The sequence below is a fragment of the Ranitomeya variabilis genome, chromosome 7 (assembly GCF_051348905.1).
Source record: "Ranitomeya variabilis isolate aRanVar5 chromosome 7, aRanVar5.hap1, whole genome shotgun sequence".
Lineage (NCBI taxonomy): Eukaryota > Metazoa > Chordata > Amphibia > Anura > Dendrobatidae > Ranitomeya > Ranitomeya variabilis.
The window spans coordinates 236,098,150-236,159,097 of record NC_135238.1 but is presented as its reverse complement, the minus strand read 5'-3'; the positions used below and the strand labels follow the sequence as shown (position 1 = coordinate 236,159,097).

At 46.3% G+C, this 60,948-nt stretch overlaps 2 protein-coding genes across 11 annotated transcripts; both read left to right on the top strand.

Moving 5' to 3' along the window:
- Window positions 1–20,982: 20,982 nt before the first annotated feature.
- SMARCAL1 (SNF2 related chromatin remodeling annealing helicase 1) lies at window positions 20,983–50,455 on the top strand. Its single transcript, XM_077273235.1, has 17 exons — window positions 20,983–21,134; window positions 24,524–25,324; window positions 26,204–26,254; window positions 26,645–26,899; window positions 29,581–29,631; window positions 31,457–31,640; window positions 34,795–34,945; window positions 35,097–35,255; window positions 36,631–36,696; window positions 37,013–37,153; window positions 37,226–37,444; window positions 39,961–40,031; window positions 41,656–41,758; window positions 42,269–42,451; window positions 45,196–45,296; window positions 45,434–45,530; window positions 50,206–50,455. Exons 2-17 carry the CDS (start codon window positions 24,562–24,564, stop codon window positions 50,371–50,373), a joined length of 2,763 nt encoding a protein of 920 aa, XP_077129350.1. The 5' UTR covers window positions 20,983–21,134; window positions 24,524–24,561; the 3' UTR covers window positions 50,374–50,455.
- A 2,297-nt stretch (window positions 50,456–52,752) lies between these two features.
- Window positions 52,753–58,817, top strand: LOC143784701 (uncharacterized). 10 transcript variants are annotated; one of them, XM_077273232.1, is made up of 10 exons: window positions 52,865–52,920; window positions 53,088–53,171; window positions 53,579–53,638; window positions 53,708–53,804; window positions 54,208–54,279; window positions 54,977–55,077; window positions 56,428–56,577; window positions 57,563–57,717; window positions 58,108–58,264; window positions 58,424–58,817. In XM_077273232.1, the coding sequence occupies exons 4-9, from the start codon at window positions 53,802–53,804 to the stop codon at window positions 58,236–58,238; spliced, it is 612 nt and encodes a 203-aa protein (XP_077129347.1). In that variant the 5' UTR covers window positions 52,865–52,920; window positions 53,088–53,171; window positions 53,579–53,638; window positions 53,708–53,801; the 3' UTR covers window positions 58,239–58,264; window positions 58,424–58,817. The 10 variants fall into 10 exon arrangements, with proteins under 10 accessions (XP_077129346.1, XP_077129344.1, XP_077129347.1 ...); XM_077273230.1 differs by having other exon boundaries at window positions 52,899–53,001; XM_077273229.1 differs by lacking the exon at window positions 53,579–53,638 and having other exon boundaries at window positions 52,808–52,866.
- Window positions 58,818–60,948: the final 2,131 nt, after the last annotated feature.

Here is a 60,948-nt window from a genome sequence, read left to right as displayed (position 1 = left end):
CGCAACAATGACCGATGAAAAACATTATGAATCGAAAAGGATGCAGGGAGGTCCAAACGGAAGGACACAGGGTTAAGAATCTCCAATATCTTGTACGGGCCGATGAACCGAGGCTTAAACTTAGGAGAAGAAACCCTCATAGGGACAAAACGAGAAGACAACCACACCAAGTCCCCAACACAAAGCCGAGGACCAACACGACGACGGCGGTTGGCAAAAAGCTGAGTCTTCTCCTGGGACAACTTCAAATTGTCCACCACCTGCCCCCAAATCTGATGCAACCTCTCCACCACAGCATCCACTCCAGGACAATCCGAAGATTCCACTTGACCGGAGGAAAATCGAGGATGAAACCCCGAATTACAGAAAAACGGGGACACCAAGGTGGCAGAGCTGGCCCGATTATTGAGGGCGAACTCCGCCAAAGGCAAAAAAGCAACCCAATCATCCTGATCCGCAGACACAAAACACCTCAAATATGTCTCCAAGGTCTGATTAGTCCGCTCGGTCTGGCCATTAGTCTGAGGATGGAAAGCAGACGAAAAAGACAAATCTATGCCCATCCTAGCACAGAATGCCCGCCAAAATCTAGACACGAATTGGGTCCCTCTGTCAGAAACGATATTCTCCGGAATACCATGCAAACGAACAACATTTTGAAAAAACAGAGGAACCAACTCGGAAGAAGAAGGCAACTTAGGCAAGGGAACCAGATGGACCATCTTAGAGAAACGGTCACACACCACCCAGATGACAGACATCTTATGAGAAACAGGCAGATCCGAAATAAAATCCATCGAGATGTGCGTCCAAGGCCTCTTCGGGATAGGCAAGGGTAACAACAATCCACTAGCCCGAGAACAACAAGGCTTGGCCCGAGCACAAACGTCACAAGACTGCACAAAGCCTCGCACATCTCGTGACAGGGAAGGCCACCAGAAGGACCTTGCCACCAAATCCCTGGTACCAAAGATTCCAGGATGACCTGCCAACGCAGAAGAATGAACCTCAGAGATGACTCTACTGGTCCAATCATCAGGAACAAACAGTCTACCAGGTGGGCAACGATCAGGTCTACCCGCCTGAAACTCCTGCAAGGCCCGCCGCAGGTCTGGAGAAACGGCAGACAATATCACTCCATCTTTAAGGATACCTGTGGGCTCAGAATTACCAGGGGAGTCAGGCTCAAAACTCCTAGAAAGGGCATCCGCCTTAACATTCTTAGAACCCGGTAGGTAAGACACCACAAAATTAAACCGAGAGAAAAACAACGACCAGCGCGCCTGTCTAGGATTCAGGCGCCTGGCAGACTCAAGGTAAATTAAATTTTTGTGGTCAGTCAATACCACCACCTGATGTCTGGCCCCCTCAAGCCAGTGACGCCACTCCTCAAAAGCCCACTTCATGGCCAAAAGCTCCCGATTCCCAATATCATAATTCCGCTCGGCGGGCGAAAATTTACGGGAAAAAAAAGCACAAGGTCTCATCACGGAGCAGTCGGAACTTCTCTGCGACAACACCGCCCCAGCTCCGATTTCAGAAGCGTCGACCTCAACCTGAAAAGGAAGAGCAACATCAGGCTGACGCAACACTGGGGCGGAAGAAAAGCGGCGCTTGAGCTCCCGAAAGGCCTCCACAGCATCAGGGGACCAATCAGCAACATCAGCACCCTTCTTAGTCAAATCAGTCAATGGTTTTACAACATCAGAAAAACCAGCAATAAATCGACGATAAAAGTTAGCAAAGCCCAAAAATTTCTGAAGACTCTTAAGAGAAGAGGGTTGCGTCCAATCACCAATAGCCTGAACCTTGACAGGATCCATCTCGATGGAAGAGGGGGAAAAAATGTATCCCAAGAAGGAAATCTTTTGAACCCCAAAAACACACTTAGAACCCTTCACACACAAGGAATTAGACCGCAAAACCTGAAAAACCCTCCTGACCTGCTGGACATGAGAGTCCCAGTCATCCGAAAAAATCAGAATATCATCCAGATACACAATCATAAATTTATCCAAATAATCGCGGAAAATGTCATGCATAAAGGACTGGAAGACTGAAGGGGCATTTGAAAGACCAAAAGGCATCACCAAATACTCAAAATGGCCCTCGGGCGTATTAAATGCGGTTTTCCACTCATCCCCCTGCTTGATTCGCACCAAATTATACGCCCCACGGAGATCAATCTTAGAGAACCACTTGGCCCCCTTTATACGAGCAAACAAATCAGTAAGCAGTGGTAACGGATATTGATATTTAACCGTGATTTTATTCAAAAGTCGATAATCAATACACGGCCTCAAAGAGCCGTCTTTCTTAGACACAAAGAAAAAACCGGCTCCTAAGGGAGATGACGAAGGACGAATATGTCCCTTTTCCAAGGACTCCTTTATATATTCTCGCATAGCCGCGTGTTCAGGCACAGACAGATTAAATAAACGACCCTTAGGGTATTTACTACCCGGGATCAAGTCTATGGCACAATCGCACTCCCGGTGCGGAGGTAGTGAACCAACCTTGGGTTCTTCAAAAACGTCACGAAAGTCAGACAAGAATTCAGGAATCTCAGAGGGAATAGATGATGAAATGGAAACCAAAGGTACGTCCCCATGAGTTCCTTTACATCCCCAGCTTAACACAGACATAGCTCTCCAGTCGAGGACTGGGTTATGAGATTGCAGCCATGGCAATCCCAGCACCAAAACATCATGTAGATTATACAGCACCAGAAAGCGAATAACCTCCTGGTGATCCGGATTAACACGCATAGTCACTTGTGTCCAGTATTGTGGTTTATTACTAGCCAATGGGGTGGAGTCAATCCCTTTCAGAGGTATCGGAGCCTCCAATGGCTCCAAATCATACCCACAGCGTTTGGCAAAGGACCAATCCATAAGACTCAAAGCAGCGCCAGAGTCGACATAGGCGTCCGCGGTAATAGATGACAAAGAACAAATCAGGGTCACAGATAGAATAAACTTAGACTGTAAAGTGCTAATAGAAACAGACTTGTCAGGCTTCTTAGTACGCTTAAAGCATGCTGATATAACATGAGTTGAATCACCACAATAGAAGCACAACCCATTTTTTCGTCTAAAATTCTGCCGCTCGCTTCTGGACAGAATTCTATCACATTGCATATTTTCTGGCGTTTTCTCAGTAGACACCGCCAAATGGTGCACAGGTTTGCGCTCCCGCAGACGCCTATCGATCTGAATAGCCATCGTCATGGACTCATTCAGACTCGCAGGCACAGGGAACCCCACCATAACATCCTTAATGGCATCAGAGAGACCTTCTCTGAAAATCGCCGCCAGGGCGCACTCATTCCACTGAGTAAGCACAGACCATTTGCGGAATTTTTGGCAGTATATTTCAGCTTCATCTTGCCCCTGAGACAAGGACATCAAGGCCTTTTCCGCCTGAAGCTCTAAATGAGGTTCCTCATAAAGCAACCCCAAGGCCAGAAAAAACGCATCCACATTGAGCAACGCAGGATCCCCTGGTGCCAATGCAAAAGCCCAGTCTTGAGGGTCGCCCCGGAGCAAGGAAATTACAATCCTGACCTGCTGTGCAGGGTCTCCGGCAGAGCGAGACTTCAGGGACAAAAACAATTTGCAATTATTTTTAAAATTTTGAAAGTGAGATCTATTCCCTGAGAAGAATTCAGGCAAAGGAATTCTAGGCTCAGACATAGGTGCATGAACAACAAAATCTTGCAAATTTTGTACCTTTGTGGCGAGATTATTCAAACCTGTAGCTACACTCTGAAGATCCATTTGAAACAGGTGAACACAGAGCCATTCAAGGATAAGAAGGAGAGAAAGAGAGGAAGGCTGCAGTATAGGCAGACTAGCAAGTGATTCAATTAAGAGCACACTCAGAACTAGAGGGAAAAAAAAAAATTGTAGCAGACTTTTTTTTTCTCTCCTTTCTCAGCCAGTAATTTAACCCTTTTTTTTGGGCCGGTCAAACTGTCGTGATTCTCAATGGCGAGAGAACATAGCCCAGCATATATGAGAACTAGCTCTTGGAAGATGGAAACTATACTGACCATGAACTAAACCTGCCGCACAACTAGAAGTGGCCGGGTAGCGTGCCTACGTTTTTTTATCCCTAGATGCCCAGCGCCAGCCGGAGAACTACCTAATCCTAGCAGAGGAAAAGACAGTCCTGGCTCACCTCTAGAGAAATTTTCCCAAAAGGCAGACAGAGGCCCCCACATATATTGGCGGTGATTTTAGATGAAATGACAAACGTAGTATGAAAATAGGTTTAGCAAAAATCGAGGTCCGCTTACTAGATAGCAAGAAGACAGAAAGGGCACTTTCATGGTCAGCAGAAAACCCTATCAAAACACCATCCAGAAATTACTTTAAGACTCTAGCATTAACTCATAACACCAGAGTGGCAATTTCCGCTCACAAGAGCTTTCCAGACACAGTAACGAAACAGCAGCTGTGAACAGGAACAAAATGCAAAAACACACAAGGACAAAAGTCCAACTTAGCTGGGAGTTGTCTAGTAGCAGGAACATGCACAGAAAGGCTTCTGATTACATTGTTGACCGGCATGAAACTGACAGAGGAGCAAGGTTATATAGCGACTCCCACATCCTGATAGGAGCAGGTGAACAGAGGGGATGATGCACACAAGTACAATTCCACAAGTGGCCACCGGGGGAGCCCAGAATCCAATTTCACAACACTGCCCCTATCTACAATAATATAACTACTATACTACTGCTCCTATGTACAAGAATATAAGTACTATAATACTGCTCCTATGTACAATAATATAACTACTATAATACTGATCCTATGTACAAGACTATAACTGCTATAATACTGCCCCTATGTACAAGAATATAAATACTATAATACTGCTCCTATGTACACGAATATAACTACTATAATACTGCCCCATGTACATGAATATAACTGCTATAATACTGTTCCTATGTACAAGAATATAACTACTATAATACTGCCCCTATGTACAAGAATATAACTACTATAGTACTGCCCCTATGTACAATAATATAACTACTATACTACTGCTCCTATGTACAAGAATATAACTACTATAATACTGCCCCTATGTACAATAATATAACTACTATAATACTGCCCCTATGTACAAGAATATAACTACTATAATACTGATCCTATGTACAAGAATATAACTACTATAATACTGCTCCTATGTACAGGAATATAACTACTATAATACTGCCCCTATGTACAATAAGATAACTGCTATAATACTGCCCCTATGTACAATAATATAACTACTATAATACTGCCCCTATGTACAATAATAAAACTATTATAATACTGCCCCTATGTACAATAATATAACTACTATAATACTTCCCCTATGTACAATAATATAACTACTATAATACTGCCCCTATGTACAAGAATATAACTACTATAATACTGCCCCCTATGTACAATAATATAACTACTATAATACTGCCCCATGTACAATAATATAACTACTATAATACTGCCCCTATGTACAATAATATAATTACTATAATACTGCCCCTATGTACAATAATATAACTGCTATAATACTGCCCCTATCTACAATAATATAACTACTATACTACTGCTCCTATGTACAAGAATATAAGTACTATAATACTGCTCCTATGTACAATAATATAACTACTATAATACTGATCCTATGTACAAGAATATAACTGCTATAATACTGCCCCTATGTACAAGAATATAAATACTATAATACTGCTCCTATGTACACGAATATAACTACTATAATACTGCCCCATGTACATGAATATAACTGCTATAATACTGTTCCTATGTACAAGAATATAACTACTATAATACTGCCCCTATGTACAAGAATATAACTACTATAATACTTCTCCTATGCACAAGAATATAACTGCTATAATACTGCTCCTATGTACAAGAATATAACTGCTATAATACTGCCCCTATGTACAAGAATATAACTACTATAATACTGCTCCTATGTACAAGAATATAACTACTATAATACTGCTCCTATGTACAAGAATATAACTACTATAATACTGCCCCTATGTACAATAATATAACTACTAAAATACTGCCCCTATGCACAAGAATATAACTGCTATAATACTGTTCCTATGTACATGAATATAACTACTATAATACTGCCCCTATGTACAAGAATATAACTACTATAATACTGTTCCTATGTACAAGAATATAACTACTATAATACTGCCCCTATGTACAAGAATATAACTACTATAATACTGCTCCTATGTACAAGAATATAACTACTATAATACTGCCCCTATATACAAGAATATAACTGCTATAATACTGCCCTCTATGTATAAGAATATAACTACTATAATACTGTCCCTATGTACATGAATATAACTGCTATAATACTGTTCCTATGTACAAGAATATAACTACTATAATACTGCTCCTATGTACACGAATATAACTACTATAATACTGCTCCTATGTACAAGAATATAACTGCTATAATACTGCCCTCTATGTATAAGAATATAACTACTATAATACTGTCCCTATGTACATGAATATAACTGCTATAATACTGTTCCTATGTACAAGAATATAACTACTATAATACTGCTCCTATATACACGAATATAACTACTATAATACTGCCCCCTATGTACAAGAATATAACTACTATAATACTGCTCCTATGTACAAGAATATAACTACTATAATACTGCTCCTATGTACAAGAATATAACTACTATAATACTGCTCCTATATACACGAATATAACTACTAGAATACTGCCCCTATTTACATGAATATAACTGCTATAATACTGTTCCTATGTACAAGAATATAACTACTATAATACTGCCCCTATGTACAATAATATAACTACTAAAATACTGCCCCTATGCACAAGAATATAACTGCTATAATACTGTTCCTATGTACATGAATATAACTACTATAATACTGCCCCTATGTACAAGAATATAACTACTATAATACTGCCCCTATGTACACAAATATAACTACTATAATACTGCCGCTATGTACAAGAATATAGCTACTATAATACTGCCCCTGTGTACAAGAATATAACTACTATAATACTGTTCCTATGTACAAGAATATAACTACTATAATACTGCCCCTATGTACATGAATATAACTACTATAATACTGCTCCTATGTATAGGAATATAACTACTATAATACTGCCCCTGTGTATAAGAATATAACTACTATAATACTGTTCCTATGTACAAGAGTATAACTACTATAATACTGCCCCTATGTACAAGAATATAACTACTATAATACTGCTCCTATGTACAAGAATATAACTACTATAATACTGCCCCTATATACAAGAATATAACTGCTATAATACTGCCCTCTATGTATAAGAATATAACTACTATAATACTGTCCCTATGTACATGAATATAACTGCTATAATACTGCTCATATATACACGAATATAACTACTATAATACTGCCCCCTATGTACAAGAATATAACTACTATAATACTGCTCCTATGTACAAGAATATAACTACTATAATACTGCTCCTATGTACAAGAATATAACTACTATAATACTGCTCCTATGTACAAGAATATAACTACTATAATACTGTTCCTATGTACAAGAATATAACTACTATAATACTGCTCCTATGTATAGGAATATAACTACTATAATACTGCCCCTGTGTATAAGAATATAACTACTATAATACTGTTCCTATGTACAAGAATATAACTACTATAATACTGCTCCTATGTACAAGAATATAACTACTATAATACTGCCCCTATATACAAGAATATAACTGCTATAATACTGCCCTCTATGTATAAGAATATAACTACTATAATACTGCCCCTATGTACAAGAATATAACTACTATAATACTGCCCCTATGTATAAGAATATAACTACTATAATACTGCCCCTATATACACACGAATATAACTACTATAATACTGCCCCTATTTACATGAATATAACTGCTATAATACTGTTCCTATGTACAAGAATATAACTACTATAATACTGCCCCTATGTATAAGAATATAACTACTATAATACTGCCCCTATATACAAGAATATAACTACTATAATACTGCCCCTATGTATAAGAATATAACTACTATAATACTGCTCCTATATACAAGTATTGGTGGGTTTAGGTAACTGAAGCCTATTGTGTATGGGCCTCTGTATTGTCAGATGAGCGATGTCACCAATTCTTAGGATGACGTTACATATGTCCGGGTTTTGCCTGCAGTATGTGGATCTCTGGAATCTCTATTCTAATATATGGATACTTTAGTAATGAATCTGCAGAGTGTGGATTCGCCCTTGTATGTGATGGCGCACTGCTCGCTGTTCTTGGACAGATGGGTTTATTTTGTCGTTTCCAGGTCTGCATTGATCCCGATCAGATGTGTTGATCCTGATCGTCACGCTCGCAGTGTGAAGTCTAATTTAATTTAATGGATGGAATCACTTCTTGCATGACAAGTGTTTATCGCTAAGTTACTTACAATAGCGAGATGTCTACCAGGGACGGGGATTTAATTGTTAGCGCATCTCACCAAATGCAGCAATTTGTGATATCATCTGGTTTATTTGCTGCTGGAAAAATTTCCCTTGTGATTCAGTATTAACAGATGGGATGAAGTGATTTATCAGCAATGGAATGAAAGAAGAGCAACGTGAAAGGAGGAATGTAACCGCCATGTATCATCGGGGGACTTATATTTATAAATATAAGCCAAGATGTGAAAGCTGTGGCAGAAATCACAAAAACATTATTAACAACTCACTAGCGTCAAGTAAGGTCTCGTGCAGACGTCACTTTTGTGGTACGAGTTCTGTCGGTGTTTTTCATGGATAGAACATGTACCTACTATATTCTATGGGGCTGTTCACAAATCTGTGCATTTCTGCAGACCAAGTGGTCCGCACTGAGTCAGAGATCAAACTCGGCAATGCAAGTCTATGGGTCCGGGAAGAATACAAAATCGCAGCGCACTTGTGTGCCATGTGCTGTCTGGTTGTCACTTATTGTTTGATATCAGAAGTTGGAAAAATCTCCAGCAGTTTATTTTTTTTTGCATACAAGAAAAAACGATGAAACTGATGGTAAAAACTGAAAAATAGAACAAGCAGTGATGAAAATCTGATATATACCACTGGTGACACTTGGACCATTTTTTGCAGACGACACAAATCTGTGATTTCTGAAGGAGCCTGAAATCAAACTTTGCAAAGTAAATGGTGCCCGGCAGCAGAGGTAATGTAATGCCATGTACAGTTGTGTGAAAAAGTGTTCACCCCCTTCCTGATTTCCTATTCTTTGCATGTTTTCCACACTTACATGTTTCAGATCACTAAACAAATGTAAATATTAGACAAAGATAACACAAGTAATCACAATATACAGTTTATAAATGAAGGTCTTTATTATTAAGGGAAAAATAAATCCAAACCTGTAGGGTCCTGTGTGAGAAAGTGATTGCCCCATAAACCTAATAACTGGTTGGGCCGCCCTTAGCAGGAACAACTGCAATCAAGCATTTGCGAAAACTAACAATGAGTCTCATACAAGGCTCTGAAGTTATTTTGGCCACTCCTCTTTGTAGAATTGTTGTAATTCAGCCACATTGGAGGTTTCCGAGCATGAACCGCCTTTTTATGGTCATGCTACAGCATCTCAATCGGATTAAGGTCAGGACTTTGACTAGGCCACGCTAAAGTATTAATTTTGTTTTTCTGAACTTGCTGGTATGTTTTGGATCATTGTCCTGCTGCATAACACAAGTGCACTTTAGCTTAAGGTCACAAACAGATGGCCGGACATTCTCCTTCAGGATATTTTGGTAGACACCAGAATTCATGGTTCCATTTACCACAGCAAGTCTTCCAGGTCCTGAAGCAGCAAAACAGCCCCAGACCATCACACTACTACCACCATATTTTACTGTTGGTATGATGTTCCTTTTCTGAAATGCTGTGTGAGTCCTATGTCAGATGTCATGGGACATAAACCTTCCAAAAAGTTCAATATTCGTCTTGTTAATCCACAGAGTATTCTCCCAAAAGTCTTCTGGATTATCAAGATGTTTTCTGGCAAAACTGAGATGAGTCTGCAGTTCTTTGGATGCTGTTGTGGGGTCTTATGTGACCTCTTGAACGAGTTGTCACTGCGCTCTTGGGGTAATTTTGGTCGGCCGACCACTCCAGGGTAGGGTCACCATTGTTCCATGTTTTCACCATTTGTGGATAATGGTTCTCACTGTGATTTGCTGGAGTCCCAGAGCTTGAGAAATGGCTTTATAACCTTTTCCAGACAGAGAGCTCTCAATTACTTTATTTGTTCCAGAATTTCTGTGGATCACGGCATGATGTTTAGCTTTTGAGAATCTTTTGGTCTACTTCAATTTGTCAGGAAAGTCCTAATTAAGAGATTTCTTGATTGAGAACAGGTGTGGCAGTAATCAGGCCTGCGTGTGGCTAGGGAATGTGAACTCAGCTTCCCAAAGATGTGATAAACCGCAGTTAATTTAATGTTTTAGGGTATGTGCACACGTCAGGATTTCTTGCAGAAATTTTCCTGACAAAAAACGGACATTTCTGCCAGAAAACCGCATGCGTTTTTTTCGCGGTTTTTCATGCGTTTTTGTCGCCTTTTTTTGTGCGTTTTTTTCCAAATGCATAGAATTGCGGGAAAAAAAAGGAAAATCCGCAAAATTAATGAACATGCTTTTTTTTACCGCGATGCGTTTTTTTTCGCGAAAAAAAACGCGCCATGTGCGCAAAACATGCAGAATGCATTCTAAATGATAGGTTGCATAATGTATGTGCTTTTAATGAGTTTTTATAGCGTTTTTATGGCGAAAAAACCTGAACGTGTGCACATACCCTTAAGGGTCGGAGGGCAATCACTTTTTCACACAGGGCCCTGTAGGTTTGGATTTCTTTTTTCCTTAATAATAAAGACCTTCATTTATAAACTGCATTTTGTGATTACGGTACTTGTGTCATCTTTGTCTAATAGTTACATTTGTTTGGTGATCGGAAGCATTTAGTGGGGGCAAACACTTTTTCACACGACTGTAAATTACTCTGACAACCACCCATCATATACTCCAGACCCATACAATTTTAAGTTGTCAGATAAAAATCATTGGTGTGTATTGTGTCCTTACGTAAAATCGTAACTCAAGTTAAAAGCTCCAGATTTTACAAGGGTAAGAAAAATCTGCTGAAAATCCTGACATGTTGGATGGAAAAGCGCTACATAAAATATGTGCATTTTTTATGTGTTTTGGATGCGTTTTTTTTACATTTTTCCCATTTATTAGGCCGGCGTCACACTAGAGAGTTTTACGGACGTATGAGAGGCGCAAAAACTACGCACACGGCCCAATGATTCTCTATGGGGCAGCTCCTATCTGCCGTATATTTCTCTACCGTATTTTACGGGCGTAGAAAATCACAGCATGCTGCATTTGTTAGCATATTGCGCAAAAAATCCGCCAATGTAAGTCTATGGGGGTGAGAAAAATACGGATTACACATGGACCAACAGTGTGACTTGTGAGAAATACGCAGCGGTGTTCTATAGAAAAGACGGCAATTCAGTGCGGTGTACAGTAACATCACACTGACAGAATAGAATAGAACAGATAAAATAAATGTGTACACATAGAATAGGTGTATGTATGTATATATATATATATATATATATATATATATATATATATAATTGAGATACATATATATATATTTGCATCTCATACCGAGCTAGATAGCAGAAAAGCCGGTAATTCAGTGCGGTGTACAGTAAAATCACACTGACAGAATAGAACAGAACAGATAAAATAAATGTCTACACATAGAATAGGTATATATGTATGTATATATATATATATATATATATATATATATATATATATATATATATATAATTGAGACACATATATATATATATTTGCATCTCATACCGAGCTAGATAGCAGAAAAGCCGGTAATTCAATTGCCCACTTTTGCTATCTCCTTATCAAACCTGACAGGATATGAGACATGGTTACATACAGTAAGGCTACTTTCACATTAGCGTCGTGCACTGCACATCGCAATGCGACGTTGCGGCGCACCGACGCATACTGCGGAAGCGTCGCACAACGGGGGCAGCGGATGCTGTTGTTCAACGCATCCGATGCCCCATTGTGAGGTGCTGGGAGGAGGGGGCGGAGTTCCGTCCGCGCATGCGCGGTCGGAAATGTTGGACACGCCGCACCAAAAAACGTTACATGCAACGTTTTTTGGTGGCGACGGTCCGACGCAACCGTCGCATGACGGTTGCGACGTGTGGCAATGTGTCGCTAATGCAAGTCAATGGAGAAAAAACGCATCCTGCAAGCACTTTTGCAGGATGCGTTTTTTCTACAAAACGATGCATAGCGACGTGCAGTCACGTCCCACGCTGTAAATCCATCTGAAGGGGTTAAATAATTTTACAGCCAGGAGCTCTGCTAATGCAGCTGTTGCCCCTGCCTGTAAAAACTGGGGAATGAATGGAATGCAGGGGAATGTAGCATAGTAGATTTACCCCTGCTGGCATAACCTCACATGAACTCTAGTGTGAGAAAATAGTCAGAAAAATTCCCACAGCAGATGAAACTGCTTCAAATCTGCAGGTAATTATAAGCAACATGTGCATGAGATTTCAGAAATCCCATTCACTTTCCTGGGACAGTAAAAAGCTGCATTATACGTGGCAAAAACACAATGTGTGAACGTAGCCTTAAAGTAGTCAGGGCCACATAACGTGGAAGGTACACCACTGTCATTTACGATGCTGACAAACCCCAGAGATGTTACAATGTCCACTACTTTAAAAACTGGTCCCAGGGTACCTCAAAAGTAAAATAGTAAAAAAATAACATTCTCCCCTACCAGGCCGGCTCACCTGTTCTGCTGTTGGTGCCCTGTCTCGGCTCCTGCTCTTTCGGTGATCGGCTGCAGCCTTAACTTTCCCTCTGAGCCAGAGCCTGGTGGGGACGGCAGCAGAATGGAGGAGCGGTCACAGTCTCATAGGGGAGCATGAACTTTTTTTTTAGCCTCCTGATACCTAGAGAAGAGGCCGCTGAAAGCTCGCAGTGCACGGCGCCGTATACTGTGTAGTGGCCGCTCTGTTACTGCAGTTCAGGTCACATTCATTTCAATGGGAGATGGGCCTGACGCTGGTCATGTGACCGCGCGCTTTACCTGTTGCTAAACTACTTGTTTTTCCTGGAATAATAGAAATAGAGCATTGAGGGGTGAAAAGTATTTTCAGGGGATGAAAGAAAACAAACCGATCTTCTGCGCTGCGTTGTGCTGCTGGCCGGCAGCTCGCAGTCTCTATTGTCGTTTTTGCTAAGCACGTTATTCCAAGGCTGCGATGCTTATTAGTGCAGGGGCGCGGGCTGGCTTTGTAAAAGGTCAGTGTGGGGGCTCGGCGGGGGTCGCAGCTCCATACACAGAACGCTCTATATTATTCAGTCTCTTACACTAATGAACGCTCACTGAGCTTTTATGTCTTCGCTTTTTTACTTGTGAAAATGAGCAGTGAAAATGCAAATTATATTTCACATCAAGAACATTGCAAATGAAGGTAAAAAGGTAGGATCCTTCCAGTGTGACTGCAAAGTGTATGAGCAGATCTGTCACCTGAGGTCACAATATAAGCGGCACTCAGTGGATTTCCAGGTAGATCCCTTGGATCTTATAAGACTGATGCTCTCACAATGAAAATCCATGTCAGAATGGCTGTATAATCCTGATATGAAAATTAGCATTGTAGGTTTCTGGAGCAGAGAAATCTCATGAGTCTAAGTTTATTTACTCAGCGAGAAGAGACCCTGAGAGGCTGATAATCAGGTTAAGTGGGCAGAGATTCAGCAGCAGGGAGGAGGGACACTGAGGGGCTGATAATCAGGCTAGGTGGGCAGAGATTCAGCAGCAGGGAGGAGGGACACTGAGGGGCTGATAATCAGGTTAAGTGGGCAGATATTCAGCAGCAGGGAGGAGGGACACTGAGGGGCTGATAATCAGGCTAGGTGGGCAGATATTCAGCAGCAGGGAGGAAGGACACTGAGGGGCTGATAATCAGGCTAGGTGGGCAGATATTCAGCAGCAGGGAGGAGGGACACTGAGCGGCTGATAATCAGGCTAGGTGGGCAGATATTCAGCAGCAGGGAGGAGGGACACTGAGGGGCTGATAATCAGGCTAGGTGGGCAGATATTCAGCAGCAGGGAGAAGGAACACTGAGGGGCTGATAATCAGGCTAGGTGGGCAGATATTCAGCAGCAGGGAGGAGGGACACTGAGCGGCTGATAATCAGGCTAGGTGGGCAGATATTCAGCAGCAGGGAGGAAGGACACTGAGGGGCTGAAAATCAGGTTAGGTGGGCAGATATTCAGCAGCAGGGAGGAAGGACACTGAGGGGCTGATAATCAGGCTAGGTGGGCAGATATTCAGCAGCAGGGAGGAGGGACACTGAGGGGCTGATAATCAGGCTAGGTGGGCAGATATTCAGCAGCAGGGAGGAAGGACACTGAGGGGCTGAAAATCAGGCTAGGTGGGCAGATATTCAGCAGCAGGGAGGAGGGGCACTGAGGGGCTGATAATCAGGCTAGGTGGGCAGATATTCAGCAGCAGGGAGGAAGGACACTGAGGGGCTGAAAATCAGGCTAGGTGGGCAGATATTCAGCAGCAGGGAGGTAGGACACTGAGGGGCTGATAATCAGGCTAATTGGGCAGATATTCAGCAGCAGGGAGGAGGAACACTGAGGGGCTGATAATCAGGCTAGGTGGGCAGAGATTCAGCAGCAGGGAGGAGGGACACTGAGGGGCTGATAATCAGGTTAGGTGGGCAGAGATTCAGCAGCAGGGAGGAGGGACACTGAGGGGCTGATAATCAGGCTAGGTGGGCAGATATTCAGCAGCAGGGAGAAGGAACACTGAGGGGCTGATAATCAGGCTAGGTGGGCAGATATTCAGAAGCAGGGAGAAGGAACACTGAGGGGCTGATAATCAGGCTAGGTGGGCAGATATTCAGAAGCAGGGAGAAGGAACACTGAGGGGCTGATAATCAGGCTAGGTGGGCAGAGATTCCGCAGAAGGGAGGAGGGACACTGAGGGGCTGATAATCAGGCTAGGTGGGCAGATATTCAGCAGCAGGGAGAAGGAACACTGAGGGGCTGATAATCAGGCTAGGTGGGCAGATATTCAGCAGCAGGAAGGTAGGACACTGAGGGGCTGATAATCAGGCTAGGTGGGCAGATATTCAGCAGCAGGGAGGAGGGACACTGAGGGGCTGATAATCAGGCTAGGTGGGCAGATATTCAGCAGCAGGGAGGAGGGACACTGAGGGGCTGATAATCAGGCTAGGTGGGCAGAGATTCAGCAGCAGGGAGGAGGGACACTGAGGGGCTGATAATCAGGTTAGGTGGGCAGAGATTCAGCAGCAGGGAGGAGGGACACTGAGGGGCTGATAATCAGGCTAGGTGGGCAGATATTCAGCAGCAGGGAGAAGGAACACTGAGGGGCTGATAATCAGGCTAGGTGGGCAGATATTCAGAAGCAGGGAGAAGGAACACTGAGGGGCTGATAATCAGGCTAGGTGGGCAGATATTCAGAAGCAGGGAGAAGGAACACTGAGGGGCTGATAATCAGGCTAGGTGGGCAGAGATTCCGCAGAAGGGAGGAGGGACACTGAGGGGCTGATAATCAGGCTAGGTGGGCAGATATTCAGCAGCAGGGAGAAGGAACACTGAGGGGCTGATAATCAGGCTAGGTGGGCAGATATTCAGCAGCAGGAAGGTAGGACACTGAGGGGCTGATAATCAGGCTAGGTGGGCAGATATTCAGCAGCAGGGAGGAGGGACACTGAGGGGCTGATAATCAGGCTAGGTGGGCAGATATTCAGCAGCAGGGAGGAGGGACACTGAGGGGCTGATAATCAGGCTAGGTGGGCAGAGATTCAGCAGCAGGGAGGAGGGACACTGAGGGGCTGATAATCAGGTTAGGTGGGCAGATATTCAGAAGCAGGGAGAAGGAACACTGAGGGGCTGATAATCAGGCTAGGTGGGCAGAGATTCAGAAGCAGGGAGAAGGAACACTGAGGGGCTGATAATCAGGCTAGGTGGGCAGAGATTCCGCAGAAGGGAGGAGGGACACTGAGGGGCTGATAATCAGGCTAGTTGGGCAGATATTCAGCAGCAGGGAGAAGGAACACTGAGGGGCTGATAATCAGGCTAGGTGGGCAGAGATTCCGCAGAAGGGAGGAGGGACACTGAGGGGCTGATAATCAGGCTAGGTGGGCAGATATTCAGCAGCAGGGAGGAGGGACACTGAGGGGCTGATAATCAGGCTAGGTGGGCAGAGATTCAGCAGCAGGGAGGAGGGACACTGAGGGGCTGATAATCAGGTTAGGTGGGCAGAGATTCAGCAGCAGGGAGGAGGGACACTGAGGGGCTGATAATCAGGCTAGGTGGGCAGATATTCAGCAGCAGGGAGAAGGAACACTGAGGGGCTGATAATCAGGCTAGGTGGGCAGAGATTCCGCAGAAGGGAGGAGGGACACTGAGGGGCTGATAATCAGGCTAGGTGGGCAGATATTCAGCAGCAGGGAGAAGGAACACTGAGGGGCTGATAATCAGGCTAGGTGGGCAGATATTCAGCAGCAGGAAGGTAGGACACTGAGGGGCTGATAATCAGGCTAGGTGGGCAGATATTCAGAAGCAGGGAGGAGGGACACTGAGAGGCTGATAATCAGGCTAGGTGGGCAGATATTCAGCAGCAGGGAGGAGGGACACTGAGGGGCTGATAATCAGGCTAGGTGGGCAGAGATTCAGCAGCAGGGAGGAGGGACACTGAGGGGCTGATAATCAGGTTAGGTGGGCAGATATTCAGAAGCAGGGAGAAGGAACACTGAGGGGCTGATAATCAGGCTAGGTGGGCAGAGATTCAGAAGCAGGGAGAAGGAACACTGAGGGGCTGATAATCAGGCTAGGTGGGCAGAGATTCCGCAGAAGGGAGGAGGGACACTGAGGGGCTGATAATCAGGCTAGGTGGGCAGATATTCAGCAGCAGGGAGAAGGAACACTGAGGGGCTGATAGTCAGGCTAGGTGGGCAGATATTCAGCAGCAGGGAGAAGGAACACTGAGGGGCTGATAATCAGGCTAGGTGGGCAGAGATTCTGCAGAAGGGAGGAGGGACACTGAGGGGCTGATAATCAGGCTAGGTGGGCAGATATTCAGCAGCAAGGAGGAGGGACACAGAGGCTGATAATCAGGCTAGGTGGGCAGACATTCAGCAGAAGGGAGGAGGGACACTGAGGGGCTGATAATCAGGCTAGGTGGGCAGATATTCAGCAGCAGGGAGGAGGGACACTGAGTCATACATTTTGGCAGGTATTTTAATACTAATTTCTACTGTAAACAAGTCCCCGACTGTGCTTTCTAAGCTGTACAATTTTACTAAAGGTGCTCTAATCTGCTGCCTGTCCACTAGGTGGCGCTCACAGAGCTACGTGTGTGTGTGTATATAGGGGCGTCTCGTCACCACGGTTGGCGGCACAATGCTGCTGCTGATAGTAAGAAAATATTGGGGAAAATTTAGCAAAATGTTACAATCTTAGTGCAGATATACACTGGATAGACTTCAGATTTGCCAGATTTATCACAGTGGCTCACATTGTATCAACATTTTGGGGCATTAAGCTTCATAAATCCAATTAATTAGTATCGTGTTAGCAAACATTGAGGAAAAACTCCACACAGGAAACAATCAATGATACAAAGCATGTGGGAATGAAATGACATGCTTACAACATAAAGGAAGTGTGAACACCGGCCTCCATCTCAGACTGGCGTGTTTCGCCCTTAGCTTCACCCAGGGGTACTAAGGTAGAGAGGACTAAACAGGCTCTCTAGGCATTTAATATTGATGACCTATCCTTACCTCAGTCCTGGACATCCCCTTTAAAGAAACCCTAATAATCTGAATAATTATGCAGTGGTATTCACAAAGAGCCTTACAACAGGGAGAAAATCTGATTATGTTCTATGTAAGATCTAGTTACCTTGTCTCCTTGTACCAGTCTGACCCATCCTGGACTCCACAAGACCTCGGATTCCTGCAGTGTCTGGCGCTGAGATATTAGCAGCTGATCCTTCAACTCCTGTGCGTCGCTCTTTGCGGCCTCCATGGATTAGATCTCCAGCACATTGCACAGATGATCCGTCAGATTGGAGGAAATTCAGGGATCTTCTCTAAACCCGCGGAGAGGTGACATTACATAACATCTGTGTGTGACCCGGGCCTATGGCGGCATTCAGGTGATGATAATAAAGCTCCGCATGGGAGTGGATCTAATCCTACCATGTGTGATACCATCTGAGCCGTGCATCTAATCCTATCCTGTGTGATACTGTCTGCTGAGCCGTGTATCTAATACTATCCTGTGTGATACTGACTGCTGAGCTGTGTATCTAATCCTATCCTGTGTGATACTGACTGCTGAGCTGTGTATCTAATCCCATCCTGTGTGATACTGTCTGCTGAGCTGTGTATCCAATCCTATCCTGTGTGATACTGACTGCTGAGCCGTGTATCTAATCCTATCCTGTGTGATACTGACTGCTGAGCCCTGTATCTAATCCTCTCCTGTGTGATACTGACTGCTGAGCCGTCTATCTAATCCTATCCTGTGTAATACTGTCTGCTGAGCCGTGTATCTAATCCTCTCCTGTGTGATACTGACTGCTGAGCTGTGTATCTAATCCCATCCTGTGTGATACTGACTGCTGAGCCGTGTATCTAATCCTCTCCTGTGTGATACTGACTGCTGAGCCGTGTATCTAATCCTATCCTGTGTGATACTGTCTGCTGAGCCGTGTATCTAATCCTATCCTGTGTGATACTGCTGAGCTGTGTATCTAATCCTATCCTGTGTGATACTGACTGCTGAGCCGTGTATCTAATCCCATCGTGTGTGATACTGACTGCTGAGCCATGCATCTAATCCCATCCTGTGTGATACTGACTGCTGAGCCGTGTATCTAATCCCATCCTGTGTGATACTGACTGCTGAGCCGTGTATCTAATCCCATCCTGTGTGATACTGACTGACGAGCCGTGTATCTAATCCAATCCTGTGTGATACCATCTGAGACGTGCATCTAATCCTATCCTGTGTGATACTGTCTGCTGAGATGTGTATCTAATCCTCTCCTGTGTGATACCGTCTGCTGAGTCGTGTATCTAATCCTCTCCTGTGTGATACTGTCTGCTGAGCCGTGTATCTAATCCTCTCCTGTATGATACTGTCTGCTGAGCCGTGTATCTAATCCCATCGTGTGTGATACTGACTGCTGAGCTGTGTATCTAATCCTCTCCTGTGTGATACTGACTGCTGAGCTGTGTATCTAATCCCATCCTGTGTGATACTGACTGCTGAGCCGTGTATCTAATCCTGTCCTGTGTGATACTGACTGCTGAGCCGTGTATCTAATCCTCTCCTGTGTGATACTGACTGCTGAGCCGTGTATCTAATCCCATCGTGTGTGATACTGACTGCTGAGCCGTGTATCTAATCCTATCCTGTGTGATACTGACTGCTGAGCTGTGTATCTAATCCTCTCCTGTGTGATACTGACTGCTGAGCTGTGTATCTAATCCCATCCTGTGTGATACTGACTGCTGAGCCGTGTATCTAATCCTATCCTGTGCGATACTGACTGCTGAGCCGTGTATCTAATCCTCTCCTGTGTGATACTGACTGCTGAGCTGTGTATCTAATCCCATCGTGTGTGATACTGACTGCTGAGCCGTGTATCTAATCCTATCCTGTGTGATACTGACTGCTGAGCTGTGTATCTAATCCTCTCCTGTGTGATACTGACTGCTGAGCTGTGTATCTAATCCCATCCTGTGTGATACTGACTGCTGAGCTGTGTATCTAATCCTGTCCTGTGTGATACTGTCTGCTGAGCCGTGTATCTAATCCTCTCCTGTGTGATACTGACTGCTGAGCCGTGTATCTAATCCTATCCTGTGTGATACTGACTGCTGAGCTGTGTATCTAATCCTATCCTGTATGATACTGTCTGCTGAGCTGTGTATGTAATCCTATTCTGTGTGATACTGTCTGCTGAGCCGTGTATCTAATCCCATCCTGTGTGATACTGACTGCTGAGCCGTGTATCTAATCCTGTCCTGTGTGATACTGACTGCTGAGCCGTGTATCTAATCCTCTCCTGTGTGATACTGACTGCTGAGCTGTGTATCTAATCCCATCCTGTGTGATACTGACTGCTGAGCCGTGTATCTAATCCCATCCTGTGTGATACTGACTGCTGAGCCGTGTATCTAATCCTGTCCTGTGTGATACTGACTGCTGAGCCGTGTATCTAATCCTCTCCTGTGTGATACTGACTGCTGAGCTGTGTATCTAATCCCATCCTGTGTGATACTGACTGCTGAGCCGTGTATCTAATCCCATCCTGTGTGATACTGACTGCTGAGCCGTGTATCTAATCCCATCCTGTGTGATACTGACTGCTGAGCTGTGTATCTAATCCTATCCTGTGTGATACTGACTGCTGAGCCGTGTATCTAATCCTCTCCTGTGTGATACTGACTGCTGAGCTGTGTATCTAATCCCATCCTGTGTGATACTGACTGCTGAGCCGTGTATCTAATCCCATCCTGTGTGATACTGACTGCTGAGCCGTGTATCTAATCCTGTCCTGTGTGATACTGACTGCTGTAATGATGTATCTAATCCTATTCCGTGTGCCAGTTTGCTGTAGTAGTGTATCTAATGCTGTGTGATACCGCACAGTAGGTGACACTGGTGTATGAGGGAGAATGTCCCAGGACGCCTCAGCTTTACGTCCTTTCCCCTGGAGTTGCCGCCCGCCCGCAGTTACCATGGCGCCCGGTGTCTCGGTGACGTCAGCTCTGCGCCTCTCCTTCGCTGCGGTCGCAGAATGATGACGTCAGATTGTAACTGGCGGCGCCGCTGGTGATCTGTGATGGGGTATGAGGCGGGTGAGTGACAGCGGCTGAGCGGCCACTCCTCGGGCTGTAGGCATGCTGGGGGCAGTAGTGCTCAGAGTGGTAGTGCTGGGAGTAGGAGTACTAGTACTGGGAGTGATAGTGCTGCTTGTTGTAGTAGTGCTGGGAGTTGTGCTGCTTGTTCTATTAGTGCTGGGACTTGTAGTGTTGTGAGGAGTAGTGCTGGGAGTTGTAGTGTTGTGAACAGTAGTTCTGGGAGTTGTGCTGCTTGTTGTAGTAGTGCTGGGAGTTGTGCTGCTTGTTCTATTAGTGCTGGGACTTGTAGTGTTGTGAGGAGTAGTGCTGGGAGTTGTAGTGTTGTGAACAGTAGTGCTGCGAGTAGTGCTGCTTGTGGCAGTGCTGGGAGTTGTAGTGCTGGGAGTTGTAGTAGTGCTGGGAGTAGTGCTGCTTGTAGTAGTGGTGGGAGTTGTAGTGCTGTGAGTAGTAGTGCTGGGAGTTGTAGTGTTGTGAACAGTAGTGCTGCGAGTAGTGCTGCTTGTTCTAGTAGTGCTGCGAGTAGTGCTGCTTGTTCTAGTAGTGCTGGGAGTTGTAGTGGTGGGAGTAGTCCTCGTGTAGCATAGAGACATAACGCCCTGTGTGATGGCAGCTGAGCTCCCGGCAGAGGTGCAGGATGTGTCTGATCTCTGTGGCTTCTGTCTCTGATGTCACGTGACGCGACATATGGTGGCGCCTCCATCGCACCGCTGCAGCCTGTGGCCCTTTCACGGCTCCTCACAGCCGCCGCTCTTCGTTTTTCCTTCCTCCCAGAGCTAGGTCTTCTTATTTTCCTTCCCCAGACCATGTGATTGTTTTCTGTGGGACGAGGTGAAGCTTTTCAGTTTACCATATAATGTAGTGAAAACAAAAATCCAAGTGTGCTCAAATAAAAAAAATAAAAGTTTTTTGGGTTTTGTTTTCACAGCGCTCACTGTGCAATATCAGTGAGCTGACTGCACAGTTACAGCGACACCAAACCATCGTGGATTGTTCTTGTTTTTTGTTATAACAACTTAAATATAAAGCCGATTTTCTGTCGCCGTTTCTCAGACCCGTGACATTTTCATTTCTCTGTGGATGGAGCTGTGTGACGGCTCGTTTTCTTGGTACCGAGCTGGTGTTCCTATTGGAACCACATTAGGCTGCATAAAACAATTTGATCACTTTTTATTGCCTTTCAATGTTGTATTTTTATTTATACTTTATTTTCTTTACAGCGTTTCCAATAATTTTCAGATTTCAATAGACTAGACTTTTCTGGACACAGCGATATCAATTATCTTATTCTTTTGTATTTATATTTTTTTTTAGCTTGGAAAAAGATTTTTTTTTTTTTAATTTGTTTTTCAACTTTTTTTTAGTTGACTCTGATTGCTGCTGTTAGTCGCAGGTGACGGCACCCAGGATCTTCATATGTTACACTTCTCAAAGGAGTTAAAAGGGGCTGTCCAACCTACCGCTACAAGTCTGCAGTGACTCTGTGACTGCAGACTTGTGAATCCTTACATTGCATGCACTGCGCTCTGTGAAGATTCTCCAGTCCCAGCGCTGGGAATGGCGTTCATGTGACCACAAGTATACTCCGGCCACAATCTGACTAGACTGTGTCCAGTGTTGCTCAGTACACCCTTCCAGTCGGCACGTGACTGCATATATGCAACTAACTTACTTGCCACCACGCGCCTGCCAGCATCGGAGAATCCTGCACATGATGTGAGGATTCACAAGTCTGCGGTCACATAAAGTAACTGCAGACTTGTAGCCTAAGGCTGGACAATGACTTTAAGGCTCCATTCAACTCCGCTCTGAGCGATGACATCACACGTAGTGTAAGATTGTAGTAGCATCATACGTAGTGAAGAGGCGGTGACCCCTAAAGTTCCAACACAAAAGTCTCGTTAATGTGTTTCCTCACAGCATTAAAGTCCAATTTACACTAATGCATATAACTTCAGTGTATATTATCAGTGTTCAGTTCACACCAGTTCATAGCAATACATATCATATGGCTTTAAATTTGCAGTCCCTAAACAGGCCAGACTTCCCTTGTCCAGTTTCCCTGGGCGACTGCACGCCATATTACAGTCTCCATATACACAGCCTCATATGTTGCAGACACTACACACGCCAGCCCCCTCCGACTAGTTCCCGTGGGTCTCATGCATCGCTGTATCACAGTCTCTTACAGTCTCTTTACTCACACAGCCGTACACAGCCCAGGATATCCTCCGGATAGCAGCCGGGCACCATATCCACCTGTTTGCAATCGTTACACATGCTGGTCCTCTTTCGGGCACAGGACATCCACCTCCGGGCACAGGACTGTCCACATCCGACTCCTTCGGGCACAGGACATCCACCTCCAGGCACAGGACTGTCCACATCCGACTCCTTCGGGCACAGGACATCCACCTCCGGGCACAGGACTGTCCACATCTGACTTCTTCGGGCACAGGACATCCACCTTCGGGCACAGGACATCCACCTCCGGGCACAGGACTGTCCACATCCGACTCCTTCGGGCACAGGACTGTCCACATTCGAGACCAGTACCATGGATGATTGCATCACTGTATACGCTGCGGGTGCCAGGCTATTCAGCTGCCCTGGGTGCTGGCTCCACTGGCCTGTGCCTCCATGCACTCAGCCAGCGCTCTGCAGGCCTCTGCTCTGCACACCAGACTGACACTGACATGCACCTCACACCTGACACACCCATACCTCTTACTGCAGGGCTTTTAACGCACACAAACCTGTGGCCTTCAGCCACATGGAAAACCCGGATTGGAAATCTGTGACTCCCATGCACACCTATGGACTTCATCCATCTGTATGCACAACCTGGGGAGCACAAACAGCTGTAACAGGGGTCACTGCCTCACAGTAGTTATACCTGCCTGGTCAAGTGTGATTGTCAGGTATTGTGCTCCTGTCCTCAATTGGCGTTTGAGCTCCTTCTGACCAGGACAGGAGCAAGATTACTGTCGCTTGTGCACATGACGTGGCCGGTATCAGTAATGGCACATGACTGCAGAATTCCAGGAGGAGGCACACAGCTCTGCCCATGCAGCCACGGCTCCTTCCACTCCTGGCACGGTATAATACCTCTATGACTATACATATGACTGAAGGATCAGAGTGCATACTGTTGGCTAGTAGTCTGTAACTGTGGAGATGCATAAGTCTGCATTGAAGCTGTATACGCAAAATTGTAAAAAATTGTAGATTTCTTAACTCAAAACTGTTTGTCAAGCTGCTTATTTTGTTTTTTGATGCACTGAAACAATAACAAATAGTTGACTCTTGAGGGGGTATTTATTGCCTAAAATTAGCTGCCTGCGTTCCATTTTCCAAGCACACTGTGTGACCATTTTGTGTTTTCTCAGGTTACAGAAGATAATTCTGATTTGGGGTCAAATCCAAGATGACGTCCGTCTGTCTGACCGAGGAGCAGAAGAGACGAATTGAGGAGAACAGGCAGAAGGCTTTAGCCAGGAGAGCGGAGAGGCTTGCCTCCCAGAAAAACGAAATTAGTCCAAATGCGCCCCCCATTTCCAGTACCAAATCTCAGCCAACCGGAGGCAACCACCTGCAAAATGCACAACCGGCCTTCAGCACAGTGGCGACCAAAAATGAAGACTGGAAAGGTCATAGTGTTAGAAACTTCCTTCCAAATACTGGAAACTGCAGTGCGAATGCATCAGACAATATCAAGAATCCGCCAAGTGCACCAACGACCTCCACCGCCCTGGAAAACGCAGCAGCAGCTCCAGCTCCAGCAAAGGTGGATTATATGATGACCTCCTCTATTGTTGGTGCTGGACGAACAACTCAACCAGATGTAGGCAAAAACTTTCTCCAAGACTCCCACAAATCCCCCGATAACTCGCACAGGACGCACGACGTGCGTTCTGGGACTGAGCTGATGAAGAGCATCAGTACTGCTTCTAAATTCTATGGGTCGGGGGCATCAACAGCCTGCGCTAAGACCATGATTCCTGCACCACAGACAGAAGGGAGGGAGACTACGGCCAGTGCCAACAGCTCCGAGGCCGTACCTGCCAAAAAAGGCGCGATCAGCATAAAAGGTCGGGTCGTGAAACACGCCGACGAGAGGTTCCGGGTAGAGGTCGGATACAATGTACAGCTCATCGCCCTCTTCAAAGGGATTCCCAGCAAAAATTACGGTGAGCGCATCACACGGTTCACTATTCATTCATTTCCTTAATATGTTGTCAAATAGTCCAGAAATGTAGAATATCCGATAATCTGGCGCTTGTGACTGGCACGGGTGAATTTATTAGACTTTACTACTGATGTCTGAGAATCCAGAAATTCTGATAATGCTGGATTTAAACAAACATGATCATATTCACTGACCGCAAGCGGGGATTTTGAAAAATGTGAATTTAAAGCAAAGTGTATTAGAAATAATTTGACCTTAGTAGGTCGGCGTTCTGAAACCCTGGTTCATATGTTGGTTCTTGCCAGAATGCGCCCCTCGTCTGACGAATGTTTGCACTAACACGGGGAGGATTTGTCTTATTGGGACCCCAGATGGTGCAGGTTGCAGTGCTGTGTGATCATTCTGGTATTGCAGCAAGAAGCGAAGCTGCCATCGCGCTCTGACAGAGGACATCGGTTAAAGAACTCCGCTGTTTAACCCATTGATTGCTGCAGTCAGTGCTGATCTGTTAATTTAATGACAGCGCCGTAGGTGGGGACCCCCTCAGATTGTGTCACAGGGAATCTCTGACCCCTTATATGTATTTGTACCTAAAATGTGGCCCATCCTGCAAACATGAAATCCTCATACCGATATGTGGGGTAAAATCCACCGTTTATTGTTTCTCTGCTGATTCACAGTATTTCTCCCCACATCAGTAGTGTAACCCCTGGCTCCGTCTGCAGGTCTACTGAGCTATCAATCCTTCATATCTATGTACCATGCTGATGTATAGGATCTGTTGTTCTCTGCTGTCAGCCATTTCAGGCTATTTGTAGTCTTTTCCAATCATCACATATTTCCACTTGTGTTTTATTATTGATTTATTCTTCCTTTGTAGATCCTGCAACTAAAATGTGGAATTTCGGCCTGGAGGATTACTCAAGCCTGAGTGAGTAGAGGAGCAACGCCTCATCCTTTATGTAAAACCTGAGTATTTCTATCCTGTCTAACACTCTGGTCACATCCAAAGCTGCATTGAATTGTCTTACACTCTGGTCACATCCAAAGCTGCATTGAATTGTCTATCACTCTGTTCACATCCAAAGCTGCATTGAATTGTGTCCTAGGAGGCTTTCCGCTCTCCGGCTGCTTGTCTCCTTGCTGGTCCTTTGGCCCGTACATTGTGAGATGCACTACATCGCTGCATCTGCTGAAAACACTCCACTACCCCCATCTCCCACAATGCAATAACATGGGAAACAATGTAGTCTGCATGGAACAGCTATGAAAAATACGATTGAAGTATATATATATATATATATCTCCTGTCTGTCTGCAGTGAGCGAGGTCCAGAACCTGCAGAACGTATGTCTGAAGCCCCTGGAAGGAATGGAGGACATCAGTATCCCCGCACTACTGTCCAGTGCAAGCGGGAGCGCTAGCGCTCTTCTAGCCATGTGCAGCAACTGGCAGAGACCTAATGCCGTCTTAAAGGGCAAGTGCCTGCTAGTGTCTCGTTCTCGCTTTGAGGTGGACATAGGGTATCACATGGAGGTCATCGGTCTGTTCAAGCAGATGAACTCTCGGAATTATGGTAAGAAGCAGATTGTGTCTGGTTATTGATCAGTGGAGATGGTGCAAGTCGACTCTTAAGTCCCGGTCCATCATCCGTGTCAGTAGTCTGTGGCTGCTGGATGGGAGTTCTGGGAACAGACTCTTACCTGATGGCTCTTCTCTTGATTAGCCGGCCTGGCGTGGCGTCACAATCAGAAGAGGAGCTGAGCTGCCATCACCCCTATAGGTCCTGATCGGCCATTGCTGGGTCCCAGTAGCATCCGGCTTTTTAGACTCCTCACTAATAAACCTGCCTTGTTCTGCAAAGTTACCAGACTTAGGAGTATCTGGAATTTGGTAAATCTGGATTAGTGCCCCAGTGGAGCTGTAATGGTTGCCAGAATCGTACATCTCTGGCCGTCAAGGACTATGATTACTGGTACCGCTAACCTGCGGGTTGTCATCCAAACTTTTCCAGACTCCTGAAACTTCCTGACTTCCAATATTGCTAAACAAAGCAGATGTGTTGTGTAAGAGTTTGGGTCCGTCCATATGGGAACAGTTATGAGGGGCACATTGGTTATTGCTTAACTTTTCCTGCATTTTTTGCAGTATTGCTGCTCAGAACGGTGGGAGATGACTCTGGCGTCAGCTACATTGGGGGACATATTGGTTGTTGTCTATCTTTTCTAATTGAAAAGAATTGAATGCTTGGAAAGAATAGAGTCTATGTAGTTAAAGGAATTATTCAGGACTTCGGTATACTTCCTGATGATTGATCATCGATATCTGATTTGTAGGGGGTTCAACACTAGTCACCCCCCCCCCCCACACACACACACACACACACACATACACACACACACACACACACACACACACACACACACACACACACACACACCAACCAATCTGCTGATTGCATACTCACTGCAGTACCAAGATCGGCCACTACACAGTGTAGGAGCTGTGCTGATCTGGCTCTGTACGCTGTGATCAGCTGATCAGGGGGGGTGCAGGGTGTCGTTCTGATATTGATGACCTATCATATGGATTAACCATTAATACATAAGTATTGGACACCTCTTTAATGACTGCACTCGATTCCTCCTCATAGAGATCTGTGTAGAGTGATCAGACCCAGCCAGCCCCCTTCATCCTCATGGGAATAAGCAGTTTCGGGGGATCTGGTTTTCTCCATTTATAAGTGTTGTCAGGTCTGAGGAATAATGGATGAGGCCGTGAAAGTCAATGTGTGCAGCAAATAAAGGAAAACTTCTGAGAAAGCAGCAAGCGGCCGAGACCTGACGAGAGGTGAAGCCGCACTTTACATTTCAGCTGCGTCCTCGTCTGGGGCCGTTTCTACGAGAGACCTGTCAGGCACCGGTAAATTCCAAGATTTTATCTATTAGAAATGCAGAAAAATATTAAAAAACCTGCAATGTTTGAATCCTTCCCTACCTGACCAGGGCAGATTTTTATCCTCTAGGTGTAAAGGTACCTTCACACTGAACAACTTAACAATGATAACGATAGCGATCCGTGACGTTGCAGCGTCCTGAATAGCGATATCGTTGTGTTTGACACGCAGCAGCGATCAGGATCCCGCTGTGACATCGTTGGTCGGAGCTAGAAGGCCAGCACCTTATTTCGTCGCTGGATCACCCGCTGACATCGCTGGATCGGTGTGTGTGACGCTGATTCAGCGATGTCTTCACTGGTAACCAGGGTAAACATCGGGTTACTAAGCGCAGGGCCGCGCTTAGTAACCCGATATTTACCCTGGTTACCATTGTAAATGTAAAAAAAACAAACACTACATACTTACATTGCGGTGTCTGTCGCGTCCCCCGGCATCCGCTTCCCTGCACTGTGTCAGCGCAGGCCGGCCGTAAAGCAGAGCACAGCGGTGACGTCATCGCTCTGCTTTACGGCCGGCGCTTACACAGTGCAGGAAAGCGGACGCCGGGGGACGCGACAGACACCGGAATGTGAGTACGTAGTGTTTGGGTTTTTTTACATTTACACTGGTAACCAGGGTAAACATCGGGTTACTAAGCGCGGCCCTGCGCTTAGTAACCCGATGTTTACCCTGGTTACCCGGGGACTTCGGCATCGTTGGTCGCTGGAGAGCTGACTGCTCACCCAGCCCTCACACTAGTGTCCGCTCGCTTCATCCACAAGCTCACGTGCTCTCAGTAGGACCAGAGGAGTAAATCGCTTGTCTCGCTTCAGGACATGAGGATCAGCCATGTTGAAATCCAAGAGTCCAATCCTCTCTTTCCCCAACATCACCAGTCAAAGCAGAGTAGTGAGGAGGCACCATACAAATAATACAGTCGTCCCACCTGCCAACAAGCCAGCGTTCCTCTGAGAAACATGTCCTCCTGCTAAAATCAGCCCTGAGCTATCGGCAGCCAAAAGCAGCAGGACAGCCGGCTATGTACAGGAGTTACATTAATTCTACACCAACAAGTTGGTAATTTTCATGAAAGACTTTAGAGGAAGTTCGTTAATAATGAAGTAAAACAATATTCAGTGCAGTCAGTTCTGCCTGACCGCGGCTCTATGACAAGCTGTGTCCTATGTGCAGGCGATTTCAGTGTCCGCTCCTCTCTGCTGCTTTCAGCTCGTTATAAACGTTGTTGGGTTTGATACTTTGTTTCTGTTTTTTTTCCTTTTATTGATTTTGTTTATCTCTAAATTCTTATTTCATTATAGACATGAAAACCAGAAAATGGAGCTTTCTCCTGGAGGATTACCAGAAACTGAGTAAGCTTCTCTCCACCAGATCAGAATCGGGCTACGAGTGCACAGATCGGATCTGCAGAAATCTGCACAGCAAATCCAACAATCTGCAGGGCAATCCCCAGCAGTAAATGCATACTAAATTTGGGGCAGGTTTTACTTGGGTTTGTAAGTTGTTCACTCGCCATACTGATCCCCGTCACTTCAGTGATGACTTTTGCTGGGGTCCCGTCGGTCTCTTTATCCTGACCTCCATACGGAAGGCTATACCCAGTGAATGGGGAAGGTGAGGAGCTTGAGTGATCCTGTCCACTGTGGGACCCCACAGCCCTGTTCTCTGGATCAGAGGGACCCCCAGTGATCAGACACAAACCCTGTAATTTTATATAGATCTGTTAATCATAGAGGACCTGTCCTTTTAATTGGCATCTAACTGCAGCTAGGATTCTCCTGCCTCACCCATAAAATGTGTCTGCTGATGTCACAGCTCTTATTGTATTCGCTATTGTATTAGTAATACTAATTTATGAATAATCGTCTATGAAGAGCTGTCCAGTTCTGGGGTCACCCTGTGATCCGCTGTCCTCTGCTAGTATGATGGTACATGTCCACGCTGCGGTCCTGTCAGCTCTGGGGGTATGTTCTAGGGTCACCCTGCGATCCACGGTCCTCTGCTTGTATGATGGTACATGTCTGCGCTGCAGTCCTGTCCGCTCTGGGGGTCTGTTCTGGGGTCACCCTGCGATCCACGGTCCTCTGCTTGTATGATGGTACATGTCCGCGCTGCAGTCCTGTCAGCTCTGGGGGTCTGTTCTAGGGTCACCCTGCGATCCACGGTCCTCTGCTTGTATGATGGTACATGTCCGCGCTGCAGTCCTGTCCGCTCTGGGGGTCTGTTCTGGGGTCACCCTGCGATCCACGGTCCTCTGCTTGTATGATGGTACATGTCCGCGCTGCAGTCCTGTCCGCTCTGGGGGTCTGTTCTAGGGTCACCCTGCGAACCACGGTCCTCTGCTTGTATGATGGTACATGTCCGCGCTGCAGTCCTGTCAGCTCTGGGGGTCTGTTCTAGGGTCACCCTGCAATCCACGGTCCTCTGCTTGTCTGATGGTACATGTCCGCGCTGCAGTCCTGTCCGCTCTGGGGGTCTGTTCTGGGGTCACCCTGCGATATTCTGTGATCGCATCCACCTGTCCTCCTGTAACCAGCTTGTAGTGGCTGATAACCGAGAGTAACAATTTACAGCCACTTGCAATTATCATCTCCCCAGAATAATAGGGGCCATTTTAGTTAACCCCATGTCTACTGGTCCTTGCTTCCGGAGCTGTAAACTGGTGATAAACAAAAACGACAATTCTGCAACCGGTTGGAAGGTGTCGGCCGTCACTAATTAAATGAGATCTGTCCGCCATGCTGCCTTCCTTCTGCTGCGTTTAACCCCTTGTGAGCTATAAACCCTGTACAGCCAGTGATTGGAATGTAACGCCAATGAAACACTCGTATGCTATAGCGCCACCTTGCGGCCTACTAGGGAAGTTACTTTTATTACTTTGAGCTGGTGCCTTGTCGGGGGGGGGGGAGAGGTCTCCCATTCATTAGCTTTTTCCAGCGGTCAGATATACACAGGGTACCGTGACCGTTCTCCGGTGCTGCAGCTCCGCTCCCATGACGGGGGTCTGCAATGTCTAAGTCCTGGAGGACCTTTCACCAGCGCTGCTGTCTTGTGCCTTCACTAGCAGCCTACATCATGCAGGCAACTATCTCAGAGACTTCTAGGTCTACATTTAGCAGATTACAATCCCTGTTGCCTGATCCTAAGCGTTGATGTCTATTTTGTGTATTCTTGCAGTGGAGGCCTTACTAAGAATACAGCAAGCAGAGGTAGAGCCTCTCCCCAGACCCGTGGTGCAAGCATTTGCCTCTCAATTCGATAAAACGTGTGTAAGTCGCCCCGAGACCCCGGATGTGGACCTGTCTACGGTGGACTCCAACCTGGAGAGCAGCCTGATGCCGTTCCAGAGGGAGGGGGTGAAGTAAGTGAAAGACGTGACCCCAGTGCTGCCGGTGGCACCAGTGCATGAGCCGTGGCCCGCAGATTGCAGCGGTGGTCGCCGCGTAGTGGTGGATGAGGCGCTGAGTGCTGATCGTTATTACACATGATGCAGAGGGCAGAGTCCGAACCTCCTGGAGACCACCATCTGAGGCTAGGGGTGAAATTAAGAGGAATGTAGTTGATTAGCAGAGTCCTAATTTGTGAGATCTCCCATCAGATAGACCCCTGGTCTCCAGCGGATAATCTCCGCTGCAAAACCTTTGCTGCTTACTGCAGGGGCAGCACGGAAAGGACCACCAGTCTGCAGCCACTTCATTGTCGCCTCTCCTCAACTCTGCATCCACTTCAGTGTCGCCTCTCCCCAACTGTGCAGCCACATCAGGATCGCCTCTCCCCAACTCTGCAGTCACATAAGTGTCGCCTCTCCCCAACTCTGCCGCCACTTCAGTGTCGCCTCTCCTCAACTCTGCAGCTACTTGATTGTCGCCTCTCCCCAACTCTGCAGCCACTTCAGTGTCGCCTCTCCCCAACTCTGCAGCCACTTCAGTGTCGCCTCTCCCCAACTCTGCAGCCACTTCAGTGTCGCCTCTCCCCCACTCTGCAGCCACTTCAGTGTCGCCTCTCCCCAACTCTGCCGCCACTTCAGTGTCGCCTCTCCTCAACTCTGCAGCTACTTGATTGTCGCCTCTCCCCAACTCTGCAGCCACTTCAGTGTCGCCTCTCCCCAACTCTGCAGCCACTTCAGTGTCGCCTCTCCCCAACTCTGCAGCCACTTCAGTGTCGCCTCTCCCCCACTCTGCAGCCACTTCAGTGTCGCCTCTCCCCAACTCTGCTGCCACTTCAGTGTCGCCTCTCCTCAACTCTGCAGCCACTTCAGTGTCGCCTCTCCCCAACTCTGCAGCCACTTCAGTGTCGCCTCTCCCCAACTTTGCAGCTACTTCATTGTCGCCTCTCCCCAATTCTGCAGCCACTTCAGTGTCGCCTCTCCCCAATTCTGCAGCCACTTCAGTGTTGCCTCTCCCCAACTCTGCAGCCACTTCAGTGTTGCCTCTCCCCAACTCTGCAGTCGCCTCTCCCCAACTCTGCAGTCACTTCAGTGTCACCTCTCCCCAACTCTGCAGTCACTTCAGTGTTGCCTCTCCCCAACTCTGCAGTCACTTCAGTGTCGCCTCTCCCCAACTCTGCAGCCACTTCAGTGTTGCCTCTCCCCAACTCTGCAGTCACTTCATTGTCGCCTCTCCCCAACTCTGCAGCCACTTCAGTGTTGCCTCTCCCCAACTCTGCAGCCACTTCAGTGTTGCCTCTCCCCAACTCTGCAGCCACTTCAGTGTTGCCTCTCCCCAACTCTGCAGTCACTTCATTGTCGCCTCTCCCCAACTCTGCAGCCACTTCAGTGTCGCCTCTCCCCAACTCTGCAGCCACTTCAGTGTCGCCTCTCCCCAACTCTGCAGCCACTTCAGTGTTGCCTCTCCCCAACTCTGCAGCCACTTCAGTGTTGCCTCTCCCCAACTCTGCAGTCACTTCATTGTCGCCTCTCCCCAACTCTGCAGCCACTTCAGTGTTGCCTCTCCCCAACTCTGCAGTCACTTCATTGTCGCCTCTCCCCAACTCTGCAGCCACTTCAGTGTTGCCTCTCCCCAACTCTGCAGTCACTTCATTGTCGCCTCTCCCCAACTCTGCAGCCACTTCAGTGTTGCCTCTCCCCAACTCTGCAGTCACTTCAGTGTTGCCTCTCCCCAACTCTGCAGTCACTTCAGTGTCACCTCTCCCCAACTCTGCAGCCACTTCAGTGTTGCCTCTCCCCAACTCTGCAGTCGCCTCTCCCCAACTCTGCAGTCACTTCAGTGTCACCTCTCCCCAACTCTGCAGCCACTTCAGTGTCGCCTCTCCCCAACTCTGCAGCCACTTCAGTGTTGCCTCTCCCCAACTCTGCAGTCGCCTCTCCCCAACTCTGCAGTCACTTCAGTGTCACCTGTCCCCAACTCTGCAGTCACTTCAGTGTTGCCTCTCCCCAACTCTGCAGTCACTTCAGTGTCGCCTCTCCCCAACTCTGCAGTCACTTCAGTGTCGCCTCTCCCCAACTCTGCAGCCACTTCAGTGTTGCCTCTCCCCAACTCTGCAGTCACTTCAGTGTCGCCTCTCCCCAACTCTGCAGCCACTTCAGTGTCGCCTCTCCCCAACTCTGCAGCCACTTCAGTGTTGCCTCTCCCCAACTCTGCAGCCACTTCAGTGTTGCCTCTCCCCAACTCTGCAGCCACTTCAGTGTTGCCTCTCCCCAACTCTGCAGTCACTTCATTGTCGCCTCTCCCCAACTCTGCAGCCACTTCAGTGTTGCCTCTCCCCAACTCTGCAGTCACTTCATTGTCGCCTCTCCCCAACTCTGCAGCCACTTCAGTGTCGCCTCTCCCCAACTCTGCAGCCACTTCAGTGTTGCCTCTCCCCAACTCTGCAGCCACTTCAGTGTTGCCTCTCCCCAACTCTGCAGTCACTTCATTGTCGCCTCTCCCCAACTCTGCAGCCACTTCAGTGTTGCCTCTCCCCAACTCTGCAGTCACTTCATTGTCGCCTCTCCCCAACTCTGCAGCCACTTCAGTGTTGCCTCTCCCCAACTCTGAAGTCACTTCAGTGTTGCCTCTCCCCAACTCTGCAGTCACTTCAGTGTCACCTCTCCCCAACTCTGCAGCCACTTCAGTGTCGCCTCTCCCCAACTCTGCAGCCACTTCAGTGTCGCCTCTCCCCAACTCTGCAGTCACGATCCGCTGAGAAGACAATCTAACATAAGGGATCTGGGACAGTAAGAGAAAAGCGGGACCCTCTGTCTTAATCCCGATTGCAGGTTCCCATGAGGCGGTTGCTTAGTATATTAGGAAAACATCGCTGCTGTTTACAGTATTGGTAAAGTGGATGAGAATTAGGAAATGTCGTTCGCATGCTGAGAAAACTGGATTTTTAATGTGTAGCGGGCCAATAATGCTGCAGATTTTGACCTTTGCGTTGCAGATCCGCAGTGTTTCTGCAATGAAATCTGCACTTACTGCAGTTCTTGTGTTGTTGGTGATTTGCAGTATCTCTGTCCGATGGGCGCTGGACACACCTCCGCGTCTGGTTTCCTAGCTCCTCTCACTTCTTTTCAGCTTTGCCATCTCGCGGGAAGGTCGTCTGCTCCTTGCTGATGACATGGGCCTGGGGAAGACGATCCAGGCCATCTGCATCGCCGCCTATTACAGAAAGGAGTGGCCGCTGCTTGTGGTGGCGCCATCATCCGTCAGATTTACCTGGGCTGAGGTGAGGAGTCTCCTGGCATTAAAGATGTATGCATGTAACTACACGTGTAGTCCGGTCTGTGAAGGAGGACGCTTCTCCCAGCTACAACTCCCATCATGGTCATGAATCTCAGTTACCAGGTGTCCCTGATCTGTCATACATCCTTATTTAGGCTTTCCATAGATGGCTGCCGTCCGTCAGGTCAGACAGCATCAATGTCATAGTCACCGGTCGCGACAGCCAGTCCGCCAGCCTCATCAACATTGTCAGCTTCGACCTCCTCGGGAAGATGGACAAGACAATTACCTCCAATTTCCGAGTCATTATTATAGTAAGTGCCCGTTCTCGCCCCAGACCCTTCTCTTAGAATAACTGCCCGTACTCGCCCCGGACCCTCCTCATAGAATAACTGCACGTACTCGCCCCGGACCCTCCTCATAGAATAACTGCACGTACTCGCCCCGGGCCCTTCTTATAGAATAACTGCCCATACTCGGCCCGGACCCTTCTCATAGAATAACTGCCCGTACTCGGCCCGGACCCTTCTCATAGAATAACTGCCCGTACTCGGCCCGGACCCTTCTCATAGAATAACTGCCCGTACTCGCCCCAGACCCTTCTGATAGAATAACTGCCCGTACTCGCCCCGGACCCTCCCCATAGAATAACTGCTCGTAATCGCCCCGGACCCTTCTCATAGAATAACTGCCCGTACTCACCCCGGACCCTTCTCATAGAATAAGTGCCCGTACTCGCCCCGGACCCTTCTCATGGAATAACTGCCTGTACTCACCCCGGACCCTTATCATGGAATAACTGCCTGTACTCGGCCCGGACCCTTCTCATAGAATAACTGCCCGTACTCACCCCGGACCCTTCTTATAGAATAACTGCCCGTACTTGCCCCGGACCCTTCTCATAGAATAACTGCCCATACTCGGCCCGGACCCTTCTCATAGAATAACTGCCCGTACTCGGCCCGGACCCTTCTTATAGAATAACTGCCTGTACTCGCCCCGGACCCTTCTTATAGAACAACTGCCCGTACTTGCCCCGGACCCTTCTCATAGAATAACTGCCCATACTCGGCCCGGACCCTTCTCATAGAATAACTGCCCGTACTCGCCCCGGACCCTTCTTATAGAATAACTGCCTGTACTCGCCCCGGACCCTTCTTATAGAACAACTGCCCGTACTCGCCCCGGACCCTTCTTATAGAATAACTGCCCGTACTTGCCCCAGATCCTTCTCATAGAATAACTGCCTGTACTCGCCCCGGACCCTTCTCATAGAATAACTGCCTGTACTCTTCCCGGACCCTTCTCATGGAATAACTGCCTGTACTCACCCCGGAACCTTCTCATGGAATAACTGCCTGTACTCACCCCAGACCCTTCTCATAGAATAACTGCCTGTACTCTTCCCGGACCCTTCTCATGGAATAACTGCCTGTACTCTCCCCGGACCCTTCTCATAGAATAACTGCCCATACTCGCCCCGGACCCTTCTCATAGAATAACTGCCCATACTCGCCCCGGACCCTTCTCATAGAATAACTGCCTGTACTCATCCCGGACCCTTCTCATAGAATAACTGCCTGTACTCGCCCCGGACGCTTCTCATGGAATAACTGCCTGTACTCATCCCGGACCCTTCTCATGGAATAACTGCCCTTTGGTCACTGGTTCCTAATTTATTGTTTCAAGGACGAATCTCACTTTCTGAAGAACGTGAAGACGGCCAGATGCAAGTCTGCTATGCCCTTGTTAAAGGTACACAAGGCCCTGACTATGTCGTCCACGGTGTGGGATGTATGTGGTTATACCTGTGATGTAAAGGAAAACTGCCTGACGTTCTGTGCTATAAGGCTGTGACAAAATTGATGCAGCGTGAAATGTTCTTCAGCTTTCATTACATTTCCCAACATTTTCAAGAGCTCTGCTTGCTGGCAGTGAATAGCAGCATCATTGTTTACGTGTGGCTGATGAAAAAGTCTTCCAGAATTAGGATGCCTCACTCCACTTTCTTACGATCCTGAACGGCACAGTGTTAGATCACTAATAGACACAAGTCTGTTGTGTGTCGCAGAGTGCCAAGAGAGTCATCCTGCTGTCCGGCACCCCGGCCATGTCCAGGCCTGCAGAGCTGTACACCCAGATCGCCGCCGTGAGACCCAGCTTCTTCCCACGTTTCCACGACTTTGGAGTCCGATACTGTGACGCCAAACAGGTGAGTGTCATGTGACCCTATAACAGAGCCGCTATCTGTGATCGGAAAATGTCAGCCACTTCTCCTACCTAGATGCCCTGGGGATGGGATTACTCTGGATCCTCCAATATGACCGAGCTGAAACTGCTGCTAGAGGAATCCATAATGATTAGACGGCTGAAGTCCGACGTCCTGTCCCAGCTGCCCGCCAAACAGCGCAAAATGGTGGTCGTCGCTCCGGAAGGCATCAACGCCAAGACGAAAGCAGCGTTAGTCGCAGCGGCTAAGGAAATGGCGCAAGGCTTCAAAAGCGTGAGTCCCCAAACATCCAGCCAGATACATAATGTGGGAAACATAACAAGTGGTCTCCATAGTAACAGACTACGGCAGGTCCTGTGTAGTCAGGTCCTAACACACGCCCTAGATACACACACCGCAAGAGACCTATAGAGATACACTGGCATGTAAAAGTTTGTGCACCCCTGGTCAGAATTACTGTTATTGTGAATAGTTAAGCAAGTGGAAGATGAAATGATCTCTAAAAAGCCTAAAGTTACAGATGACTCATTTCCTTTGCATTTTAGGCAATAATATATATTTTTATCATTACATTATACATTTCATCAATATCATATTTTTACATTTTAAAAATTACAAAAAGGAAAATGGGCCAATGCAAAAGTTTGGGCACCCTGCATGGTTAGTACCTAGTCTCACTCCTTTTTGAAAGTATTACAGCTTGTAGACGCTTTTTGTAGCCAGACAAGAGTGTGTCAATTCTTGTTTGAGGGATTTTCCTTCTTTCTTCCTTGAAGAATTCCTCCCGTTCTGTGAGGTTCCTGAGTCGTCTTCTATCCTCTGCTATTTTGAGGTCTAGCCTCAGATTTTCAATGATGTTCAGATCAGGGGACTGTGAGGGCCATTGTAAAACCTTCTCCTTGCACCTTTTGGGCTCGTCTATTGTGGATTGTGACGTGTGTTTAGGATCATTCTCCATGTGTAGCAGCCATCATCTTCCTCTTCTCACCTTCAGCTTTTTTACAGCTGGTGTTATGTTTGCATCAAGAATTTGTTAAAATTTCCTTGATTCCATTCTTCCTTCTCCCGGTGAAATGTTCCCTGTGCCATTGACTGCAGCACAACCCCAAAAGCATGATTGCTCTACCCCATCATGCTTAATGGTTGGTGATATGTTCTTTTCCTGAAATTCTGGGCTCTTTTTTTCTTCACACGTGCCTTTGATCATTGTGGCCACAGAGATCTATTTTATCCTTATCGGTCCATAATACATCAGGCTTGTTTAGATGTTCTTTTGCATACCTCTGCCGCTGAACTTTATGGTGAGGATGCAGGAGAGGTTTTCTTCTGATGACTCTTCCATGCAGCCCATATTTGTGCAGGTGTATCTGAACAGTAGAACAATACACCACAACTCCAGAGTCTGCTAAATGTATCTGAAGGTCTTTTGCAGTCAGATGGGGGGTTTGATTTGCCTCTCTAGCAATTCTACAAGCAGCTGCCACTGAAATTTTGCTTGAACATCCAGACCTTATCTTGCCCTCCACTGTTCCTGGTAATGGCCATTTCTTAATTACCGTATATACTCGAGTATAAGCCGACCCCCCTAATTTTGCTACAAAAAACTGGGAAAACTTAATGACTCGAGTATAAGACTAGGGTGGAAAATGCAGCAGCTACTGGTAAATTTCAAAAGTAAAAATAGATACCAATAAAAGTAAAATTAATTGAGACATCAGTAGGTTAAGTGTTTTTGAATATCCATATTGAATCAGGAGCCCCATATAATGCTCCATAAAGTTTGATGGGCCCCATTAAATGCTCCATATTAAAATATGCCCCATATAATCCTGCATAAAGGGTAATAAGGGCCCCATAAGATGCTCCATATTGCCCCTTATAGTGCTGCACAAACGTTATGGCCCCATAAGATGCTCCATACAGTCACTTGCCCCTTATAGTGCTGCACAAACGTTATGGCCCCATAAGATGCTCCATACAGTCACTTGCCCCATATGCTGTTGCTGCGATAAAAAAAAAATAAAAAATCACATACTCACCTCTCCTCGCTCAGGACCCCCGGCACTTTCAATATTCACCTGGTCCTCATCCTGGGGCTCTGTCTTCAGCACTGACGTTCAAGCAGAGGGCGCACACTGATCACGTCACCGCGCCCTCTGACCTGAGCGTCTCTGCCAGAGGACGCTGAAGACGGAGCCGCATCGGAACGAGGAGATGTGAATACCGCGCAGCGCTCCCCCTCTCCGTATACTCACCTGCTCCTGGCGCGGTGCAGTCCCTGCTTCTCCCGGCGCTGCATCTTCTTCCTGTACTGAGCGGTCACCGTTACCGCTCATTACAGTAATGAATATGCGGCTCCACCTCCCATAGGGGTGGAGCCGCATATTCATTACTGTAATGAGCGGTACCATGTGACCGCTCACTACAGGTAGAAGCTGCAGCACTGGAAGAAGCAGGGACGTGCAGGGACCGCGCCAGGAGTAGGTGAGTATAATTAGACAGCTCCCGCTCCCCCTTCCCTGCCGACCCCAGGGTATGACTCGAGTATAAGCCGAGAGGGGGACTTTCAACCCAAAAAAATGGGCTGAAAATCTAGCTATAACCCTAACAGGATAACTAAGGTCTGAAACCTTGGTCAACGTTGTCTGAGCACACAAATCTACAAGGGTGCCCAAACTTTTGCATCAGCCCATTTTCCTTTTTTGTAATTTTTTTAAAATTTAAATATAGCGCAGTGTGTGCATCTGAGCACTAGTAACATCGCTCCAATATGTTCCCTGTTGTTACAGAAAGTGCAAGAGAAAGAAGCGCTGTTACTCTTCTACAACAGGACGGCAGAAGCCAAAGTCCGATGTGTTATGTGAGTGACGCTTCAGGGGATGATGTGTCTAATACCGAAAGGAAGAGAACTAGGCCCACTATATCCGATCAACAGTGTCTGGTGTAATGTATGTACATGGTGGCACCAGCAGAATAGTGAGTGCAGCTCTGGAGTATAATGCAGGACGTAACTCAGGATCAGTAATGTAATGTATGTACACAGTGACTGCACCAGCAGAATAGTGAGTGCAGCTCTGGGGTATAATACAGGATGTAACTCAGGATCAGTAATGTAATGTATGTACACAGTGACTGCACCAGCAGAATAGTGAGTGCAGCTCTGGAGTATAATACAGGATGTAACTCAGGATCAGTAATGTAATGTATGTACACAGTGACTGCACCAGCAGAATAGTGAGTACAGCTCTGGGGTATAATACAGGATGTAACTCAGGATCAGTAATGTAATGTATGTACACAGTGACTGCCCCAGCAGAATAGTGAGTGCAGCTCTGGGGTATAATACAGGAGGTAACTCAGGATCAGTAATGTAATGTATGTACACAGTGACTGCACCAGCAGAATAGTGAGTGCAGCTCTGGAGTATAATACAGGATGTAACTCAGGATCAGTAATGTAATGTATGTACACAGTGACTGCACCAGCAGAATAGTGAGTGCAGCTCTGGAGTATAATACAGGATGTAACTCAGGATCAGTAATGTAATGTATGTACACAGTGACTGCACCAGCAGAATAGTGAGTGCAGCTCTGGAGTATAATACAGGATGTAACTCAGGATCAGTAATGTAATGTATGTACACAGTGACTGCACCAGCAGAATAGTGAGTACAGCTCTGGAGTATAATACAGGATGTAACTCAGGATCAGTAATGTAATGTATGTACACAGTGACTGCACCAGCAGAATAGTGAGTGCAGCTCTGGAGTATAATACAGGATGTAACTCAGGATCAGTAATGTAATGTATGTACAAAGTGACTGCACCAGCAGAATAGTGAGTGCAGCTCTGGAGTATAATACAGGAGGTAACTCAGGATCAGTAATGTAACGTATGTACACAGTGACTGCACCAGCAGAATAGTGAGTGCAGCTCTGGGGTATAATACAGGAGGTAACTCAGGATCAGTAATGTAATGTATGTACACAGTGACTGCACCAGCAGAATAGTGAGTGCAGCTCTGGAGTATAATACAGGAGGTAACTCAGGATCAGTAATGTAATGTATGTACACAGTGACTGCACCAGCAGAATAGTGAGTGCAGCTCTGGAGTATAATACAGGATGTAACTCAGGATCAGTAATGTAATGTATGTACACAGTGACTGCACCAGCAGAATAGTGAGTGCAGCTCTGGAGTATAATACAGGAGGTAACTCAGGATCAGTAATGTATGTACACAGTGACTGCACCAGCAGAATAGTGAGTGCAGCTCTGGGGTATAATACAGGAGGTAACTCAGGATCAGTAATTTAATGTATATATACACATATGATGTAGAGAACTATTATAATTATGTATTTACGACAAATATTTCAGGGAGTTGATATTAGATTTATTGTGTGCAGCGCAGTCTGGAGACGTCTGATCTGCGCTGCTGTATTTATGGATGATAATCGTCTTCATACATGTTGGATATTTGCAGAGAATACATCCTGGATCTGCTGGAGAGCGGGCGGGAGAAGTTCCTGGTGTTCGCCCATCATAAACTGGTTCTGGATCATGTTTGCGAAGAGCTGGGGAAGAAGGTGACCTGCAAGATTCTCCATCTTCACCTGCTGTTGCATGAATGTGATTAATTGGTGGTTGGGTCATTGTCTAACCCTCTGCAGCTGCAGTCGGTTATGCCGCGTGGTGCCTGCAGCTGCAGTCGGTTATGCCATATGGTGCTTGTAGCTGCAGTCGGTTATGCCACGTGGTGTCTGCAGCTGCAGTCGGTTATGCCACGTGGTGCTTGTAGCTGCAGTCGGTTGTGCCAGATGGTGCTTGTAGCTGCAGTCGGTTATGCCATATGGTGCTTGTAGCTGCAGTCGGTTATGCCACGTGGTGTCTGCAGCTGCAGTCGGTTATGCCACGTGGTGTCTGCAGCTGCAGTCGGTTGTGCCAGATGGTGCTTGTAATCGGGTTTTGTTACCTCGGTTTCCCACTATATTATCAATCAGTTATTCTGAATTCTGTGGATTATCGCTTTTCTGCGCTCTGATCCTGGAGTCTGACTTGTAGCTCTTTTCCTAACTGTGGCTGCACATTTCTTACAGAATGTCGGATTTATCCGCATTGATGGATCCACCTCCTCAGCTGATCGCCAGTCACTTTGCCAAAGATTCCAGTTTTCGGAGAAGTCCTGTGTGGCTGTGTTGTCCATCACGGCCGCCAACATGGGGCTGACCCTGTCCTCAGCAGACCTGGTGGTGTTTGCTGAGCTGTTCTGGAACCCGGGGGTGAGTGCTCTCCTCCCATCTCGCTTGTCTACACTGAATGCCTTTTAATGCCACATGAACATGATTTCAGCTCCTTTATTTTGGGTCCCCGGGATGTCTCTAAAGCCGGTGGTGCCGCCGCCGTATTCCTGCTGTAAACAGAAGTAAATCAGCACCTAATGAATCCGCGAAGCTTTGTAAGCCCAGCGACTTCCAGGAATTGTGGCCGTCACTCACTGTGACACAGATGCAATCCGCCTCATGTAGCTCCGAATTGCTCCCCTCGTCTGCTCTTCACCTCCCTTCACCCGACTGAAGTGTGGAGGGGCAGGATGTTCTCCCAGGAACCCGAGTTCCAAGTATTTTACATTTCAAAATAGTCACTTATACCCCACAGATTTCATGGGGGAGGGCACACAGCTTAGATATAGGGAGAGAAAAAAACGAAAATACCAAAATCAGAGTTAGACACAAATATTTGCATGAAAGTTGGGTGACGAGCAGTGTGGCTGCCCTTACAGCTCTTTTTGGGGCTGTTACCCAGCTTTCCTTGACTCCTGAATGGCTTGTTATACAGGGACACATCCCAAAATACTAAATTACTGACCATTCAGAGTGTAGGAAAGCGAAGTGGTTGGTAATGCGGCTCTATTGGTTGTCATCCAATGTTCTCCCATATCTGGATCGTTAACCCTTTAAGGACACCAAAATGTTATCATCTAATCTAAGGATACATGATGGCCTGCAGTTTAGTGGGGTCTAATCACTGGGTCCAAACAATCCCAAATACAAGACCCTGAATTGCCACATTGGAATAGATATGAAATTCATTGGTTATGGGGGCAGATGTAGATAACGGGGCTCCGTAATACGCATTCCCCAACAGCCCCATAGATGGTGAATGGAGCAGTGGCTTAGCGGTATGATTATTTCTCTCTGCACATTCACTCACTCCTCGTACACTGCCTCTCTGCGCACACGCTTGCTCCCTCCTCATACGCTGCCTCTCTGCGTGCATGCTCCCTCCTCCTCGTAAACTGCCTCTGTGTGCATGCTCGCTTCCTCTCTGCGCGCATGCTCCCTCCTCCTCGTACACTGCCTCTGTGTGCATGCTCGCTCCCTCCTCATACGCTGCATCTCTGCCCGCATGCTTGCTCCCTCCTCATACGCTGCATCTCTGCCCGCATGCTCACTCCCTCCTCATACGCTGCCTCTCTGTGCGCATGCTCCCCCCTCCTCATACGCTGCCTCACTGCGAGCATGCTCCCTCCTCCTCGTACACTGCCTCTCTACGCGCATGCTCCCTCCTCCTCGTACACTGCCTCTCTGCGCGCATGCTCCCTCCTCCTCGTACACTGCCTCTCTGTGTGCATGCTCCCTCCTCCTCGTACACTGCCTCTGTGTGCATGCTCGCTTCCTCTCTGCGCGCATGCTCCCTCCTCGTACACTGCCTCTGTGTGCATGCTCGCTCCCTCCTCATACGCTGCATCTCTGCCCGCATGCTTGCTCCCTCCTCATACGCTGCATCTCTGCCCGCATGCTCACTCCCTCCTCATACGCTGCCTCTCTGTGCGCATGCTCCCCCCTCCTCATACGCTGCCTCACTGCGTGCATGCTCCCTCCTCCTCGTACACTGCCTCTCTACGCGCATGCTCCCTCCTCCTCGTACACTGCCTCTGTGTGCATGCTCCCTCCTCCTCGTACACTGCCTCTCTGCGCGCATGCTCCCTCCTCCTCGTACACTGCCTCTCTGTGTGCATGCTCCCTCCTCGTACACTGCCTCTGTGTGCATGCTCGCTTCCTCTCTGCGCGCATGCTCCCTCCTCCTCGTACACTGCCTCTGTGCATGCTCGCTCCCTCCTCATACGCTGCATCTCTGCCCGCATGCTTGCTCCCTCCTCATACGCTGCATCTCTGCCCGCATGCTCACTCCCTCCTCATACGCTGCCTCTCTGTGCGCATGCTCCCCCCTCCTCATACGCTGCATCTCTGCCCGCATGCTTGCTCCCTCCTCATACGCTGCCTCTCTGCGCGCATGCTCCCTCCTCCTCGTACACTGCCTCTCTGCGCGCATGCTCCCTCCTCCTCGTACACTGCCTGTGTGCATGCTCGCTCCCTCCTCATACGCTTCCTCTCTGCACGCATGCTCCCTCCTCCTCGTACACTGCCTCTGTGTGCATGCTCGCTCCCTCCTCATACGCTGCATCTCTGCCCGCATGCTTGCTCCCTCCTCATACGCTGCATCTCTGCCCGCATGCTCACTCCCTCCTCATACGCTGCCTCTCTGCGCAGGCTCGCTCCCTCCTCATACGCTGCCTCTCTGCGCAGGCTCGCTCCCTCCTCATACGCTGCCTCTCTGCGCATGCTCGCTCCCTCCTCATACGCTGCCTCTCTGCACACACGCTCTCTCCCTCCTCCTACACTGCCTCGCTGTGAGCACACTCGCTCCCTCCTCGTACTGTGCCTCTCTGCGCATACGCTCGCTTCCTCTTCGTACGCTGCCTCTCTGCGCACACGCTCGCTCCATCCCTCCTCGTACTCTGCCTCTCTGCACGCACACTCCCTACCTCCCTCTCTGTACCCTTCTTCTTTGCCTCATTGTATAATTGTATGCTCCCTCTGTGCACTAGTTCCCTCCCCGTATGCGATCTGTGCACGCTAGTTCCCTCCCCATATGTTCTCTGCGCGCTTGCTCCCTCCCCGTACTAAGCTTTTGGTAAAGTACATAACTCGTTGGCTCCACGTTCATGATTGTTTCGTTGTAGGTTTTGATTCAAGCAGAAGATCGGGTGCACAGAATAGGTCAGACGAGCTCCGTCAATATCCACTACCTGGTAGCCAAAGGAACAGCGGACGACTACTTGTGGTAAGAAGAAATCTAATTCACCACATTGTTTTTCACAGCTACATTGACTTTTGCCGTGATTGTCTCTGTTGTACCTCGGTATTCAGGATGTGCTGCTGCTGTTGACGGATCTTCAATATTTCTCTGCTTTTTTAAAGGCCAATGATCCAGGAGAAGATCAAGGTGCTGGGCCAGGCGGGTCTGTCAGAGGCCAATTTTTCAGAAACGACAGAATCTACCGACTATTTCTATAAGGTAAGATAAGAAGGGCGACGACATCTACACCTCACAGTACTGAGTCCTATCTGTGATCTATCCAGATCTATCCACTTACTCTCAGATCTATAGTTCATGTAGCTCTCACTTACCAATCCCTGTGATAGGTGGAAACAAAAAAACAATCCAATATGTGGGTGCGAACCATCGTCCGAGGAAAGTAGCTGAGAAATTCCATAAAAAGAACAGAATTGTCAAAAATAGAGGGAGGTTCTCCCAAGTCTTCAAATGAAAAAGATGAGGGGCCCGATTTCATCATATGCGGGGTTTTTAAGTTCCTTGTCATTTTTGATCTTTTGGAATTTGTTGGGAGTTTTTATTGCTCCAAATTCTTTAAAATGCTGCACACAGGTTCAAGATTTCTGTACAAAATCCAAACTGCTCTTTATTTTTCTCATTTACATTTTTTTTGCCTTCTTAGAGCAAGACAAGTCGCATGTTTCAAAATTTGCACAAAACATTTCAGACTTAAGGTACCTTCACACATAACGATTTCGTTAACGATATCGTTGCAACGTCACGCTTTTTTGTGACGTAGCAACGATCTCGCTAACGATCTCGTTATGTGTGACAGCGACCAACGATCAGGCCCCTGTTGGGAGATCGTTGGTCGTAGGGAATGATCAGGACCTTTTTTTGGTCGCTGATCACCCGCTGTCATCGCTGGATCGGCGTGTGTGACGCCGATCCAGCAATGTGTTCACTTGTAACCAGGGTAAACATCGGGTTACTAAGCGCAGGGCCGCGCTTAGTAACCCGATATTTACCCTGGTTACCATTGTAAAAGTAAAAAAAAAAACCACTACTCACATTCCGATGTCTGTCACGTCCCGTCAGCTTCCCGCACTGACTGTCAGTGCTGGCCGTAAAGAATAGCACAGCGGTGACGTCACCGCTGTGCTCAGCCGGCGCTGACACAGTCAGTGCGGGAAGCTGACGGTGGGGGACGTGACAGACATCAGAATGTGAGTATGTAGTGTTTTGTTGTTTTTTTTTTTAACTTTTACAATGGTAACCAGGGTAAATATCGGGTTACTAAGCGCGGCCCTGCACTTAGTAACCCGATGTTTACCCTGGTTACCCGGGTGCTGCAGGGGGACTTCGGCATCGTTGAAGACAGTTTCAACGATGCCGAAGTCGTTCCCCTGATCGTTGGTCGCTGGAGAGAGCTGTCTGTGTGACAGCTGCCCAGCAACCACACAACGACTTACCAACGATCACGGCCAGGTCGTATCGCTGGTCGTGATCGTTGGTAAGTCGTTTAGTACCTTAACACGACTTCACCCCATGGGAGGAATGGAGTTCAACCGTGCAAAAAAATATGTTCCGAGCTTATAAAAACTTGGAATTGATGAATCTGTTGCAAACATCCCAGGATCACAGTGACAAACATGCAAATAAAAAATGCAAACACATAAAATATCCAGGGGCTCAATTCATCGCCAAACTTAACAACATTTTTATGCAGTTTAGAGTTACACGAAAGTTCTGCAGATTTTTTAAGTGTTTTACTCTAGAAATGTAGTAAAAACACTTTAAAAAAAGAAAGTGGATAATATATAGGGAGAAAGTGATAACAAGTGCCACATCGAGCCAGGGAGTGCACTGCAACAGCATAAATGGATGGTAACAAAAAAGACAGATGATAAGTAAATGTCAGGTTTGCACAACCTGAATAAAAAACTGTTCACCCCTCAGTAAGTACATACAAAATATGAGGTGCACATCAAACATATATATCAGAGTATTTATGATATTTAAAGAGCCAGTGCAATAAAGATCCTATAATAGATTATATGGAGATGGATGGTGGCCGTTAAATTAAAGCGGCGACAGAGAGGTTAAAACCTATAAAGCCACGGGGTCTAAGCACAATAAAAAGGAAACCTACACAGCCTTAAATCTCTGTATAAAGTAAATAGGTGGAAACCAATGTAATATAATCAATACACAAGTGCATCCAAAATAAACACAATACAAAAAAAGACAAAACAATTCCTTAAATCTCAATGTATATTCAGCAAATGCACCTGATTACAAGCTGGTTGTGATGTTGGTGATAACCCCAACACACGTTTTGCATTAGCTTCTTCAGGGAACTCGACATTTAGTTGATATTGTGTCTTTTTTGTTAACATCCATTTATCCTGTTGCAGTGCACTCCCTGGTTTGATGTGGCACTTGTTATCACTTTCTCCCTATATACAGGTCCTTCTCAAAAAATTAGCATATAGTGTTAAATTTCATTATTTACCATAATGTAATGATTACAATTAAACTTTCATATATTATAGATTCATTATCCACCAACTGAAATTTGTCAGGTCTTTTATTGTTTTAATACTGATGATTTTGGCCTACAACTCCTGATAACCCAAAAAACCTGTCTCAATAAATTAGCATATTTCAACCGTCCAATCAAATAAAAGTGTTTTTTAATAACAAACAAAAAAACCATCAAATAATAATGTTCAGTTATGCACTCAATACTTGGTCGGGAATCCTTTGGCAGAAATGACTGCTTCAATGCGGCGTGGCATGGAGGCAATCAGCCTGTGACACTGCTGAGATGTTATGGAGGCCCAGGATGCTTCAATAGCGGCCTTAAGCTCATCCAGAGTGTTGGGTCTTGCGTCTCTCAACTTTCTCTTCACAATATCCCACAGATTCTCTATGGGGTTCAGGTCAGGAGAGTTGGCAGGCCAATTGAGCACAGTAATACCATGGTCAGTAAACCATTTACCAGTGGTTTTGGCACTGTGAGCAGGTGCCAGGAAGCATGAAGTGCTCCAAAATCTCCTGATAGCTAGCTGCATTGACCCTGCCCTTGATGAAACACAGTGGACCAACACCAGCAGCTGACATGGCACCCCACACCATCACTGACTGGGTACTTGACACTGGACTTCAGGCATTTTGGCATTTCCTTCTCCCCAGTCTTCCTCCAGACTCTGGCACCTTGATTTCCGAATGACATGCAAAATTTGCTTTCATCAGAAAAAAGTACTTGGGACCACTTAGCAACAGTCCAGTGCTGCTTCTCTGTAGCCCAGGTCAGGCGCTTCTGCCGCTGTTTACCTGGGGAATGCGGCACCTGTAGCCCATTTCCTGCACACGCCTGTGCACGGTGGCTCTGGATGTTTCCACACCAGACTCAGTCCACTGCTTCCTCAGGTTCCCCAAGGTCTGGAATCGGTCCTTCTCCACAATCTTCCTCAGGGTCTGGTCACCTCTTCTCGTTGTACAGCGTTTTCTGCCACATTGTTTCCTTCCAACAGACTTACCATTGAGGTGCCTTGATACAGCACTCTGGGAACAGCCTATTTGTTGAGAAATTTCTTTCTGGGTCTTACCCTCTTGCTTGAGGGTGTCAATGATGGCCTTCTTGACATCTGTCAGGTCGCTAGTCTTACCCATGATGGGGGTTTTGAGTAATGAACCAGGCAGGGAGTTTTTAAAAGCCTCAGGTATCTTTTGCATGTGTTTAGAGTTAATTAGTTGATTCAGAAGATTAGGGTAATAGGTCGTTTAGAGAACCTTTTCTTGATATGCTAATTTATTGAGACAGGTTTTTTGGGTTATCAGGAGTTGTAGGCCAAAATCATCAGTATTAAAACAATAAAAGACCTGACAAATTTCAGTTGGTGGATAATGAATCTATAATATATGAAAGTTTAATTGTAATCATTACATTATGGTAAATAATGAAATTTAACACTATATGCTAATTTTTTGAGAAGGACCTGTATTATCATTTTTATGTTGTTTTTTTTTAAAGTGCCCCTGTCAGCAGGTTTGTGTACAGTCACCTACAGTGTCATGTCAGCGCCGCTATACTGGTTTTAATGATACCTGGTGATGAAATCCGTCTTGTGGTTGTTTTGTAATCTTTATTTTCAGTTTTGAGTTAATGATACGCTTGTGCTGCGGGGCGGCCTGTGGATGGGGCTGGAGGGGGGTCTTCATGTGGTGCTCCGATTAGGTATTCATAAAAAATCCATTTGAAAATGGCGCCGGCCTTACCTGCACAGTAGCAGCTATCGGTAATGGTAGGTGCGGACGGCGCTGTTTTCAAACAGATTTTTTAGTTTTATGACTGTTAGGAGAATAGCGAACAAATGAATTATACACACAGTACCTATGCGATCAGCGCAGGCGCCACCACCAGCACCTGCCTGCAGAAGGTTTTTTTTTCCCAAAATAAATATAATATTCATTCTATAAACTAGAGGCGGTCAATAAGGGATCAGTGACCTGTCAGCAGTCTTATGAATACCTAAGCAGATCACCACATGAGGACCCCTACACAGCACAAGCAGATCATTAACTAAAAACTGAAATTAAAGATTAAACAACAACCACAAGACAGATTTCATCACAGGTATCAATGTAATCAGTATAACGGCGCCGACCTGACAATGTCTGTAGTTACTGAGCACAATCCTGCTGACAGGTTCCCTTTAATCATCATTATGGATTTTCAATAACATTTTGGTATATTTTATTCAGACGCTTCTACTTTCTCTTCTTTTCGGGTATTCTATTTGTTTGGAAGAGCGTTTACTATTAGACCGGCTCTTTTTTGGTACTTATTTTATATATGGTTGGTGACTCGCTACAAACTAAGCTTCATCTTGTGTAATATTTACCACAGGACCCAAAACAGAAGAGCATCTATGAGCTGTTCCAGAGGTCGTTCTCGCAGGAGGTCGCTGCGGATGACGCAGATGAAGCTCTGCTCCTGGAGGCCTGCGAGGAGTTTGACCAAGAAACCCCTGATGGAAACCTGTGCAAGAAAAGAAAAATTCAGGATTACTTCTGACCCTTCAAAATGTTCACAGCGCAGTGTATGATTGTATATTGGTCAATTTTGTTACTATTTCTTAATTAAAGATAAATAATAAGAAGAATGTGTCTTCTGTTCCCTCATTCACAGATCACTAATTGGCTGCAATCTACAGCAGCCTCTAGCTTTATGTAAAAAACTAATAAATTAACAAAAGTTGAGATGTACATTGTGAATGTACCAGATGCCCTCCTTGTCACATACGCTGCTGATTCCAGAGCATTTATACTTTCAACTAACATAAGTATCATTATCCCATACATAAAAATACTGATCCTGAGTTACATCCTGTATTATACCCAAGAGCTGCACTCACTATTCTGCTGGTGCAGTCACTGTGTACATTACATTACATTACTGATCCTGAGTTACATCCTGTATTATACCCCAGAGCTGCACTCACTATTCTGCTGGTGCAGTCACTGTGTACATACATTACATTACTGATCCTGAGTTACATCCTGTATTATACCCCAGAGCTGCACTCACTATTCTGCTGGTGCAGTCACTGTATACATACAGTACATTACTGATCCTGAGTTACCTCCTGTATTATACCCCAGAGCTGCACTCACTATTCTGCTGGTGCAGTCACTGTGTACATACATTACATTACTGAGCCTGAGTTACATCCTGTATTATACCCCAGAGCTGCACTCATTATTCTGCTGGTGCAGTCACTGTGTACATACATTACATTACTGATCCTGAGTTACATCCTGTATTATACCCAAGAGCTGCACTCACTATTCTGCTGGTGCAGTCACTGTGTACATACATTACATTACTGATCCTGAGTTACATCCTGTATTATACCCCAGAGCTGCACTCACTATTCTGCTGGTGCAGTCACTGTGTACATACATTACATTACTGATCCTGAGTTACATCCTGTATTATACTCCAGAGCTGCACTCACTATTCTGCTGGTGCAGTCACTGTGTACATACATTACATTACTGATCCTGAGTTACATCCTGTATTATACCCCAGAGCTGCACTCACTATTCTGCTGGTGCAGTCACTGTGTACATACATTACATTACTGATCCTGAGTTACATCCTGTATTATACCCCAGAGCTGCACTCACTATTCTGCTGGTGCAGTCACTGTGTACATACATTACTGATCCTGAGTTACATCCTGTATTATACCCCAGAGCAGCACTCACTATTCTGCTGGTGCAGTCACTGTGTACATACATTACTGATCCTGAGTTACATCCTGTATTATACCCCCAGAGCTGCACTCACTATTCTGCTGGTGCAGTCACTGTGTACATACATTACATTACTGATCCTGAGTTACATCCTGTATTATACCCCCAGAGCTGCACTCACTATTCTGCTGGTGCAGTCACTGTGTACATACATTACATTACTGATCCTGAGTTACATCCTGTATTATACTCCAGAGCTGCACTCACTATTCTGCTGCTGCAGTCACTGTGTACATACATTACATTACTGATCCTGAGTTACATCCTGTATTATACCCCAGAGCTGCACTCACTATTCTGCTGGTGCAGTCACTGTGTACATACATTACATTACTGATCCTGAGTTACATCCTGTATTATACTCCAGAGCTGCACTCACTATTCTGCTGGTGCAGTCACTGTGTACATACATTACTGATCCTGAGTTACCTCCTGTATTATACCCCAGAGCTGCACTCACTATTCTGCTGGTGCAGTCACTGTGTACATACATTACATTACTGATCCTGAGTTACATCCTGTATTATATTCCAGAGCTGCACTCACTATTCTGCTGGTGCAGGCACTGTGTACATACATTACATTACTGATCCTGAGTTACATCCTGTATTATACCCCAGAGCTGCACTCACTATTCTGCTGGTGCAGTCACTGTGTACATACATTACATTACTGATCCTGAGTTACATCCTGCATTATACTCCAGAGCTGCACTCACTATTCTGCTGGTGCAGTCACTGTGTACATACATTACATTACTGATCCTGAGTTACATCCTGTATTATACCCCAGAGCTGCACTCACTATTCTGCTGGTGCAGTCACTGTATACATACAGTACATTACTGATCCTGAGTTACCTCCTGTATTATACCCCAGAGCTGCACTCACTATTCTGCTGGTGCAGTCACTGTGTACATACATTACTGATCCTGAGTTACATCCTGTATTATACCCCAGAGCTGCACTCACTATTCTGCTGGTGCAGTCACTGTGTACATACATTATTGATGGTGTATACCCCGGAGCTGTGACGTCACTGCCATTTCCTTGTCCCTATAGGTCTATCTGTCTCACTCTCTCCTCTGTAACCATACAGATCGCTAGGGGTCGCTAGACTCGCCATCTCTATAGTACAGCTGATTACCCGCTTTATCTCCTTACTTCCGGTGGCCTGCGACTCTATGATCCACTTAGCGGAAGTGACGTTTCTAGTTTAAATATCAGGTCCTCTCCCGTCGCGCTCTCAGGTAGGTGCGGTCATGTGATCTGCTGCTCGCGCTCCTCAATTTCGGTCACGTGTGGTAGGTTCTGCGCCTGATACAATGTATCACTGGTCTGTGAGGAGGTGACGGAACCTGCCGGAAATCGGCGGAGGCAGCACAGTGAGGCTGCTGTCACGGATTGTACATGATGGAGATCGGTTTTGAGTCTGAATTAAATGTTTTATTTCATTCCTGATTATTAATAGAAACCCCCTGCTTGTGTTTGGAATCCGTCAGCAAGTTGCTGCTGACAGACCTGCTGCCTATGAACCCTGTACGGTTCCTCCTGGGTGAGTCATGTCTGATCTCCGAGACTTTATAGCTCTGAGACCCGTGAATCGTTCGGTGGCCGGTGATGGACAGCGGACGCTGCAGACGTGATGTTAGGGGTTTGGGTTGTGAGGAGCCGCTGACGTGGTCTTGGTGTCCGGAGGGACTGGAGGATGACGGCTGCAGCGATCGGACCCCCTTAGATGCGTAGATCCAGGGTGGGGGGTGTTGGCCCCGTGGTGTGAGCGCAGGGTGTCATGTCGCCCTTTGGGTGGAGATTATCACGGTGTCGGGCTTCGCTCACGGACCGGATGAGATCCGGAGAACAGAAGATGTTTTATTCGCCAGCGCGTTTCAGCAGCGGAGCGGCGCCTTTGTCAAGGTGATAAGTGGCGACTAACTACCCCTGTACCTGCCTGTCATGTAGGAGATTCTGCCCTGAGGACCCATGAGCATCTCCGAGTGCAAGGAAGCAGTAAAGAATAAAGTAACCCAACACTTTGTATCTTTATTTTTGTTCTTCTTGATCTAATACTAATAGAAATAACCTTATTAGGTGTCGGGGAAACGTCTGAAGTGTCAATATATAACCATGAAATAAAAGAAACGATTCCGACGCCCGAACACGGAAGCCATAAAAGCTGCATCTCATGGTACATAATATATATATATTTTTAATCTTTGTAACATAAACTCTGATCCTTGTACTGATCTGCATTAAGGTCGCTTTGACTACAGCAACATTGTGGGATTGTTTTACCCCTCGTAGAACGTCTGCCCTGTTGTCAGTAAGTTGTAGGGTAACGTGGATGATGTGAAACAACATGGCTCATCCCACAGACCACCCTCGTACAGCGATGCTGGCGGGAAAGTAAGACACTTGTGGGTCTTTGAAAAGGAGGAGAAACAAAAAACTTTTAACTCAGGAAGGGGTTAACACAGCAGAAGGAAAGTGACTTGTACGGCAGGATTTCAGCTCTGGGGTGTAATTCTGCTGTGAGCAGGACTGTGGCTCATCGCGCTGTGATCTCTTGTGTTTCTATATTTTCCTCACAGATGGATTTCTTTGAGGACCTTCTTGCTGAAGATGATGATAATCTTTGCTCTTATACCATGAGTGACCTCGAGGTTTGTCCCCAGCCGTGTGTGTGTATATATATATATATATATATATATATATATATATATATATATATATATATATATATATATATATATATATAATGTATGTGTCTGTGTGTATGTATTTATGTTGATCATTTGGTGCCAGGTGACCGTTTTCCATCCCTGTGCTGTCAGACTCGTGCGCTGGATGTTCTGTAGTTGGTAGTGATCCGCGCCTGATGGTGCCATTATTGGGGCATCTTTATCCTCTTGTTGCATTTTTAGTCTTCATGTAGACTGTGATAGAAGCTGCTACATCATGAAATGTGCAGAGTATCTCAGGAGACAAAAATGCTGACTTGTGATCAGTTGTGATCCGTCCACTCCTGATGGTGAGGGCAGGGTTGCACATGACAGAAATTCCCATATGTCCTAAATAGTGAGCATAAATCAACATAATCTAATAGGTCTAATTACCAGAAAGATAAGTGATTCTATCTGGGTAATTAGACATTCGATTATGTTGAATTCTGTATATGACAGAAGTAAAGTCCTGTGGATCACCCCATCAGCACAGAATATTGTAGAAGAGTCTGTTACTGTACAGAAAGGTCCTAAACCTGACAATTGCATAGTGTAAAATGTAGCACTATAGCAGCACAGAGTATTTTAGCAGAGGAGGATGCTGATCAGCCAAACTCAATTCCTGTGTTCTCTGCAGAAATGTGTTCAGATCTTGATGGATGAAGTCCGATCACAACAAGAAAAAGTAGATGAAACCAAGGCAGATTTACAAAACATGGAGGCTGAGGTCACCGAAAGGTAAAATTATCGAGTATTATAATCTGTCAGAACGGAAACTTCTGAGTGTTCACAGTGATGTAGTGATAGGTAATATACACAGTGAGTGCAGCTCTGGAGTATAATACAGGATGTAACTCAGGATCAGTAATGTAATGTATGTACACAGTGACTGCACCAGCAGAATAGTGAGTGCAGCTCTGGAGTATAATACAGGATGTAACTCAGGATCAGTAATGTAATGTATGTACACAGTGACTGCACCAGCAGAATAGTGAGTGCAGCTCTTGGGTATAATACAGGATGTAACTCAAGATCAGTAATGTAATGTATGTACACAGTGACTGCACCAGCAGAATAGTGAGTGCAGCTCTGGAGTATAATACAGGATGTAACTCAGGATCAGTAATGTAATGTATGTACACAGTGACTGCACCAGCAGAATAGTGAGTGCAGCTCTGGAGTATAATACAGGATGTAACTCAGGATCAGTAATGTAATGTATGTACACAGTGACTGCACCAGCAGAATAGTGAGTGCAGCTCTGGGGTATAATACAGGATGTAACTCAGGATCAGTAATGTAATGTATGTACACAGTGACTGCACCAGCAGAATAGTGAGTGCAGCTCTGGGGTATAATACAGGATGTGACTCAGGATCAATAATGTAATGTATGTACACAGTGACTGCACCAGCAGAATAGTGAGTGCAGCTCTGGGGTATAATACAGGATGTAACTCAGGATCAGTAATGTAATGTATGTACACAGTGACTGCACCAGCAGAATAGTGAGTGCAGCTCTGGGGTATAGTACAGGATGTAACTCAGGATCAGTAATGTAATGTATGTACACAGTGACTGCACCAGCAGAATAGTGAGTGCAGCTCTGGAGTATAATACAGGAGGTAACTCCGGATCAGTAATGTATGTACACAGTGACTGCACCAGCAGAATAGTGAGTGCAGCTCTGGAGTATAATACAGGATGTAACTCAGGATCAGTAATGTAATGTATGTACACAGTGACTGCACCAGCAGAATAGTGAGTGCAGCTCTGGAGTATAATACAGGATGTAACTCAGGATCAGTAATGTATGTACACAGTGACTGCACCTGCAGAATAGTGAGTGCAGCTCTGGGGTATAATACAGGATGTAACTCAGGATCTGTAATGTATGTTCACAGTGACTGAACCTGCAGAATAGTGAGTGCAGCTCTGGGGTATAATACAGGATGTAACTCAGGATCAGTAATGTAATGTATGTTCACAGTGACTGCACCAGCAGAATAGTGAGTGCAGCTCTGGGGTATAATACTTCGGATCAGTGATGTCACGTATAATGGGCTCTGTGTTGTGAATGTTTCTTCAGCAGTGTGAGGAGGGAGTTTTTGACGTCTCTGCTGGCTCAGACTCTGCCTCAGCTAGAAGCTCTGGAGGAAGAAGTGAGAACTCAGGAGCAGCTTCTGGTGGCGACACGTGAAATGGAAAGATTACGAGAAGCTCGGGATGTGGAGTCCTGGTAATCCACTCCCCTCTTTCTTTGCATTTTTTTGCATTGATACAATTTTGGGGTGAATATCATTACTGTCATCACCCCATAGTGAGCTAAGTATTGGGGTATGTTCCCTCGGTCAGTAAATGCTGCAGGTTGGATCCTGCATACATCCGCAGCGTTCAGATATTACAGAATAGTGGATGGGATTTTTCAGAAATCCCATTTCCACTATGCGTGCACCGATGCCTGCAGTTCACCTGCGGAGACGGACATGTGGCACATCTTTCCAGACCGCAGCATGTCTATTTATCTTGTGGCGACGCTCTGCCTCCACAAGATAAATGTCGCCCGTACAATGTATAGGATACGGTGATTCCGCACGGTTCAATGAACACAGAGGGGTCACCTGCGTCCAAAGCGCTGCCGATTACTGACCGTGGGAACATAGCCTTACTGTGCCGCTATATCATCTAACATTTGCAGCAAATCCTTGTGGACGTTGTTCAGATTAGTTACTCACAGAAATCCAGATGCAGTGTAAAGCATGGAAGAGAGATGCACAACCCACTTCTGATGAAACGCGTGGTGGATGCAGCTAGAATCCCCTTCTGACGTCGGTGCTGATTACTGATCATGTTGCTTTGCCCTAATAGAGCAAAGCTGCAGTGTAAAGCAAGAGAGAGACTTCACTTTAGCCTCTGAGATGAAAGGTCGATTTCAGATTATTCCTCACATCTGGGCCATGAGGCTTCCACCCAGTGTTCTGTACTGATGGACGGGCAGTTCTGGGGGTATCACAGGGCAATTGCAGTGGTCTCTCGGCCCGGCTGTTCTGGAGGGGATCTCTGGACAATCACAGTGGTCTCTCAGCCGGCCAGTTCTGGGGGGATTGTGGGATTATCACAGGGGTCTCTGCTGGCAGTTCTGGGGCTGATAGCGGGACAATCGCAGGGGTCTCTGTGGGCAATTCTGTGGGATAATCACAGGGGTCTCTCCTCTGTTTCTGCAGTGGAGACTTAGAAACACGACTGGTGGCAGCAGAAGGTCTCTGGTCCACGTGTCGTCAGCAGGAGAAGACGCTGCGGGAGAACACAGAAACTCTGCGGGCGGCACTGGGAAAATCAGAGGCCAAACTGGGAGAAACGACGGCCGAACTGCACATGGGTGAGATACACATTGGGGAGGGGAGGGCTGAGCTACAGACAGCGAGATACACGGAGGGACTAGTGCTGAGCTACAGGTGCTGAGATACACGGAGGCACTAGTGCTGAGCTACAGATGCTGAGATACACGAGGAGGACGAGGGCTGAGCTACAGACAGTGAGATACATGGGGGGACAAGTGCTGAGCTACAGACAGTGAGATACACGGGGGGGACGAGGGCTGAGCTACAGAAAGTGAGATACACGGAGGGGGGGCGAGGGCTGAGCTTCAGACAGCGAGATACACAGTGATGAAGGATTAGCTACAGACGAGTGAGATACACTGGGGGATACAGCTGAGATTCTATCCTGAGTGAAGAACTGTTGGATGATTTTTTTTCTCGTGTTTCAGTGGAGTCTGAGCTTCTTGCTGTACAGGAAAGACTCTCTGCCCAGCGGCCGGCGCAGGGTGAGGCTGCCCAGGTGATCAGCGCGTGTATGGAGGAGATGGGCAAACTGCAAGAAAAACGGTGCCGAAAATGAGATTCGCCATCATCACTGACTACGAGGTAAGAGGGGGAGCAGCTGCCGGGGTCTTATGTGTAGGGGGCTTTGTATTATTGTCAAAGCTCCCAACACATTTAGTGAGGACTTTGTATTATTGTTCCCTCCTTGTAGAGTTAGTAACTTTTCTTGTTGACAGTTTTTTTTTCTCTCTCCATTTTTAGTGCTTTAGCCCCATCGTGTCCGCAGGTCCTCTGCATCCACAGAATCTGACCAGCACTGTTGCTCGTCACTGCCCGGGCCACGTGGCATTTTATACAAGTTTCCTTTCTTTTATTTATTCTAATTACAATACAATACAATAGAGATTTTACAGATCAATGTGTCGTCAAAGACTGATGAAAGTATCTACCGTGCCATCCCAGATCTGCCCAGCAGGGGGCGCATGGTGCTAAGATAATGAGTTCTGTAGCATGAAGTTGGCGCTCAGTGACTCTTATGTGTCCTGAGCGGTCGTATTATCCGAGGCGCCGTTTATGTCCGCTCTGGGTCAAACCCAACAAAATGATGTATAGAATTGCTTAGTATAAGTGATAATAAAATGTAACTGAACATGAACTATAAGCTTCTATGGTGAAAATGTCTTTTGCTTTTATATTGCTACATACACTGCATATCAAAAAGCTGAGCTGCAGTGTTTACACCACGGGGAGACGGGCAATGGGGTCGGATGTGCCCCAGGGGACTGTGGTTAGAGGAAAAAAAAAATTCAATGCTTTCCTCCATGTAGTGTGTGTATGTATGTAACATAAAATATATATATTATGTACAGTACAGACCAAAAGTTTGGACACACCTTCTCATTTAAAGATTTTTCTGTATTTTCATGACTATGAACATTGTACATTCACACTGAAGGCATCAAAACTATGAATTAACACATGTGGAATTATATACTTAACAAAAAAGTGTGAAACAACTGAAATTATGTCTTATTTTCTAGGTTCTTCAAAGTAGCCACCTTTTGCTTTGATGACCGCTTTGCACACTCTTGGCATTCTCTTGATGAGCTTCAAGAGGTAGTCACCGGGAATGGTCTTCCAACAATCTTGAAGGAGTTCCCAGAGAAGCTTAGCACTTGTTGGCCCTTTTGCCTTCTCTCGGTCCAGCTCACCCCAAACCATCTCTATTGGGTTCAGGTCTGGTGACTGTGGAGGCCAGGTCATCTGGTGTAGCACCCCAGCACTCTCCTTCTTGGTCAAAGAGCCCTTACACAGCCTGGAGGTGAGTTTGGGGTCATTGTCATGTTGAAAAATAAATGATGGTCCAACTAAACGCAAATCGGATGGAATAGCATGCCGCTGCAAGATGCTGTGGTAGCCATGCTGGTTCAGTATGCCTTCAATTTTGAATAAATCCCCAACAGTGTCACCAGCAAAGCACCCCCACACCATCACACCTCCTCCTCCATGCTCCACGGTGGGAACCAGGCATGTAGAGTCCATCCGTTCACCTTTTCTGCGTCGCACAAAGACAGGGTGGTTGGAACCAAAGATCTCAAATTTGGACTCATCAGACCAAAGCACAGATTTCCACTGGTCTAATGTCCATTCCTTGTGTTCTTTAGCCCAAACAAGTCTCTTCTGCTTGTTGCCTGTCCTTAGCAGTGGTTTCCTAGCAGCTATTTTACCATGAAGGCCTGCTGCACAAAGTCTCCTCTTAAGGCCGGGGACACACTTAACGTATAAAAAAACGGTCCGTTTTTCACGGCCGAGAATCGCACAAATGTTTCAAAAACAGTGATCCGTGTGCAGTGCGAGGATGCAATTTCCTCGCATCAAATGATCCGTGTGACATCCGTGTGACATCCGTATGGCATCCGTATGCCGAGATTTTCTTGCAAGCTTGCAAAACCAACATCTAATGGATTTATGTGCTCAAATGTTCGGGAAAACATATATACAGTATATATATATATATATATATATATATATATATATATATATATATATATATATATATACATGTCATTGAGACACATATATATATATTCTGTATTTATATTTCATTCAGCGCGATATCTGTGAAAAGCCGGTAATTCAATTGCCGGCTTTGCATTTCTCCTTCACAAACCCGACAGGATATGAGACATGATTACATATAGTAAACCATCTCATATTCCCATTTTTTTTGCATATTCCACACTACTAATGTTAGTAGTGTGTATGTGCAAAATTTGGCCGCTGTAGCTGCTCAAATAAAGGGTTAAATGGCGGAAAAAATTGGCGTGGGCTCCCGCGCAATTTTCTCCGCCAGAATGGTAAAGCCAGTGACTGAGGGCAGATATTAATAGCCAGGAGAGGGTCCATGGTTATTGGCCCCCCCGTGGCTACAAACATCTGCCCCCAGCCACCCCAGAAAAGGCACATCTGGAAGATGCGCCTATTCTGGCACTTGGCCACTCTCTTCCCACTCCCTGTAGCGGTGGGATATGGGGTAATGAAGGGTTAATGCCACCTTGCTATTGTAAGGTGACATTAAGCCAGATTAATAATGGAGAGGCATCAATTATGACACCTATCCATTATTAATCCAATTGTTTGAAAGGGTTAAAAAACACACACATGATTAAAAAGGATTTTAATGAAATAAACACAGCGGTTGTTTTAATAATTTATTGCTCTCTCATTCCATTTTCAGACCCTCGCTTTGCAAAACAATAAACACACAATATACATACCCTCTCTGA

Bases quoted from the DNA above. Each gene is read 5' to 3' on its own strand.
- SMARCAL1 (XM_077273235.1), top strand. From the start codon at position 24,562: ATGACGTCCGTCTGTCTGACCGAGGAGCAGAAGAGACGAATTGAGGAG. The intron at 26,900-29,580 runs GTAAGAAGCAGA...ATTTCATTATAG, and splicing joins GATGAACTCTCGGAATTATG to ACATGAAAACCAGAAAATGG. The intron at 35,256-36,630 runs GTAAGTGCCCGT...TATTGTTTCAAG, and splicing joins ATTTCCGAGTCATTATTATA to GACGAATCTCACTTTCTGAA.
- LOC143784701 (XM_077273231.1), top strand. The intron at 54,280-54,976 runs GTTTGTCCCCAG...TGTTCTCTGCAG, and splicing joins ATACCATGAGTGACCTCGAG to AAATGTGTTCAGATCTTGAT. The intron at 56,578-57,562 runs GTAATCCACTCC...CTGTTTCTGCAG, and splicing joins GCTCGGGATGTGGAGTCCTG to TGGAGACTTAGAAACACGAC.